Raw genomic sequence first — 71,773 nt, forward strand, 5'->3', positions numbered from 1 at the left:
GCAAATGTGGCATTACATGTGTTAGCAATTTCCTTGTCGCTTGCGTTATGTTTCTCGGCTTTACCTAATTCTAAAAATGTTCCTTTGTGTAATCACCTGTTAAGGAACCTCACGGTTATTTCTTTGTAACATTCCCTCCTGCCTTTTGCTTATTGTTAATTTCTTCATACTACTTTCATTATGTATCTACGTTTATTTATAGTTTATAAAGCGTTTGCTTCGCTATTTTCATGAAAGGTCATCTAGCTCTCAACACCTCAAATGGAACGTTTACAGGGACATGACTTCTTAGTTGTTCCTTTGAACCATTTGCGGCACAAGGAACAAAAGCGTTCGCTTTGGTCTGGGTGCCGGGAGGGAGCCAAGAGGGCCCTGGGAACCCACGCCTTATGCGCTTCCAGAGAGACCATGTATACCTAGGAACTAATGAACCATTCTGTACCTTAATCCCCCAGGTCCAGTTATCATCTGGAATGCCTCCTGGGGGCCAAGTGGGCCTAGGGGTTGGAGTAACTTGTATCCATAGATACGGTCCTTTGTTGCCGGAGTGGGGATTTCAAACCCATTTGTCCCCCTCCTTGGCTGGGAAATATATGGGGCTGTCCTTCCTTTAGGTAGAGGAGTCTTTATAGGGGGTGGCAAGGGCTGGATGCAGGGCCGCATAATTTCCCTGCGGAATCTTATTTCTTTCCCCGATGGTTCTTTTCCCGGAGGGCCTGTGGTGGGCAACTCCCCAACCGACCGATCCCCAGGTACTTCATTGGTAGGGGGGCTGCCCTGACCAGCGCTGAGGCCAAATTACATAAGAGCAGGAGTACAAGAAGCCCACTTTCGATGGGCCGCATGCAGTCCCGACCCGTCCACCGCCTGGGCCCTGCCGTCAGGCTGGTTGGATAGCTTGGCTTCTGGCAAAATTTTAGTTTTAAAAAACACGGAATGTGAGAATATAAAAATCATGTCCATCACGATAGACTCCATTGCTTTACCAAACAACTCCAAAGTAACAGTGGTCTTAACGTAATAAAAGTTTATTTCTTGATCTTGTCTTAGTCCAGTGTGGGTCATCAGGTCTCCTTTGCTCCTCTCCTTTCAGCTGGCAGATGGGGAGAGAGGACAGAGGTCACTTGTGGAGGTATGGTTTGCCTCTTCTTGTGAGTCGGGGCTGGCAGTGGTGCACGTTGCTTTCACTCACATTGCTTTGCTCACACCCAACTGCAAGAGAGGCTGGAAAAGGAAATTGAGGAACAAGCCCAGGAGGGAGAGGGGAACACAGATGTTGGTAAGCATTAGCAGTCTCTTCTTCAGACTTACCAATAATGCCTTGGCCCTGGTAGGGGTTGAGAGACAGGGTAATTCAATGATTATAATACATACTGAAGTCAGCCTGAGATACTGAGAAAGGAGATGGGAGGTTTTCATGGGTTTAACTTTGGGAACAGTCTAGGGTGCTGGTGAGATCCTTAGTGGAGAGACTCAGGAGACAGTGGGAAATGCACATGGGTAATGGAAGAGATGTAGGAACTAGGGTAAGGTATTGAGTCATTTCTCTGGGATAAACACATGCATATTGCAAAGGCTGCCAGAGACTGATGGTAGAATATTTACTGACCTCTGTTAAAAAAAAAAAAAAAAGTGTGGGAAGAAAACCAAGGAAGCAAGGACAAACCAGCCAGAGAAGCAGGAAGAAAACCAGGCTATTCCAGAGCCATGGGTGCTGAGCTTGGTAAACTCTTTGGGTTCTGAGCAACAGTGGTTGCAACAGATGATGTGGTTTTGTTTTTATTTTTTTAAAAATTTTATTTTTTGAATTTTTATTTTCAATCCAGTAGAGTTAAATACAGTGTTATATTAGCTTCAGGGATACAATATAGTGATTAAATAATTCTGTATATTACTCAGTGCTCATCGAGATAAGTGTGCTCTTAATCCCCTTCATCTCTTTCCCTCCACCCACCTCCCCTCTGGTACCATCTGTTGTCTGTAGTTAAGAGTCTGTTTTTTTCGGTTTGTCTTTTTTTTCTGTCATTTTTTTTAAGTTTATTTATTTATTTTGAGATAGAGAATGCATGCAGGGGAGGGGCAGAGAAAGAGGGAGAGAGAGAGAATCCCAAGCAGGCTCTGTGCTCTTAGTGCGGAGCTCCAGGTGGGCTCTAACTCGGGAACCATGTGATCATGACCTGAGCTGAAATCAAGAGTCGGACACTTGACCAACTGAGCCACCCAGGCGCCCCAATTTGTTTTGTTTCTTAAATTCCACATAAGAGTAAAATCGTGTGTTATTTGTCTTCCTCTGATTGACTTATGGCACTTAACATTGTACTCTGTAGATCCATCCATGTCATTGCAAATGGCAAGATTTCATCCTCTTATATGGCTGAATAATATTCCATCACACACACACACACACACACACACACACACACACACACACGCACACACACCACATCTTCTTTATCCATTCATTAGTTGATGGACACTTAAGCTGCCTACATGTTTTAACTATTGTAAATAATGCTGCAATAAACACAGGGATGCATGTATGCCTTCAAATCAGTGCTACTATATTCTTAGGGTTATACACCCAGCAGTAGAATTACTGGATCATAGCGTAGTTCTCTTTTTCACTTTTTGAGAACCTCCATACTGTCTTCCACGGTGGCTGCACCAGTTTGCATTCCCACCAGTGGTACCTGAGGACTCCTTTTAGATGATGTGTTTTCATAAAAGAATTTGGGAATGAGAGAGAGAGAGCTGAAGATCCCATCTCAGCAGGTAAAAGGAGGAACCTGATAGAGTTAGAATGGTTTTCAAGATAGATTGTGCCTCTAGCAGCATATGGTCTCTTGATTTAGCAGCCCTCTCTCTCCCGTTTCTCTTTGCCTGTTTTAACTTACTGTGCTGTTGAATGACTGGCTCTCTCTATGTGTAACTCACACTCATATCTTCCAAGAGAGGAGTCAATCGATTTGGGTAGATGCTAGATAATATAGGGAGCTCTTGTGGGCAGAGGTCTGGAACTGGGCCTCCACTTGTGCTGTGAACATGGTCAGTTGGCTCAGAATCTACTCCTTTCTTTTCCAGGGACTAAATCAGAACAAAAAGAATTAAATAACACATACACAGACTTCATTTTTAGGGAAACCGGGAGACCCCCGTTGTGCAATGGCAGCCCGAAGCATGTGTCAGGCAGAGCTGTGTGAAACGCTGTCGGGAGTGGGGGGGAGTGGAGTTGGAAGTGCCCAGGCCTGGGGTGCTGAGTGGCAGCATGCTTCAGAGAGAACCTACAGTATAGTTCCTTAGGAGAGAAACCAAACCCAAACGTACGAGAGATACCACAGCTGATGGAGCTATGAGAACAAAGCTGAAGCAGGATGAGAGTCAGAACCTAGTCACCTGCGCGGGGACAGGCGAGGAGCCAAGGGCAGGAAGATTCACAGAGAGCACGCAGACTTCGGCTCGTAGAGACTCCAGGTAAATCAGTTTGGAAGAACTCAGGAAATCATTGTTTCTTCTCAGGGAACCCACTAGAAGAAGAGAAACAAGAGATGATTAGAAAATTTTGGCAAAAGACTCTTTGCAAGCCCTGAATGTGTGCAATATTAGAATTGAGGAGTAAAAGGGAAAAAACACAATTTTGGAATGAGGAGGTGAGAGGCTTAATGCGCTTGTAGATGATGTCCTTGCTCCCAGCTGATGAGCTGCATGTGTGTTAGTTACAGTTGTTCCAGGAAAGAAGAAAGATGCAGTGTGGAAAACAAACTCCGACACTCTGAAGCAGGGTGATCGCAAGGGTGTCCCCCGGAGTAACCTTCTAGGGATCTGTGCATGTTTTGCAGGCCGAGTGGCCCCCTCACCTTAATCAGACTGGCGGTAACTTGGGTTTCCCCTTTCAGAGATGTCCCGGGTAGATGGGAGCTAGCATGTGACCTGCCGCAGCAGCAATATGTGCCCTAAAGCCTGGCCTGGCTTCCCGGGGATGTCTTGGACCCCAGTGTTGGTTCTTTACAATCTCAGAGACTCTACTGTCTTTCTTTGCTCTCAGGTGAGCTTTCGTGGGCTGAGTACAACTCTTTGTGAGGCTGTTAAATACCTGTTTTCCCTCTCTCCTTTTCAGCCCTCTATCTCCTCAATGGTCCCCTTGGATCCCCTGCATCCCAGAGCCCTTGCTGAGCACAGCTTTATGAAGATTTGAGGGTGGTGACGGTGGAGTTGCTTGGAAAGCCAGTCCCTCGATCCCTCTGAGGAAACTTAGTGTTGCTGTATTATGTGCAGCTGGTTTGTTATAAGCATATTTTAATTAAGCCACATAGTGAGTGCTGAATAGGCTTTGCAGAAGTTCATGTGGAAAACAAAAAGGGAAAAGAAAAGTGGCGAGGTAGTTTCTTTCCCGATAGCACCAAAATGAAGTGGTCGGCTTAGTGAAATCAGTTTGATTTCCGTGAAATAAACTGATCGGTTTGTTTGTTTGGCTCGGCTGATTGTCTAGTCAGTATTGTATGCGTGAGAATGGAAGAACCAGGGACAGGAAGAAGGGGAAGACTTGGCTCATTGCTCAGAGTGGCTGGAGTTTCTGTTCAGTCATGAGTGACGGCAACGGGCTTATCTGTGGAATTTACAAAATGAAGGAAATGTCCCTCGCCCACTAATGGCCCCTCTGTGTTTCATGAAATCCTAACAGTCTTGTCCCTGAAGAGTGATTTACAAATATAAATGATAGACAAATGCAAAATACAAAATGCCCCATGGAATAATATATTAAATCACTATGATGTAGTCGTACGACAGCTCAAATTCATGTATAAGTGGCCTTCTGGGAACCTACCGGGGTCCTCATAAATGGGGGCAAGAAGAGAACGATTCCAATGGGCAAAGGGGAGGCAGGGGAAACGCAAAGGGCACAGGGGATATTTGACTAAGGTGCTAATATAGTGAGAATTGGAGCCTTGAGACTGGGGCTGAAAAGAAGTCTCAAAAAGGGAGCTTGGAGCCAGGGGTTAAGTCGATTTATTTTCTAATTCTGCATAGGGCCAGAGCTGCTGTTGCCAGAAATGGAAATTTCACATACACCGCACTGACCTCCTTTCCTAACATTATCCTGAAGCCCTCTTCTATTTGGGCTAAGAGGTGAGAATAAGGAGGACAAAAGAGCAAAAAAGGGCCAGTTATTTTGGGTAGTCAGAGAGGGAACATAAGAAATACTGCAGTTAAAATTGGACAGAGAGAAGCAGCAGTTAAAAGCCAACCTGTAGGAAATGAGACCAAAGGGTAAACTTCAAAGTCCCGGCTCTGCCTCCGTGGAGTGTCCCCCTTCTCATCCTTTTTCAGCAAAAAGGACAACAGTGAGTTTGTCCCAGTGATGGCCAGGGACCAGGAGCGGATGCTGTAGTGTGTGGTGTTGTTTCAGTCTCAGGACAAAGCCCTGTGTCCCGGGCCAAGCCAAATGATGTGTGGAGGTAGGTCCACAGAATTGCAGTCTAATTGTTTTTCCTTTGGGAAATTCCCTGGGAGTTAATCCTTTGCTTGGAGGGGTCATCGTGTGCTGAGTACTTTGTTTAGGGACTGATCTGCTGAGCCAACAGTTTGAAACATCCTGTGTTGAGAGTACTGATGAGGGACAGGGCTGAGAATAGAAGCAGAGCCCCAGAAGTACAGCCCCTGGGGGAAAAAATACCACCATGCCTGTGAATATGAGCACGTCGGAAGAGGAACTGTGCCTTATAAGTTGTTGTAGTTTGGGTCCCTTGGGAAGCAGACTGTGAGAGATGGGTATCGGCAGTAGGGAGTGCCTTTGAGATCCTGTCATCAAGGGAAGGGAGCAGGATTGGATAGAAGGAGAAGTTGAATGTGCCCATGGGGAACTCTGGGCCTGGTGTGGCCATTCAGTTGACATGAGCACAAGGGAATGAATGGGCCTTTATATGCCCACAATGATTGGATTCAGGCAAGAGGTGGGGCCTTGGGTAAGGCAGGTTTCTCCTGATGAGGGAGCATAAGGCAAGCTGAGGGCAAAGCACCAGCTAGCACACCTGTACCCCCCCCCCCCTTTGGGACGTGTGTGACATTCCTCAGGCACTCCTGGCTGCCCAAGAACAAAGGAAAGAAGACAAAGGGTTAACTGATAGAGATCACAGTCATGCAGGACAGGAGTCTCCATCAGTTTACACATATCTTAAGAAATTACAAGAAAAAGGCAATCTTACCAATAGCCTGATCTCCAGAAACCTGGAGGGAACTCAGATTCCTGGAGGCCCAACATCACCCATCCCTCTATGGTGATGTGGGGAAGAAAGGCAAGAAGGGAATGGCAGGTAAAATTAAATGTCCTGACTTGCCGCCCGTTGACAGATACTTGAGGCAAATACGGAGTATTAATGTTTGACAGATACTTGAGGCAGATACAGAGTGTTAATGTTTCTTGAAGAACGCCCTACTGTCCTATTGTTAGTGTCTTAATAGAGGGAAAACAACCTTAGGTGGTTGTTGGTATCCTAAGATACCAAGCCTCAGGTGTCTTAGGAGTCCTCTTTAGCATATCAAAGTCCCTCTGGAGGCCTCCCCTTTGACCTTACCTCCCTCACCTCCATAGTATATGGAGCCACTCTTCACAACCCCTGTGCAGCGCTTCCTGCCCCCAGGGTCCTGACCCTGTGCTTTAATAAAATCACATTTCTGCACCAAAGGCACCTCAAGAATTCTTTCTTGTCCTTTGGCTCCAGACCGCTGCTCCCTCCCGCCCCATTCCAGAATCCCATAACTCCAGCCAAGGCAGGCGCCGAAGAGGGACAACAGCTTGAAACTGTCTTCCGGGAAAGCTCCCGGCAGCTGGGAAATAAATCCATACAATCTGACATGCTTAGCACCTAACTTGATACAGGGTGACGGTCAGTGCTGACACGTATTTTCTGCCCAGGTGTTGGACCGGTTTAAGAAATAAGGAAAAAATAACCAACCCGTCCTTCTCTGGATCCCATCTCCGTTAATCCTGTGACTTCCATCTGCGCTTATCCTTGGCAGGTTGGGATGAGTTAAGGACGGTTGATAGAAAACCACCGCCTGGACATTATCCACGTTAGTGGAATCGTCCCTGAATGCAGAGTGTCACTTAACATTCTTCCCAAGTGATAGTCCCAAGTGGGGCCGCTTCAGCCCGCTAAAGGACATTGGGCACGTCTGGAGACATTTTTGATTCTCATGACCGAGGACGCTGGTGCTCCTGGCATCTGGTAGGGGGAGGTCAAGGATGCTGCCGAATGTCCTCCAACGCGCAGGATAGCGCTCAGCGCAGAGAAGCATTCGGCCAAAATGTCGGTAGCTCGCGAGTTGCCGTCTCGGCCCATGGAGTACCGAGCGTGTCTGGCGTACTCTCTGCCCTCGCCGGGAGCCCCGTCCACATTACCACAGGTATCTTTTGGCTTCCGGTCCCACCGCACCTAACTTGTGTGTTGATTCAGTGTTGCTGGATTCCGCCTCATTCCCTCAGTAGACTGAGGGTGCCTGGAAGCCAGAACGGTTCCTGTTGACCCTGTGTGCCGCACGGGGTAGGAGCTGGTGGAGTTGTAGTGAGACGCTTTGGGCGGGCACTGATTTCAGGAGGCCGATGCTCCTGTGTGTGTGAAGGTGTTTTATAAACTCCAGTGGCGTGTCAGTTACTACCTACCATCATCATCGTCATGATTTATTCAATATTTATAGTGAAACTGATTTTCGTTGAGTGGGGCACTGAGTTCTAGTCTCCAGGGAACAGCAAACACAGTTGTTTTTTGTTTTTGTTTTTGAAAGATGGAAATAATTCCCTAATCCTTCTGACTTATTAGAAGTATCTGTTTCACCAGACAACCTCTGATTTCCTTTCCTGAGGTGCTTTTTACAACTGAAGTAGAAGGGACTCTCGTGGAATAATTTGGCCGGGGCAGGACGTTTTAAGACTTTTCTAATCATCACCCATTTCCCTGAAGGAGGGCCCTGTCTCTCAGGGTGTGAAGCACAGGGGAGGTTCATTTGATGAGAAAACGGAGGCTGTGGCACCATGAAGCTGCCTGGGTCGTAGGGCATGTGTTTGGGGGCATCTGGAGGGGCAGAGAGTTAGAGCAGGAGGGTCCTGGCAACTAGATGCAGGACCATATAGAAGTAGGAGAGAGCTCTAAGCCGGCTTCCTGACATCACAGGCCAGTTCTGCTCATGAAAGGCTGATATTTATATGTCTTCAATATTTCCCACAAAGAAAACCCTACCTGAATATGGATTTTATAAATCTGGCTTTCTCTCATGCCTTATGTGTAGTTCTTCCTTTTTGCTCTTTTCTTCTTTGGCCGAGAGAGAGAGAGGAAGAGGGAGGGAGGGAGGGAGAGAGAGAGAGTGATTGATTGTAAAATGCCATGACTGACCAGCCCAGAGATCGTGTTCTGATTCCTGGTTATTTTGGGCTTCTGGTCCTAAAGGAGGGAGGCTAAAGTCCTAGGCGGAGAGAAGCTATGTGCTAAGGGTGAGGAACTTGGGGTTCATGATGTGAGGTGGAGCCAAAGAAGGTAATTCTTTGATGCAGAGTCAGCAAAGGTGCCCAGAGCAACCGCTTGGGGGAATCTGATGGACAGGAGCACCTTGGGTCACCATAACTTGGTGTCACATCAGGGCCGGCTGAAGGCTGCTGGTTACTGATATGCTGCTAGACTCAGAAAAGATGGACTAGGGTCCAGAGAGAAGGTGGCCGCAGGCGATGTTAGCCCAAGTCTGCAGTTTGGTAACAGCCCGGCCCGAGCAGTGGCTTGATAGGCAGCCCCTGACTTGGATAGGATGACCGGAGTGCCCAGATCCCCCACCAACCCCCCCCCCCCCACTGGGCACCTGCGTCTCCGCCTGTCACAGCTCTCCCTTGCTTTGGGTAGCTATTCTCTCTTGGATCTTTTCTCTTCGGCTCCCTGGCCTCTCATACCCTGCTTGTCCCCCACTCCTCAGTTTGTGAGCGTATCTAGATCTTCCACACCAGTGTCTGAAATAGTCCACTAGTCCTTTCTTGCCTGCACAGCCACCCTTCACCCCCTTCTAGAGCCGCTTGCAATCCCAGGACTAGCAAGGCCCTGGTAGGAGAAGGCCTTTTCGATGGCAGAGTCTTTTCACCAGCATAGAACACAAATCTCTACCACAGGTGAACCAATTTTATTTCTGCAAGATGCCACCAAGTTCAGTTAAGCAACTACTCAATTTGGCCACGGGTGAGGGAGAGCATGCGTTGGAAATAAATCAATTAAACCAGTTGAATTAAATTGACTGGTCATTTCGGCCCAAATGCTTGATTGCTTTGCACTGGAGAGACATAGCCTTAGAGAGCTTCCAAAACACAGTTCCCATAGCAACCATACAAAGAAGAAATGGCAATAAGAAACAGTGCATGTGAAATTTATTTTATCTTCTTTTGCCTCACTTCCTGTAGGCCCATCTCATATTCCCTTAGGCACTGGCCATCTGGGCATGTTCTTTTTTTCTTAGCAGTTTCCCCCAAGAAAGGACTCTGCATAAAATGCCCTTTCTTATCTGCCTCTGACTGACAGCTTGAGATTGTGATTTGCAATTGCGGACTTCAGTCCTTTGTGTCTCTAATGAAATCCTGCCTCAAACTGGCCCGTCCTTCTCCCTTGAACTTTACTGGTTTTCTTTGCTATAGGATTAGGGAGTTTATTGCAAAAAGGGATTAAGATTTTAGCTCCAGGACCTGTTCTAGATGGTTTCTCTCAGGGAGCACGTCATTTTGCACATAACTGCTCCTGCGACTCTGAACTCCTCAAAGGAAAATCCCGGCTTCCAGGGTATCTCGTTCTCCTCCTCCCTGCCCTCCTTTTCGTCAGTAACGAGGAGGCGATTCAGAACTTCCCGTGTTTCAGCAATTTACAGGCTGACGTTTAATTCAGCCTCCTCTATTGATCTTCGTCTTAACTTGGATGTCCGTCTTCTGAACATTGGACTTGTCTTCATTTGAACCGCACTGGGTCTCTGCCTTCAAATAAACACATAGCACAGCCGAGCTACTGGTCTCCCCAAAGCCCCCTGACTATGTGGAAAAGAATTTATTTCCTCTTCTTTTTGAAATCACTGTCCCTGGGAATTGCCTCCAGCTCCTGTTTCTGATACTGGTGCAAAGAGCTTTTGTTAAAGTTGCCTGTTCAGTCCCGTAACACAAATGCGGCTTCAGTCTTTTTTAACCATTCTTTCTAGGATACGCTTCCTGTTTGCTCAGGCTGACATTCAGAATCTTTCTTTTGCACATTCATCCCAACTTACCTTTGCACTTTATACCAAGACAAGAAAAATGAAAAATCTTTTGCTTCCTCCAGAGTGGTTCCTTACTGGACCCCCCAAAGCCACCTGGCCATTTCTAGCTGCACATCTTTGTTCCTGCCTTCCTTTAAACTGGGATGGTCTCTATCTGCCTCTGTCTGTCTCTCCACTATCCGCTTCAATTTTTTAATTCCATTTTCCCCCCCAAAGTATTTTTGTTTTTAATTTTAGAGAGAGAGCATGCATGAGCCAAGGAGAAGGGCAGAGGGGGAGAGAGAATCTTAAGAATCAATGTGAGGCTCATTGCCATCACCCTGGGATCCTGACCTGAGCTGAAATCAAGAGTTGGACACTCAACCAGCTGAGCCATCCAGGTGCCCCTTGACTGCTTTTAAGGCCAATTTTTATCATAGAAGTTTGTGTGTGTGTGTGTGTGTGTGTGTGTGTGTGTGTGTGTGTGTGTATACATAGTTATTATTAGGTGCTACTTGTTTGGGCTTTTGTTAGTGTGTAATTGCTGTGTGAGAAACCACCGCAAAAATCAGCTGAAAACAGGAAGCATGCGTTCTTATGCGCAGGGATTTGCCATTTCAGTTTTCACTGCCCTAAAAATCCGTGCTCCGCCTATTCATCTCCCCTAATCCCTGACACCCCTAGTTTTCATCTCTCCATAGTTTTATCTTTTCCAGAATGTCATATAGTTGAACCAGACAATATGTAGTCTTCTCAGCATGGTTGCGTTCGCATGGTAATATGCATTTAAGGTCCTCCATGGCTTTTCATGGCTTGATGACTCTTTTTTTTCAGCACTGAATACTATTCCATTGTCTGAATGTACCACATTTATTCATTCACCTGCTAAAGCACATCTTGGTGCTTCCAACTTTGGAATACAGCTGCTAAAAACATCCATGTGGTGGTTTTGGTGTGGACATAAGTTTTCAGATCCTTTGGGTAAATACCAGTGAGTGCATTTGTTGGCTCATATCGTAAGAGCACGTCTAATTTTGTAAGAAACTGCCAAACTGTCTTCCGGTGTGACTGTACCATTTTGTGTCCCCAGCAACAACGAATAAGAGAAAGTTCCTATTGTTCCACATCCTTGCCAGCCTTTGGTTTTGTCAGTGCTCTAGATTTTGGTAATTGTAATCAGGGGTATAATGGTATCTGATTGTTGTCTTAATTTTGCATATCCATGATGACATATGATAGACATTGTCTTTTGATATACTTGGTTACCCACTGCTTTTGGTCACCTTTACCATATACCAAGAGGTAGTCGAGAGCTAGACCTGTGAGCCATGAGAGTAGTTCCAAGGGGTGCCATCAGTTCAGAGTAAGCAGTCGGTGAGTATTTCCAAATTCTCAGGCATTGTAAGTAAGGACTGTATAGTTGCACTGTGATGAATTGAGATGGACAGGTGGTGGTATCTTTATTTGGATGGTATATTTACTCTGTTTGGAAAGCAGAAGCGCTGAAAGAGTGGACCCTGATCAAAAGTTACCCTTTGCATCTATTCAGGGGTAAAGCATTGGCTCTTTATTGTCATCTTTGTAGACGTAATTGCCATATATTTGGTCAAAGCCTCCATTTACTCTTGGCAACAATTGCTCTCTTTTTCTTTCTTCTATCTATCTAACTCTGTCACATAGACTGCAAGTGTCCCCTTGAGAGAATTCTGGATTGGCTTAATGCAAACTTGCAGTGTTTCTGATGAGCCCTGGACACACCCTCGGCTTTCTCTTGCAGTTGCTTTGCTGATGGACAGGTAAGATCCTTCCCAAGATGAATTGTTTGTACCGAGAACTCTTAGAGGCTACAGAGGAATTCACAGGTGAAAGGTATTATAAACAGTGTGGGTGAGAAGGTAAGACAGCCCTGAGTTTGAACCAGCTCTACCATTTTCTGTCTCTGTAAGCACAAGTTATGTAACCATTTTCAGCTTGAACTCACTTATTTTTAAATTGGTATGTTCAGTAATTGGTATTACTGTAATTGATAATATTTATCAATTACTTGTAATGTGTTTGGAAGGGTGGTGGATGCAAGGATTAAGTGAAATAATGCATATTTTTATGTAAAGCATCATGCTTGGTAAATATGAGGTGCTTTTATTGCTTATCACTTCTCTTGTTCTTGACTTTTTTAAATGTTTATTTATTTTGAGAGAAAGCACGCATGTATGAGCAGGGTAGGGGCAGAGAGAGAGAGGGAGCGAAGGAATCCCAAGCAGTCTCCATGCTGTCATTGTAGAGTCCAATGTGGGGCTTGATCTCAGGAATGGTGAGATCGTGACCTGCAAGAGTCAGATGCTTGACCGACTGAGCCACGCCGGCGCCCCTTATTCTCGACCTCTTGGGAGCTTCTGTTCTTTATGCTGTGACGCCCTTCCTCTCATGACCAGTTCATCCGCACATTTACATTCCTTGATACTGAACTTTAAGCAAATCATCGATCAACCAACTGACAAATCATAAATAAATGTTATGAATGTAGATCACCCTGGGAGCCTGTAAGTGAGTAGTTCCTTTTATGATAGGCCAGGTAAATACATGTCTTTGGAATTTCTTATTCTTGAATTTCTTATTCTCAAGCTATACCTCTGTCCACGTCAGCAGTTTTTAGTTGGGGACAATTTTGCTCCCCACCAGACACATGGCAATGTCTGGAGACATTTTTTATTTCCACCAGTGGGACCAGGACAGAGTAGTACTACTGGTATCTCATGGGTAGGAGTCTGGGTTGCTGGAGCATGTCCCACCCCACATCGGATAGCTCCCTCCCTCCCTACAGTAAAACATTATCTGGCCCAAAGTGTCAATAGTTCTAGTACTGGAAATGCCAATTGGAGTCCAATTGGAGAGAAAGGGATTCTTGAAGTGAAGAGAAGATCTTGCAAATCCCCACTCTTACTTGAAGAATCATGTGGAGTGTGGTCTTAGGGAGATGACTAATGGTGCTGAACAACTTGGGTTATTCACATTCTGAAGACTCTGTAAAAATCCATGTGGCTCTGGTTGATTAAATGGAGGGAGCAAAGTTCTTCTCTTCTCATTGCTGATGGATTAAGGTAAATGACTCAGAATTCCTTGGCAGAAATCACTGACAACAGTCTTGTTTTCAACTGCTCTAGAGCCTAGGATTAAAAAGCATACAAACATGGGTTGACAGCCAAAACACAGGCCCAGAGCTGTCCTTCCTCTTACTCACTTAAGCTTCCCTGTGTGTGAAGCTTGGATGCTCAGAGAATGACCCTCCGTTTCTCTGCAGCTTCCCTTGGAGTGGTGGCCGTGTTGGCCCAGTTCTCTTGGGCACGTTGTCCTGGGAGGATTCCCACCACACACCCTGACTCCTCCTTCCCTTCCATCACTTATTATGTGGAGTCTCGGAGATCCTACCTCTTAGGTTGCATGTGGCTATTGACAGAGGTGAGTCCAGGAATTGAAGTTTATCATCCAGAATCAGGCTTCATCTATCAGAAGTTGTTTGAAACAACAGAACTTTGCTGAATTACACCAGGAGGGAGAGGGTCAGAAAGTAAAAATCAAGGGGAGGGGAGCTAGCCTGAAAACTGGAGTAGTGGAGTGGTCTGGATAGCTGTTCACCAAATCCATTTCCTTTTTCCTCCCGAGCTCACAACTAGACTTTTATCACCTCCCTTCCAAGTAAGCTTTGGGCTTGCTCGTTCGTACCAGACCCATAGAAACTTGCCACCTATTTGCCCACTGGATTTGGATGTTTAGAGCCACCTTGAAAGCCATATGTGGAAGATGGCAGCAACTCTTCTTCCCGAAGTAACACGATAGCCAGGGTGTGAGAAGCAAGAACATAGCCAGAGGCCTGGATGGAAGCCAACTGGGGACCGAAGTCAGCTCGCAGCCAGCAGGAAGAAGCAGATGCAAGAAGACAGTGATGATGATGGAAGAAGGGGTAGGTCTGATTTTTACTCACCGGCTATTACTTGCTGGGGAGCTTTCACTCTGGCTGCATCTGGCAGATACCATTCCTTTTCTGGACAACGATTTCGGACAGTCAAGGAGGGATTTGATAAACTCATGGGACTAAAGAATAATTATGTCACTGTGGTCAGAAGCACAGCCCTCACTCTGACCGGTGTGTCTCGGGAGGCGGGAGTCAAAGGCAGATGATTTCACTCCAGAAAACACCAGTGATGTCCTCCCCTCTTCACACCTTCCACTTACTCTGGCCAAATATTTTTCCTTCATTATGTTCCTTGGGGTGAAGAGGAATTCTTTTCAACAAAGAAAAAGGTACACTGATGAAAAAACAAGCGCTTCTTTCCTGAACTTTCTGTTGCAAGTACCCTCAGGTTTTAATTAAGAGTCTCTTTTTTCCCCCACCTCAAACCTGGCCTCTTTCTGAGCAGCACAGGTGCCCATACAAATCATTTGGAAATGGCCCGGGAGCTTGTTTAATGTCACTGCCTAATCACTTTGCTAAATGTCACTGCTTCAGAGTGTGCATTTTTATCTCAGGTTCCTTCTCTTCGCAAGATAGGAGCCTTTCAGTACATCTGCGAGGAAGAACAAAACCTTCAGTGTGGTTTCACTTTTCTTCCCCCCTGGTATTTCAGGAGAGATTCTAGGCAGGGACCACCTGTACAAATGGCCAGGTAGTGTTTCTCTTGCAATAAGGAATGTGGTCATTTGTGACACCTAAGATTCCTTTTCATGCAGAGATTCAGAATTTTATGTCTTTGTGTCTTCCAGACTCCTACAGTTTAGTGAGGCCCTCTGCCACCGTGACCCGAGGGCAGATACGGCACTTCTCAGTTTTCCGTGTATGTTTTAATGGTGTAGATAACCGCTCTGATCTTCCCTTAAGCTTCGGCCCTTACCCTAGACTCGTATTCCATGCTCATTTTCTCCAGCAAGCGAAGAACATTGGTACCCTTAAGCATGTTGTAAGCAAACCACCGAAAGAAAAGGACAGTGTTACTCATTCTCTGTGGCCTTGGCATGGAGGAATAGGCTGATCATACACACAACATCAGAGCACTTACACAAACGATGCAAATGTGGACAACTGAATAGAGAAACAGACATCAGTGTAATAATAGCAGGAGAATTCAATATCCTACCCTCGACAACGGCTAGAATATCAGACAGACGACCAATAAGGAAACAGTGGGCTTGAACGACACTCCAGATCAAATGGGCCTAGTAGACATATCCAGAACCTTCCATGTAGCAGCAGCAGCAGCAGGAAAGGTGCACATGGGACAGTCTGTTGAATAGGTCGTGTTGGGTCGCCTGGGTGGCTTGTTTAAGGGTCCAACTTTGGCTCAGGTCATGATCTCAGGGCTTGTGAGTCGGGCTCTGTGCTGACAGCTCCGAGCCTGGAGCCTGCCTCGGATTCTGTGTCTCCCTCCCTTTTTGCCCCTCTCCCACTCACGCTCTGTCTCTGTGTCTCTCAAAAAAGAATAAACATTAAAAAAAAATTAGAATAGGTCATGTGAGGTTACAGAACATCTTAACAAATTTAAGATGGTTGAAATCCTACCAAGTATCTTTTCTGAGCAAAACAGAATGAAACTAAATATCAGTCTCAGAAGAAAAAGGAGAAAACCCACAAATGGGTGGAAATTAAGCGACACGGTCTTGAACAACCATTAGGTCAAGGAAGCAATCAAAAAGGAAAAAAAGGTAATATCTTAAGACAAATGAAAATGGAAACACGACATACTGAAACTTACAGGATGCAGCGAAAGCAGTGCTAAGTGGGACATTTGGAGCAGTAAATGCCTATATTAAAAAAAAGAACTCAAATATAAAACCAACCTTACAACTCAAAAAAATAAACTAACCCCAAGTTTGGCAGAAGGAAGAAAATTAAAGATTAGGCTGAAATAAATGAAATAAAGAATTGTAAAAAAAAAAAAAGTGGAAAAATCAATAAAACTAAGCTGGTTTTTGAAAAGATAAGCAGAATTGACAGATCTTTATGTAGAATAACAAAGAAAAAAGAGAAAATGCAAATAAATTCAGAAATGCAAGAAGTGACATTAAAACTGATGCCACAGAAATAAGTGATAAGAGACTACTTGTGAACAGTTATGTCCCAACACATTGAACGGCCTCAAAGAAATGGATCCCTTCCTGGAAACATGCCTCCTACGAAGACTTAGTTATGAAGAAACAGAAAACTTGAACAGATCAATAATAAATAAGGAGATTGAATCAATTATCAAAACCCACATAACAAAGAAATATCCCAGGACAGATGGCTTCACTGGTGAATTCAACCATTTAGAGAAGAATTAATTGCAATCCTTCTCAAACTTGCCCAAAGAGTTAAAGAATAGAAAACACTTGCAAACTCATTTTGGAAGGCCAGCATTTGTCTTGTTATCAAAGCTCGATAGGGATACTCATCTAGCAACCTGGCTTCAGAGCCCGGAAGAAATTCCAACGATGCACACTGCTCTCGAAGTGCCTCTCTTCTAGGAAGAGGGAAGTTTTTAAACCCAAAGAGTAAGGTGGCTACGAGTTTGAGACTAAATGGCCTAGTACTACAGAGGCTGGATCTTGTAGGGTTCAGGCAGAGAAGAGCAGTGGAGGCATTTAGGATGAAGGCTTGGTCACAGAGCCAACCTCGATTGAAAAGCATCAAGAGCTTTTCAGGCAATACCGCAAACAGAGGTGACCAAATCAGGATCGCTAGATGACCACCAGGTGACCCTATGTGAGGGGAACTGGAGAGAGCCATGAGTTGGGGGAGATTGATAAATAACCATTCTCTGCCCCTTGATCTCTGCTTGAATCCTGTTCTCTCCTGTCACCTGCTCAGTTCCATCTGCCTGGCAAGCTTGAGCTCATTCTTCCAGAATCATCTCGAACGTCATCTTCAAGAGTTGTCTTCTATGAGACTTGTCTTGGCTCCCGGAGGAAAGTGCTTTCTTCCTCCTCGTGTCTGGCAGATCACGTTTATGCTTGTCATTGTAGTGTATACTACACGGCCTCATTTCCCCTTAGTAGATTAAAAGGCATGTTACAGACTTTTGGTAAATAACCATAACTCTGTAACTAATAAATTGAGTGATGGTAGGAGACAAATATTTCTGTGAAGCACGGAGGCCTGGAGAAGGAAGTGTTAAAAAAAGTAGGCATGATTGCTATGGGGATAGTTTAGAGAGGTCTATAGGCATTCACTGCCAATGAACCAGGAGGTCTAGGAGCGTGAAAGTCAACGAATAGAATCTTATCCTGGGTAATTTAGAAGCAATTGAAATGTTCCTAAAATCTAGGGAGATAAGCTTGGTTGTCTTGGGTGAAATTACCTAAGGAAACTGAATCTCAAGATAATTCTACCTCCTGTTTTTTAGATACAAATAAAACACAAAATGTGGAATGGGGAAAAGACTTTTTTCCCAGATAGAAAGCTGGTGGTCTGTGCTTAGCTGAGCATCATCTTCCTGGAATATCCCATCATGTCATCTAGCCTTATTCTCCCGGAATATTTAACACATCTGTGCATATTTCTATACAATTATAATTGAGTTACGTATGATACATGCTTACAGCTCGCATAACTATGATTATAGATTATATATATGGCTAATCTCCCGTAAGGTATCTAGGTCATTGCTTTTCATACGAGAGATGTGAAATCCTAGTTACCATATAACATAAAATCCTCATTTTGTAAAAGAAAAAGCTGAGCCCCAGAGACATACAATCTTGTGTCATACATTTGTTTAAACAATGAATCATCAAATCATCGTTCAACAAATACTTCAGTGACTTAATTCCCAAAAACATAAAGATGTTGGGTACAAAGATCAGTGACACAATCCCTGACATCAAGAATATCACAACTTTCTTGGGAACAGACACCTATAAGCAGTATGCTGCCCGTGGAGTGTTATCCTTTAGTTTAAATCTTTGGAAAACACTTTGACAATATATAAGTTTTTTTTTTAATGACTTTGGTCCTTGAATTCCACTTTGAAGAAAAAAACATCCAGTGGAAATAAACTTGGATGTAAGCAAAGATTTATAGAATGTTTTTCCCACCCTTTTAAATAATAGTGTTGCTTATGAGGGTGTTGCTAGATTTCAGAATAAACTATGGCTTGTGATACACAGAAGTCTTTGCATTCATTAAAATGTATGCTGAGGAAGAATATTAACATAGAAAGATGGTCATGACATATTTTTCTAGAGGCAAAAAAGTAGATACCATTGCAGTTTATATTTCACGAACCTATTTTTTAAGTGTGTATCTTTATTTATGCCGAGAAAAAAAGCTCTCAAAGTATTAATAGTCCTCTCCAAATGGTAAACTATGGATATTGTTCTTTTTCTTGTTCCTCTTGGCTGTATTTTTTGAAAAAAAATGTTTTACAATGAATATACATTTGCTGTAAAAGAAAAAAAATACTTCTAAGGAAAATAAGCTATCTGGAAATCTAGGCACCTCTTCAGTTTCTGAATCTCGAGATCTTTCCTCATGGAGCCAGAGGCTGGGAAGGTCTGACCTGTACTAACCCATTAATCAGTGACCCACTGGACATGAGCACTTGTCCTTCACTGAATTGTCCAATTAGGCATTAAACGTAAATGCATGTTTAAAAATTTCATGGAGGAAAGTCTAGAGCAAATGTTTTCTCTAAATCCTCGTGAAGAAGAGACAAGTAACGAATGACTACATCAGAATCCAAGATGCTTTGGAAAAAATTCCGGAGCATCTGAGAGCACAGCTCTGCTCACTCTGTTTTACCTGCCAGAGTTGTTAACTCTTCTGCATGAGGTCCGTGTCCCCGCCAGCCTCCAAGGGGGCTCCCAGATCACAAAATCTCTCTTTGTGTTCAGTGCTGGTCTTGTGTTTTGATGGGTTCTATTCTTTGAAAATTGCTAATTCAGGCATACGTGCTATCTCTTTATTAGAACAGCAAGTTACCCAGAACATCCCACTTCCCCATCGTCCAGGGTAGACAGGTATTTACTGATTATTAGATCTCACTAATCTCTGTTCTCAACAAAGTGCTTTCAATCTATTAGAAAGGCATCAGCATGACATGAAAAGGACGAACTGAGACAAATTCAATGGGAACGCTGTACCAAGGTCAGAGTGAAAACAATATTTAGCTCGAAAAGACCTCCGGGCACTCAGACAGATTAAATTAGAACAGGAATGAGTACATGCTCTCCTCTATTTATTTACTTGGCAGGAGGTGCTTTATTTTATATAGATCACATAGCCATCAGTGAAAATGTACTCGGTTTTTAAAGTGTCACACCCTGTCAGAGAGACACAGAAGGTTGGAAGAGGAAGAGAGTGAACATTTACTGAGCGTCTCTGGGCATCTCCTATAACTCTCACCCTTGAATCCTCCCTGATCCCAATTCTGAGTCCTTTCAGGGAGTTAACTGTGATTCCCATTTCACAGATGAACAAATTGAGGTTGAGTTTCAGAGAGTTTAAAAAATAAATCCCTGGTAGCATGGTTGGTTAATGGCAAGGATAGATTTCAGATCCAGATTTGCCAGATCCCAAAGCCAGTGCCTTTGATCAAGCAACCTGCTGTTCCTGAAGGTCAGTGAAGGCCATAGTGTCACGATAAATCAAAAAGGAGGCAGAGAAATCTAGTGTCAGGGAAAGTAGCCTCGGCATTTAGACATTGAAAGCCTTATATGTAGTGTCACATACTTTCCCACACTGGTATCCGTGGAGCCTGGGAGATGGGGAGGAAGGGAGGAAGAGAATGTGATCAGGTTATTTGTACCTTTGCAGACACTGGGGTAGGACTGACCTTCAGCAAAGTCGAGGTGCAGGTGGTCATTATCTCTTATGTTGAGTGGGCCTGCTGCTTCAGGGTGGGGCATGGTGTGCGGGTCTGCGGTGGGAATCCAGTGCCCACGAGGTTCAGCCTAGTCCCAGCCTGCTCCATACCTTTACTGTGCTGTCTGCCGATTCCTAACCTCCCTGCACCCCTCCTCCTTGTTCTACAAGCTTCTGATTTTAAGTCAGCCTCAGCTCTAGCATCAGCGACTCACAAATGGTGAGTCTACCATTAGAAATTTGTTTCATTTGTGGGGAGTGGAGGTGGGATGGGCTTGTCTTACTTTCTGGGTTAGAGAGTCAGGATTGAGCTCAAGGTAACTGATGCTTCACTGACTTGCTCCTCTCAGAAACCGTTCCCCTTGAAGTCCATTTGGTTTCTGATCCTTCGCAGACCTTTCTTCAGGCAGTCAGGGCCATGCTGGACTTTTCAGGATTCTTCACTGAGAGAACCACTAGGTCACAGTCCTCCAAGCAGGAAGATTTCGGTAAAACTTAGCTCTCCCATCTCCCCTCTCCTCAGCCCCTGCAAGGTAACTGGTTACATTTGAAAATCTAAAATCATGGAATTAGTACTTTGACTTTAGAAGTTAATAGAATTTGATCTCAAATCTCTTCCCCCATTCACCCGGAGTTATTTGGAAGTTTGGTCTTATGTTCGATTGTTACTTTTTTTTTTTTTTAATCTTATTTTGAGAGAGAGCACGTGAGTGCGCGCATGAGTGGGGAGAGGCAGAGAGGGAGGGAGAGGGAATCTGAAGCAGGCTTTGAGCTCACACAGCACAGAGCCCAACCTGGGGCTCGAACCCATGAACCATTAGGTCATGACCTGAGCTGAAATCAAGAGTCAGACTGAGCCACTCAGCTGCCCCCAGTCACAATTGTTCCCATAGCTAGCATTCACTGGTGTCAGTTCTGCTGTCTAGGACCACGCAGCCCACAGAAAGGCTATGCTAAAAAATGCTTAAGAAGAACAGATAAGCTTAATGAGATTGTTGAGAGAGGCTTCTAGTAAGAGGAGGTGTAGGAGGAACGTGAGCTCTCGGCCACTTCCAGGAGTTACTCCTGAATTCTCACGGATTCCATTTCCTCCGTTAGGTGGTGTTTGGGGTTTTTGTTCTTCCCATGAAATAAGCCAGGAGTAGGCAGGCGTCCAGTTCCAGGCTGTAAATCTTCTGAGGACAGCTTCTGTGCCAAATCCTTAGAGAGGATGGGCTGTGCAAAACGAAAACTTCAGGCTCCAGCAAGGTCCCACTTGACATCCCAGATAGAGCCAGAGCCCTGGCTGGAAGAAAGAGGTCCTTTGGACAATTGGCCTGCACATAAACACATATAAATTATATAAGGTCTGGTAGAGCATTTAACACAGATTGTCAGTATAGAAACAAATAATAGTACTTGGTGCATTGTATAAAACTGACCACAGCTCACCCACTGGGTGTTGGATCATTGAAAACACAGCAGCCATAATCTGAGCCGAGAGCAAGTTAATTCTGTGGGTCCCAGAAAGTGCCTAGATCACACCAGCTCTGCCCTAAGACCTGAACCTCCTGGCTTTAGGGCTCAAGGGACCCACCCAAGTGGAATCACCGCTGGGACCAAGAGACCTGGACACGGGAGGATGTATCCACAAGTCCAGTGGCTTTCTATGTAGTATCTTCCGAAGAGACACCTCGGATTAATGGAAGGAGCAGGCTTTGGATACGGGCAGACTTGGGTTTGAATTCTGGCTTCATCCCTTAGCACTTGTGTGCTCTTGGACAAATTATTTAACCTCTCATCTTCTCCCTCTCTAAAATGGAGATAATCCTCTATCCCGTAGCGGTGTGCCAAGGATTAGGAAGGATCATGTTTGCAGAAGCTGTATGTACTGCAGCAGCTGTCCCCTATCCCTGCTCTACTGATAACTTCCTTGCCTGTCACTCTCTCTCTAGTCTGCAAGTTTGGGGTGAGGACGTGTTAAGAAGCACTTTCAGATGTAACTCCCCCCCCACACCTTATCTTTGGGAGCTCTGCCTCTGTTGACTGCACTGCTTCCTCTTTTGACCATTTTGATCCTCATCGTGACCTCCACAGAAAGATGAACCAGAGGACATGGAACGAGCAAAACTCAAATCCATCTGTTGAGATCTTTGCACAACTTTTGGAAGGAGGCTAAAAGCTCCTAATGGAAGCGAGTATATATGAGGCCTTCATTTATGACGCATCTGTTCCAGATGGTACAGAGAGAAATCAAACATGATGACAGCCTTCCATGGCCTTGCTGTCCAATGAAAGAGTTGTGCATATAGGTAAATAATTTCAGGCATGTAATAAATGTTATAATGGAGGTAGACCCAGGTCACTGGGCCAGGAAGATCCACAGACTGCTTCTTTCTCCCTCTTTTTTTCTCTCTCACATGCACTATGCAGCTAAACAGAGTTCCTGGCTTGTCGCTGTTGAAATGACAGCTAACTATGGGCCTGGGAGGGACATTAGCCTTCTTGAATTTGTCTTGGGTTTTGCTCCTAGTGAATTAATTCCTAGATGGTGGTAAAGAACTTGAAGGCAACTTTCTATCGTTAGATGTGAAAATAATTTTGAATTGTGCTAATGTTCTGAAAAACTAATGCGCTCCTGTTGACATAATACCTGATTTAAATAATGCATTACAGTGTATTACATTTCAGTGCCCTTACTGGAAATCTCGGTCTAAGAGCAAGTGTTCTTGTGAGATGTGATGCCATCATAATCCCAAGAGTTTGCTTGTTACTTCTCATTAAAGGAGGAGAAAAGTCAGTTTCTTGGTGTTACCTAGTCAAATCCCTAAGAAGAAAAGCGTTACACTTGAGGCACCTGCTGAGCCCAGGACAGGCAGGCAGCTGCTTGGAGGAGGTGGGGAGGAGAGGGCTGGGCCGGCCAGGGGGCAGCGAAGATGCTCAGCTTCTGTGCTGCCCCCCAATGCATGTGGACAGGCAGTCAGACCTGGCCTTCCTCAGGTTCCTGCACAAACATGCCAGATGGCAGAAGTGGGTGGATCATTGTAAGGAGAGCAAACGTAGAAGATGAAACAGCCGATCAAGTAAATAAACGTTATCGATTATGTGTCAAACACGTTGAGACCTGGATGATCTGTACAACTAGTCTTTAGAGGGCGGTTCTTCAAGATAATGCAATACCAACAGTATTTGATCTTACTAGACATTTGAACAATCCACAAAGTAGACACAGAAGACAAAGAATTGAGTGAAGGTGAAATCAGGACACTGTAGCAGAAAAAGAAAATGGATGAAACGTCGAAGCAGGAACAGAAACATGGAGAAACAGCAGCAATGCTCAGAGCCTGAGTGCAGAAGAAAGGGGTTAAGAAGAGGATGAAGACCTTTCCCTTCAAATTAATCCTTAAAGAGAAGGAAAACACCGAATACTCAAAATCTTCATTTGAAATTTGGATTCTTATGGGAAACCAAAACCTGTCTCCCTCTGGATGGACAAGACGCTGCTGGCATCATGGAAGTTCTCTACTCCTTTTTTTTTTTTTTTTTTTAAGTTCTCTATTCCTAAGAACTTCCCTGCACTGCCCGAGTGCTGGATAGATTCCAGTGAAGAGATGCTGAAGAGCCTTTTTGAGACCATGGCGGTTAAGAGCAGATACAGGTGCTAGACCTGTGAGAGCTGCATTCCGGAAGAAACCCTCAGGGAAGCGGGAGACGCTCACTTCTTTTCTGTTCTCACTGACCACGTGGTGGACATAGCAGGAGAAGAGCAGCTGCCTGTGTTGGTGAAGTTTGTCGACAAATCTCCTAACCTGAGAGAGAGATTTGGGGGCTTCCTACCTCAGGAAGCCGGTGCAGACATTTTGGCTGTGCATCTTCACACTGTGCTGAGAAGTGGGGATTAAACACGGAATATCGTCATAGCCAGGCTTACATTGCGTCCAGTGGAGTTCCTTCCAAAATTGAAGCTGTTGCCTCTAGACTTTCTGACGATTGCCTCCAAGCTATCTACACCCTCTGTTCCGCCGGCGCCTTAAATGACGCGGTGGTTGGAAAAAGCAATAGACTTTATGGGAATATCTTTTGCATTGCATTAGAAACAGTTGAGAAAGCTCATTTTTTCCCATCAGCTGCTGCACCTGCTTTTGGAGTGTGGCAGTGTAATTTCTGTCCTCTTTCAGAACAATGAGGAAAGGGTCAAAGAACAGAAGGAAATTGGCCATCTTCAGTGGACAGGCAGGAATGACGCTTTTGAAATTTTAGTGGACCTCCTACAAGCACTTGTTTTATGTTCAGATAGTATAGTGACACAAATATTAGGTGGGGTAAGTGTGTAGATGTCCGGGCATTTGTAGTCTGTAGTGCAGTAACAGATTCTTGTTAGTGTTGTGGTTCTTAAACATGTTCTTTTACAAGAGCCTTGGGGAAAATCTCCGGGGGCAGACCTCTGATGTTTTCTTTGCAGCCGGTCAGTTGACTTCCCTGCTTTGTTCACTAAGTGAATTGATGGAATATATTGAAGGTCACCACGGAGTTTGGTTTGCGGAAGCCACACATTTGGCACCCAAACCTGATAGTTAGTTGAAACTTCCCGGAAAGTTCCGTAGAGCCCAGCAAGATAACCTGGAATGTCAGCTAATGTCTGAGATTTCCTGAGGAGACTAAGAGTTCCAACCCTGGAGCACATTGTTCAGGAACAGAAAGACAGAGTCTCAGACAGTACCTGAAAACTCTTAAATGCTTCTCTCCGATACCCTTTGTCATGGGACGGCTCACATTTAAAACATCAGAGGTGGGGCGCCTGGGTGGTGCAGTCGGTTAAGCGTCCGACTTCAGCCAGGTCACGATCTCGCGGTCCGGGAGTTCGAGCCCCGCGTCAGGCTCTGGGCTGATGGCTCAGAGCCTGGAGCCTGTTTCCGATTCTGTGTCTCCCTCTCTCTCTGCCCCTCCCCCGTTCATGCTCTGTCTCTCTCTGTCCCAAAAATAAATAAACGTTGAAAAAAAAAATTAAAAAAAAAAACATCGGAGGAACACCGTGCTGGCTTGAACATGGGGGGATTTGCATAATCTTGACCTGCTGTCAGCTCAGCCGCATTGTTAAAGAGTCAAGTGGGAAGAACGTGGAAGGGAAGATATGGAGCTTCCACCCCCCCATTTATGACGCCCTCTGTCTGCCAGGTGTCAGTTTTTTCCTTAGTGTTTATGCATGGCTGAAGGTCATATGTATTTATTTCTGTGATGAAGGTTGAGACTGAAGGCTATAAAAATTAGGTGAAGTGTCTCAAAGCATACCGGAGGAATACTTTGACAAACCAAAGGTGAGGTAACTTGGCTTTGCTTAACCTAAGTTTTGACATGAAACATGATCTGAATTTAATAATGATGGACACATACACATCAAAGTCAGCACAACTAAGTCAGAGCTTCCTACAGGTAATTCAGAAATGAGTGAAAATACCTAAGAGACTTTAAAAATAGGCTTTCGCTTATATTTGATATCTGAAAAAATCTCAAAGAAATTTCAAAGCAGCTTCCAGAAAAGCTGTAGGTGTAGGTAGGTAGGCCCCTTCATTACTGAATATCTTGACCTATGGGCCTCCCATTCAGGACATTAGTCATTGATAATCTGCCTATTTAAATGGCTCTCATTTGAACTCTCTCACTTTGAAGACCTAACTGTTCTTCCAGAAGATAGCATTAAAAGTGCCAAACTTCTGTGAGATCTCTGCTCCTGGCATTTAGAATTTGCTTTAGTCCTCATTTTAGTTGTAGCATTCATTACCGCTGTAGAACCAGTAACCGGGTATTACGTTATCAGTTCTTTGACGAAATGAATTTTGAAGTAGTGTAGGGGGAAGGAATGCATTTTATAAAATGTTACGACAAGGTTTGCTACTGACCTTTGAATACTAGGAGTTTTAAGTATGTTGTTAAAAATGTGTAATGAACAGTTTAGGGGAATTACCAGACAGGGAGAGTAGATTTTTGCCTTTGTCAAGTGAACTTGAAGAAACAGGTTGCAGTTACAGTTTGAATGGAACAGCCTGCCTTTGTTGTTCTGCCTCTGGTTGTTGCTGTTTACTTTCTTTTGTTGAGTTTGAACGCTTCTCTTTCATGGTCAGGACAGCATCAGAGTCCATGAGTCCTGAAAGCTGATTTGCCTGTTTTCTTCTGTCTTTTTCCATGTCTGTTATCTGTTGCCTCTTTGTGACTTATAAGTAAAACCTGAAAACCCTACAAAAATAAGTGCTTCTTGGTTTATCTAGAAATAGTACAGAAAATATTGCTTGTGAGTTTTGGTGAAGAAAATCAATTTGGTGTAGTTTATTTCGCCCTAAGTAAACTGTGACTTTTTCTTAGAGTACACTTGACAGTGTTTTTTTTTAAGTTTTTATTTAAATTTGAGTTAATGAACATACAGTGTTATATTGATTCCAGGTGTATAATTTGATGATTCAGCACTTCGATACCACAGCCAGTGCTCAATACAACAAGTGCCTTCCTTAATCCCCATCACCTATTTCACTCTTTCGTGTCCCCCCCACCCCCACCTCTGGGTAACCATTAGTTAGGCATTTCTGTACATCAATAATGAAGCAGCAGAAAGAGAAATTGAGGAATCAATCCCATGTACAACTTCACCAGAAATGATAAGATACCTAGGAATAAACCTAACCAAACAGGTGAAAGACCTGTACTCTGAAAACTATAAAACACTGATGAAAGAAATTCAAGACCACCCAAAGAAATGGAAAGACATCCCATGCTCATGGATTGGAAGAACAAACATTGTTAAAATGTCTGTACTGGCTAAAGCACTCTAGAGATTTAATGCCATCTCTGTCAAAATGCCAACAGAATTTTTCACAGAACTAGACAAATAATCATAAAATTTGTATGGAACCACAAAAGACCCCAAGTAGCCCAAGCAGTTTTGAAAAGGAAAAGCAAAGCTGGAGGCATCACAATTCCAGACTTGAAGTTATATTATAAAGCTGTAGTGATCAAAGCAGTATGGTACTGACACAAAAATAGGCCTATCAATGGAACAGGATAGAAAACCTAGGAATGAACCCGCAACTGGGTGGTCAATTAATCTTTGACAAAGGGAAAAACATATCCCATGTGAAAAAGACAGTATCTTCAACAAATGGTATTGGGAAAACTGGACAGCAACGTGCAGAAGAATGAAATGGACCACTTTCTAACAGCATACCCAAAAATAAAATTAAAATGGATTAAAAACCTAAATGTGAGACCTGAAACTTATAAAATTCCTACAGGAGAACACAGGTGGTAACGTCTTTGACATAGGCCATAGCATCTCCTTTCTAGATGTGTTTCCTGAGGCAAGGGAAACAAAAGCAAAAATAAAATCTAGGGACTTCATCAAAATACAAAGCTTCTGCACAGCAAAGGAAACAATCAGCAAAACTAAAAGGCAGCCTACTGAATGGGAGAAGATATTTGCAAATAACATACTTGATAAAGGGTTAGTATCCAAAATACAGAAAACACTTATAAAACTCAACACCCAAAAAACAAAGTCCAACCAAAAATGGGCAGAAGACATGAATAGACTTTTTTTCAAAGAAGACATACAGATGTCCAACAGACACATGAAGAGGTGCTTAACCTCACTCATTATCAGGGAAATGCAAATCGAAACTGCAATGAGATATCACCTCATACCTGTCAGAATGACTAAAAACTACAACACAAGAGAGAATAGATGTTGATGAGGATTTGGAGGGAGGGGAACCCTCTTGCACTGTTGGTGGGAATGCAAACCGGTGCAGCCACTGTGGGAAACAATATGGAGGTTCTTCAAAAAGTTAAAAATAGAACCACCCTGTGATCCAGAGTTGTACTACTAGATGTTTACCAAAAGAATACAAAAATACATGCATTTCAATGTTTATAGCAGCATTATTTACAATAACCAAATTATGGAAACAGCCCAAGTGCCCGTTGACTAATGAATGGAAAAGGAAGATATGGTATGTGTGTGTGTGTGTGTGTGTGTGTGTGTGTGTGTGTGTATGTGGTATTTACACACACACACATATATACATATATGTATATGTATACACACATATACATACATATAATGTAATATTATTTAGCCTGAAAAAGAATGAAATCTTGGCATTTGCAATGACACAGGTGGAGCTAGAGTGTATTATGTGAGGCGAAATAAGCCAATCAGAGAAAGACAAATACCATATGTTTTTCACTCATGTGAAATTTAAGAAACAAAACAAATAAGCAAGAGGGAAAAAAGAGAAGCAAACCAAGAAATAGACTCTTGACTATAGAGAACAAACTGCTGGTCACCAGAGGGGAGGTGGATGTGGAATGGGTTAAATAGGTGATGAGGATTAAGGATGCACTTGTGATGGGCACCAGATGATGTATGGAGGTGTTGAATCACTATGTTGTACAGCTGAAATTAATTTTACACTGTATGTTAACTATACTGGAATTGAAATAAAAACTTAAAAAAAGATGTATGTATATATTTATACACACACACACACACACACACACACACACACACACACACGCACACACACACACACACACACACGCATGCAAGGGACTATTACTCAGCCACAAAAAAGAATGAAATCTTGCTATTTACAATGACAAGAGTGAAATAAGTCAGAGAAAGACAAATACCATATGATCTCACTCCTGTGATGGGATTTAAGAAACACTTGAAAGATTTTTGTAAACCAACACAAAACTGCAAAAATGTATTCTGTGATACAAAAATAATATAAGACTATTTGTTGGACTGTCTGTCCTGTTTTGATTTTTGGCTTCTGAATGCTAATAATGATCACAAACTTATTTTAAAGAAAATATACCGGTGTTTTCAATAATGAAATGGCATAGGATATCAAAAAATATCTGTGCTTCCTTTTCTCACTAACCCTTCAGACCCGAGGGGACAGTGGTTCTCTGTCCTCTTCTGCCTGACGTTTCTCTATCAATTCAGCATTAGAGTCAGACAAAGATTGCTTTTCTGTCACTAGCCCTCCATACCTCCCTAGTTGTAAATAATCTGTGAAATCTGTGTAGAACCCTGTATACTCTGGAGGTCCCCATCATCATCATCTTCTGTCTGTGCCATAAAATCATTAGGAATAGAGAGGGAGGTTTAAAGAAAGGGGAGAGGACTAGACTAAAATACCACTGTATATGGGAGAATTTAAGAATTTCTGTTGGTAGAATGCCTTCTGTGTGCTAGGAAATTTTTATACATATTTTGAAATCTTGACTTTGTACCAACAGGAGTTTGTTATCCCCATGTTACAGAAGTAGAAACTGAGACAGAAATTAAATGATTTGTCACAATTTTCAGAATTAGTGGTGGGTGAACTAGGGTCCATGCCTAGTCCATAACTAGGGTCTTCCTTCAAATTTTCTACAATGACATTGGTCTAAATCAACAAATTCAGGGCTCGTGGGCCTGAACCCAGTTCAACATGATGGTATCTTGTTTTGCTTGGTTGGCTTTGAATATAGTCCAGTTAGCCATTTTCATTCTGATATACCCTGTCATATATCATACATGTATTTTCTCTTCCTGGTCCCTACTAGCATTTAGAGTTTTTGATCTCTGTCCTTGGTTTAATGGAATGATTGTGGGCTCTGGAGCCATACAGCCAAGCATTTAAGTTTGGGCCTAGCCAGTTGCTAACAGAGTGTGTGCTTTGGGCAAGGCTTAAACCCAATTCCTCCATAGGAATGGAGATAGCCAAACTTAGGTCAAACAGCTGATGTAAAGATTAAACGGGAACCCAGGTAAAGTGCAGTCAGTGCAGGTCCTCTGCAGTCCCTTCCAGTCCTCATCACCACCCAGTAAAAAATCACCTTGAAAACTGTCTGCACGTTCACTACAAAGACCGTGTCTGGAGAAGTTCAGTTAAGGCTGCAGTCTCCGTTACTACTATGAGAGGGTATCAGACCAGAATTCTTCCTGCCTCCATTTCTACTGAGGTATGGAATTACTACAGATAATGTGAAACCAGTCTTCATTTATTTATTTTTTTATTAAAAAATTTTTTTTAATGTTTATTCATTTTTGAGAGACAGAGCGTGAATAGGGAAGGGGCAGAGAGGGAGGCAGACACAGAATCTGAAGCAGGCTCCAGGCTCTGGGCTGTCAGCATAGAGCCTGACCTGGGGCTCGAACCCACGGACTGTGAGATCACAACCCGAACTGAAGTCGGACGCTTAACCGACTGAGCCACCCAGGTGCCCCCAGTCTTCATTTTTTTTTAAGTTTATTTATTTATTTTGAAAGAGAAAGAGACCATGAGAGTGGGGGAGGGGCAGAGAGAGAGGGAGAGAGAAGGAATCTCTAGCAGGCTCCACACTGCCAGTGCAGAGCCCAACATGGGGCTTAAACCCACAAAACCATGAGATGATGATCTGAGCTGAAACCAAGAGTCAGATGCTTAACCAACTGAGACACCCGGGCATCTCACTAGTCTTCATTTTTATGTGGGATAACTTGTAACAGAAATGTGCAATAACCCCCTTCGTGATCCTTGGTCCCTTAGCCGTATCAAAGATACAAAGAAGAGTCATAATGAGGGAGGGACGGGGAGAGCGGTGAAATATTTCCTGGGAGTTGGGTGTCGCTGTGCTGAGGGTCTACCCTTTCTCTCCTCTGCTTTGCCTAGATGGGGATTGACTTCTATATGGAGAAGCTCTGTAGTCAGCAGAAACAGTCATTGCAGTTATTGGTGGGAGGGGAACTCCTTTTGTGTGGGTCAGATTGTTAGGCAAGAGATTTAGAGGACGAAAGTCTGACGGATTGTTCTGGTGGCAGAATCAGGGGAGTGTTCCTCAAATTGCATTAATCTGCGCTCCTTAATCTCATTCTGGGCAAAGGTATATGGGTGTTTCTCTCGGGTCACTGCTGTCCACATGGAGCAGCTTTAACAGATGTCCTCAGTACTTCACACATGGCCCTCAGACCCTTCCCTTTCTGTGTGCTCCTGCCGACTTCTCATTACTAATGACTCTATTCCTAACGATTTTGCTAGAATGGGAGGGTGCCATTCTGCCCAGGGGTGAAGTAGGCTAGATGTGTCAGAGAATTAACCCCTCTGGAGCAGTGTTGAAACAAGATTGACTTGAAATAGGAAGTTGAGGTGTATGTGTATATTTAGAAATAGCACAATCATTCCCTTGTTTCTAAGCTGGGATGATTCTGAAGCACGCGTCCGACACTATTTCCCAAATTTCCCCGTGGGATTGAAATCTCATGGTAACTGGCTTTTTGTTCTGCTCCTTCACTGGAAGCTCTTCTTCCGTCATTACTTTACTGGTATTCTCTGCAGCTGCCAAATCCTTCCTCAGCGCCTCCTTGTGGAGGAAACGGGACCAAGACAGTTGGCCAAGGAAGAGGTCCAAGGAAGAAGTCGCTTATGATACAGTTCTGGAACTTGCCAACCAGATTATAAAAAACAAAAACAAAAACAAAAACAAAGGCGCTTACCAACTGGATAAGAGAGGTGATGATAATCCCTGCCTTGCCAAGCCTTACAGTTAATGAATGTTTTCATCTCTGGTGAATCGGAAAGGGAAACAGGCTTATAGAATATCTCCAGCATTTTTTAGATATGGTGGCAGTGGTAATTATGAGGACTCTGGGATTGATACTGATCGTCACAGCGGCCCTGGAGGAAAAAGACCACCTCAGTTCAGCTCACCATCAAATTATTCTCCATGTGAAGCCCAGAAGACCTTTAATTCAGCATTTAAAGACCCCGCATTTCCTGTGGCCAGAAGGCAGATCCAGCTGCTGACAGGTGCAGATGTGAGCGTGAAAGAAGCAGAATTGCAGACGTAGGATTCTCCGCCCTGGCGAGTCTCCCATGCTGAAATCAAGGGTCTCGATACGAGAGGAATGTGACTGAGACCTGAGATGGGGATATTTGGGACCGATCGTGTGAGAACTTTGAGTTAACAGATTGTCCTGAACCCCTGGGTCGACGAAAATGGTTCCCTCCCCATTGTTATAGGACAGCAGATTGTCAGTGCCTAGAAATGATGCAGAGGCAGGCACCTTGTGAAGTGATACTTAATTTTTTTCAAGGTTTACCTTTACTTGCCTCATAGATTAGAGGACAATGACTAGGGTCAGAACTCAGCTTGAACTCCTGGGAAAATACTTTCCTTGCCCCAGGGGGGGAGAAAAAGATCATTAATAACATACCGGCAAGACTTGGCTAATATATCCTGGAAGAATCAGGCTCTTTTAAAGTCACATTGTAACACTGTGTTGTCTGTTTTCTTTTACGATCCTAAAATGACGTATAGACGATGGAGGGGGGAGAAGAGACTTTAAGACATAAAAGGCTGAAAAGCGTAAGGCCATCTGGCTTGCTTTCTTGATTCCCAAAATAAATACGGTAATGTATTTATTTATTTAAATACCTGAAAGTAGACTTTGAGGGTGATGCCCCAACAGTGAGGAGTCACAGGCTGGATAGGCAGAATTGGTTAAATGGGGGCATTCTGCCGTGACGTCAGCTTGAATGTTCTGGAAAGGACTCCCGTAGTGGACCCCTAACACGCTGCTGGGATAGTTCCTCCAAGTTTGAAAAATGCTAGCTGGCAGCAAAAGAGAGGCCGTTAGTGTGTAAATACCCAGCTTTCTCACTCTTTGTGTGCGGAAATTCTTAGGTGGTTGTTGGACACTCTTTCCCAGGGTTTCCCCTGAAGATGAAGAAGCTAGAAGCTGAAAAAAATAGATTCCTAGTGATGAAGAAATAGTCCACAGAAATAGTCAATGCAGTGACAGCTGCGTAAAGGGGTGACTATAACCAGGTCAGGCAAGAAGTTCTCCATCCTGAGTCAACCTGGACATCTGTTAGGCCCCAGGAGTGTAGCGTCATATTGGGACAGAACGGTTGAAGTAAAATTTTCCTATCCCTTTACCATTTTCCCTGCTGATTCATCTCCAGAGAGATATGAAACTGTCTAGCAATCTAGGGATGGGTGGTGAAGAAAAAGGAAAAGACATACAAGTAAGAGAAATAGAGAAGGGGCCAAATATTACTCCTTTTCATGTCTCTAGGCTTTCAGCCTAAAATAAGCAAAAGCTGTGAGAAAAGAGAAAATATATGATTAATTGGCTTTTGAATTTTTATATGTGTCTGAGAGTAGATATTATAATTATTGGCTTGACCCTTTATTCTGATTTAAAAGGATATAAGAATGTCCTTTAAGAAAAAGTGATCCAAAAAATTATGATACCTATCAAATTTCTGTTCAGCAGCAGAGAAAATATTTCTGGATAGTGTTTAAAGGAACCGTGAAACAAACAGAAACACAGAGTTTCATTTGATTACATCAAATGCAATCAGTATGTGCCCCCTACTACTTGGTTATTGCCTTTGTCTTCCTCAGAAACACTCTGGCTTTATTCCCCATGTGTTCTGTTACAAAAATAAAAAGCAGAGTTGACAGCAACTGATGTGGACAAAAGGTAATAAGGAGTGCAGGAAGAAACCTTCATTTTTAAAGTTTATTTTGAGACAGCTAGAGAGAGAGCGAATGAGCACGAGAAGAGAAGAAGGGGCAGAGAGAGGGAGAATCCCAAGCAGGTTCCCCACTGTCAGCATGGAGCCCAATGAGGCTCGATCTCACAAACTGTGAGATCATGACCTGAGTCAAAATCAAGGGTAGGACGCTTAACTAGTTGAGCCATGAGCCACCCAGGTGCTCATGCAGGAAGAAATCTTGGTTGTCTCATGTGTTTATTTCCTATTCCTAGCCCATCATACTTGGTGATTGATAACTCCCAGGCTATTTAAAAAATTTTTTTCATGTTTATTTTTGAGAGAGAGAGAGACAGACAGACAGACTGTGAGTGGAGGAGGGGCACAAAGGGAGGGAGACATAGAATCTGGAGCAGACTCCAGGCTCTGAGCTGACAGCACAGAGCCCAACGCAGGGCTTGAACCCATGAACCATGGGGTCATGAACTGAGCGGAGTTGGATGCTTAACCAACTGAGCCACCCACGTGCCCCACTCCCAGGCTATTTTAAAGACACTTTGTAACATTGTCTGATTTGTTTTGTTTTGGAAGCATAAGATGATGTATAGGTGATGGAGGGGGGGGGGGGAAGACTGTAAGAGACAAAAGGTTGAAAGCATGAGGCCGTTTAGCTTTCTTTCTTGATTATCAAAATAAATACAGTAATGTTTGCTTCATGAGGAAGAGACAAACAGGAAGAATTGAGATGGCCACCCACCATGTGCAATAAGTCACCTGCCACCACTGTGCTCCAACAGGATCTTCAAGAGCACTGAGTGTGCCTACCAACAGATCTATGACTTAAACCAAGTGTTTGCCTCTTGCTGAGATATTCTGTGTTATAGAAAACAAAATCCAAAGCTAATAATCAAATCTAGTGAGATCATTTCCTCTTTCTCTGCATGTATTTTTGTTTAACGTGGAAGGCAACAGGGCTGCCTGGCTGGCTCAGTCAGTTGAGCCTGTGACTCTTGATTTCAGCTCAGGTCATGATCCCAGGGTTGTGGGATCACCCCAGCCCTGTGTTGGGCTCTGGGCTGAGCATGGATCCTGCTTAAGATTTTCTCTCTCTCTCCCCCTCTCCCTCCTTCCTCCTCCCCTTCTCATGCTCTCTCTGTTAAAACAAAACAAAACAAAACAAAACAAAACAAAACACCAACATGGAAGGCAACAATTTTTGTCGGAACTCTTTATTCTTCAAATGTTCTTGACTGATCCCTGGGACCTGATGTTTTTTGAATTTGTTATAGATTGATTTCTTAGAGAATTAATGATGGTCTCCTTCTACATAAGAGTCTCTCTTGGTCAAATTCAACAACTCAGAGGTATCAGTAGTTGAAATTGTCATACATTGTGTGTAGAGCTCAAGATGCCCGTCTCTTCTTGCGGGCCAGTGTTTACTAACTAAACAGAGACAAGTGGTATGTGTAGGGCAGTGGTTTTCAAACCAGGGGTGATTTCGTATCCCCATCCTTGTGACATCTGGCAATGTCTAGAGCTATTTTTGATGGTCACAACAGTCTGTAATGCAGTGATGGTGTTACTGGCCTCTAGTGGGTAGAGGCTTGGGATGTTGCTGAAGAAACAGTTTCCTGTCGCTGCGTGATGTAGCAGCTTATGAAACACTCCTTTATTAACTCACAGTTTTGTAGGTGAGCCTTCTGGGGAGATTGGGAAGGGTGCTTGACCAGGTTATTAAAGTAATAATACTTAAAAAATCACAGGGCTGAAATCAAGGTGTTGGTTAGGTTGGACTCTTCTGTGGAAACTCTAGGGGAAGAATCCACTTTTAAGCCCATTGACATTGTTAGCAGAATTCATTTCCTTGCAGGTTTAAGATGGAGGTCCCCATTTTCTTGCTGGTTGTCAGACATTCTTAGCTCCTATGGGGCACCCACCTGAGTTTGATCGTGTCCCCCTCCATCTTCTAAGTCAACAATAGCATGTTGAACTCCCTGCAGCCCTCTGACCTTGTGCTTTGAATCTCTGACTTCCTCTTCTGCCTGCAGCCAGAGAAAACTCTTCAAGGGCTCACCTGATTGGATCAGACCCATCTGAATAATCTCCATATTTTAAGGTCACCTATTTGGAACTTTAATTATAGCTACAGAGTCTCTTCACAGCAGCCCCTCTATTAGTTTTGATTGAATAATTGGAGGTGGGGGGGCATCTGGAAGCAAGGTGAGGAGTATTCTGCTTACCACAACAGTCTGTAATGCGTAAGACAGTCTCTCACAATAAGGAATTATTTGACCTGAGATACCAGTACTGCTGAGATTGAGAAACCTTGATCTAGGTGTACCTTTTAGTGCATGGTGGAAATGTTTTCAGCTTATTTTTCTTACAAAAGGCAGATTCACAGCCTGCAGCACTTGAAAGAAGCATGTGCCCCTGGCTTTCTGACCATGACCCCAAACTCTCATTTTCCAGGAGCTGTTGGTCACAAAGATCTTATGAATTATTGGACATCTGCTGGTCCATCCATCTTTACCCATTGACCTCTCTAGCTTCACATCCATCAGTCTAGATGGTTTACATTCTTCTGTTCTTTGATACAAATGGTATTTTATTTAAAAGTATTAGGAGAAGACAAGGATGTTAGCATTGTTTTGCCTTTGGCCAGGTAATCAAAATATAATTGTGTATGTAATTAGAATGCAAATTCCTGATTACAGAGACTTTTCCTTGGTCACAGATACGTTAGTTCAATTTGTGGTACGTGGTAGGCACACAGTCTTTTTTGAATGGATGACTTTTGCAGTCAAGCATAATGTAGTAAGATGAATCTTGACTTTTGGTACAAATAACCAGATATAAATGGGGCTTAGGCTTGATTAGACAGTGCTTTATTATGAAGTGTAAAAGGGTAAAGCATATGTTTATGCAACTAGAGATTAGAAGTGCCCTGATAGGTATATAAAGGTCTGTAGGCTTTCAGACTTTCTTAGAGAAGCTACCTGGTTTCAAGTCTTACCCCAGTATGAAATCTCCTTTACGACACTCCCGATGGGTCTAATTTGCATTTGAAACTTTCCAGATGGTGTCACAGGATTTGGACACTTCGGAATAGAAATCTTCAAAGTATTTTTTTTTCCCCTCCTGAATACTTCATAAAAGAATTTTGGAAAATCATGGATTCCTTTGGACATTTTAATTTGTCATCTAAAACTTCTTTTTTTAAAATTTTTTTTTTTTCAACGTTTATTTATTTTTGGGACAGAGAGAGACAGAGCATGAACGGGGGAGGGGCAGAGAGAGAGGGAGACACAGAATCGGAAACAGGCTCCAGGCTCTGAGCCATCAGCCCAGAGCCCGACGCGGGGCTCGAACTCCCGGACCGCGAGATCGTGACCTGGCTGAAGTCGGACGCTTAACCGACTGCGCCACCCAGGCGCCCCTGTCATCTAAAACTTCTGATCATAATATTTGCAAAGAATGACTTGTAATTTCTCGCATATTCCCTATCATGTATGTACGTTAAATGTATTAGTCAAAAAATCAGATTGATAGATTTAGTTCATTCAATTTATATGTCTTCCATACTACCTATCAGGCAAATGCAGTTCAAATTGTTAATCAAAATAGACAAATTGGGTTTATGTTTTGTGTTAAAAAGTCTGGATTCATTTTTCAATTTAAATAATTTAAATAAATTGAATACTTGTAGCTCTGTGACAACTATCTCACTTCTCAATTCTAATTCTAAGATAAATCAATGTACAGATAGAGAGCCTTAAAATGAGTCTGTCACCTGGAGGAAATATGGCTCTGTCCCATCAATGTCTCTTACACATGATCTTTATGCTTTGCTGTCACTTTGTCAGGGATTATACAACCTCACGGTATTCCTTTGTCTGGTTCTCCAAAGGTTTGTATGCCCTGAGTAATGCATGGTTGGTGAGGATTGGTAAATATAGGTTCCTCTTACGTAAAGTAGGAGAAATGCACAGAGAGGTGACAAAGAATTTTAACCTTAGATAGGTACATTTTCTGGAAAAGTACACATGGAGGTTGAGGATTTGGGAAATGATTCCTTGAAAGCTATACATACTCCTATATCCCTGGAAACAAAATCTTAATATATTTTCAGAGATCTCAGTCCCCCATTTTGAAGACTGCTGGTTTAGATAATCTGCATGATTTCAGTATTTCCAATACTGAAATAGTGAATCGAAATATATTTTCTACCCTATATCTGTTCCACTATGTTTCAGTTCTCCTCTAAGTTCCTAGAATAGTAGCATAAATTCATCTTTTCTTGCCGATGCGCCAAACATTTGAAGATTTTCTGATGCATCCGTGGTGTCTTTCTATCTCTAGGATTAATATTTCAAGTTCCTTGAATTGTTCATTATCTATTACTGTTTTCAACCATTTACCTTCATGATTATCCTCCCGTAAAGAATACTCAAACTTACCAAAATTGTCCTGACTTTTGATGTCCAAAACAGTATCGTGCTTCTATTGTTAGAGATAAAATACTAATCTTAGTGGTTTTCTTTAAAATGTAAACAACTGCCCCTTACTGAATGCTTAGTATATGCTTAGTGCATACAATAACACTGCGGAAAAGATACTGCTTTTATTTTCATTTTATAGATGAGAAACTGAATCAGAAAAAAAAAAAAAACAACTAGGCAGCTTGAACAAACTCTGGAGCTTTAGTCACTACTTTGTTGATTAACTAATTGCTGGCTGGGCCAGCAGTTGATGTAACAGCAGCCTGATGACTTACAGACTGTGCCTCTGTGGGGATGCACGGCCCAGGGTAGTCCAGATACACGGTTAGGGAGGATGTCAGGGTCTGAACATCCTCTGGCAAAGTCCCTGTAAATGCGAGGAGCCTCGTGTGTGTCCTGCTGCCCTGTGGTCTAGAATGACCTGCTTAGGTAACTTGGTGCTTGGAGGGCTTTGCAATCTGGACTCTACTCAGTTCAAGGAAGGTGTGGAGTGTGGACTGCTGCCGGGGGCGGGGGAGACCCCTGAAATGGGGCTTTGCATCTCCCCTCCTCTACTTCAACCAAACAGCTGTGCTTTTCTCTAGTTTGACTTGTTCACACCTGTGGGTAGAGATAGAAATAGAGGTGTGTGTGTGTGTGTCTGAGAGAGAGAGAGAGGGAGAGAGGGAGAGAGACCAACCACCAGTTTGAAAAGAATCCTAACTTTGGAATCCGCTTGCTTGGATTTGATCTCCATAATATACTTACTCTTAAGTGACCCAGGCATTACCTTTAGCTGCTCTGAAGGTTACTTTCCTCTCCTGACATGTAGAGCAGGTAGTCAACGTTTTTTGTTGAGCAAATGAGTGAAAGAATGAATGAATGAATAAATAATTTTGTATTTTGGCAAAAATAACCTTGCAGAGTTAGGTTGAGGATTAATACTATTACAGCCTGGCACGTAGGTATTTTGAAAATCATGATACTCCCAACATTTGTTGTTATTGATTCAGTGCTTTCTTTTGGATTGACATACCAGGTGCCCATCTGGCACTTCTCTCTACGCTGGATGGAGATCCCTCATCAAAGTCGAGAGTGAGTATTTGATGTGGCTGAGTATTTGGAGTCTGCCTAAGTCACGAGGGCCTTTCCTATTACAAAGGGAAGACTCCAGGCATCTCAGAAGCTTCTTGGCCCTCCCAGTCTTGCAAGTGTGGCTGAGTAAGTTTGGTGGCAAAAACGGTGGCAGCGTGTTGTCTGGAAGAGACTTGCCATCGTGCCAGATGTTCCAAAATCACGTAGCAACTCAGTGGGCTCCGTTCCTACAGATGAAGAGGTGTGTGAGTTTGCGGTCACTGGTATTCCTGGGTCTCGAATGCCACTGCCTAGTGACATCAAGTCTGTGTGCCACTTCATTCTCTGGGTAAGAGCAAATTATGAACCTATAGCTTACTCTTCCTGAATGAGAAAGGAAAAGAAAAGTGTGCTGGGCTTTTCACCTGAGAATTGATGTCTTTACCTAAATCATTTCCTGTTAAATACCATTGTCTTGTGGACCACATTCATCTGCTGTAGAGTATAAATTCTCCAGGGCAAGAGCATGTCTTCTATTAGGTTGAGTAAAATGGCACAGACACTTGCAGCAGTCGTGGGATAACAGATGGTTATCATTTATAACAAAAGAATAAGAACAATGGCAGCCTACTCACAAATCCCAGAAAGTTGGTGTACCAAAGGAACCCCATTGTATATACATGTTTATGTATTTATATTTATAGAGTTACATATGTTGTAATCCCCTTACAACATATTGCAAAGGTACACATGTGTCTCCCTGGGAAAACCTGATAACTCGTACTTCCACGTCTAGAAAACAGATCAGTGAGAGTTAATTCTAATTATGTAAAGATTCTTTGCTTAACAAGACAGTGCTTCTAAAGAGTCTCTTTAAATAGCCAGATCTCTTTTTGGAATATTCAAAATTGGATTTGCCTTACAAAATGTTGATTAGACTCAACTTTTCAGGAGCAGAGAGAGAGTACAAAAATGGGGCATCACATGGCAGGTGTTAATGGTGAAGTCTCACTTAGTGATCACAATGAGAACAAGGTTCACCATTGCATCCACTGAGCCCATCAGAGTCAGAATGTCCAAATATGGCATTGGGTGCCCTCATTCGAGGCAGGAAGGCTAAGCCAGCTTTGGGGTCGTTGGCCACCATTAACTGTGTGAGTCTGGCAGCCAAGGGCATTAATCTGTGCTCTGAAATGAACTTGAATTATTCAGCATGTACCGATACTAGCTTAAATAGGGATCTTTTTTTTATTGAGACAATTATGAAGAAAAATCTGATGGCTTTTCTTCAAATAAATGAAAACAGAATTTTGAGGAGAAATGCTGCATTTCTGCATTCAAATTTAAGTCATGAGCAAGGAGAGGAATAGGAGAAGTTGGAGTAGGACCAGGGTCAAAAGGGACCCCCAGATTGTAAACAACCTTTTACTCGCAGTGTCAAACTCTCTTTTTTCAATAAAACCCTCTGCTTGCAACCAGGTAAGGAGGTGTCAGTCATTCCTACTGTCTCTCAATTCAGATGCATAGCTGGAAAAAGCAGTATTTACTGCATCACTCAAACTTGCAAGTAAATATTGTACAGGCATCGTGTTAGACTCAAAGATGGGAAGAAAACAAGATGGAGGGAAGAAAGAAATGCACGTTGTCTAAGACAACTGGATGCTTTCAAAGATCACACGGTGTCTTGAGGTGCTGTTCCACGCCGGTTTCTCTAGTAGAAAAATGACAATACTTCATTTTAAAATTGGCCATTGTCACCAAATACACTGTCCGTGTTTTGCCAAGGGTTCTGAACCAAGAGTTGATTAATCTCTGCCTAGATTTGGGCAGGCTGATGCGAATCTTCCAGGAGGTTTTCTCCCTTTCCCTTGTGCTGAGAGGCTGTTGTTAACACTGTGGTAAACTAAGGGGCAGATTCAGAATTTTCTGTTTCCTTCTGCCCTCCTCTTAGTGAGCGTTGTCTTCCTGCCTTGTAAGCCTTGTAAGCCTTGTAAGCCTTGCATGTGCTTTGTGTGCTCATGAGTGTCTAGATTTCGAAAGCGAAAGAGTGTTTCATACACCGAGTGGGTGTCGGGCCTGAAGACCAACGTGTGAGCGAGCAGGGTGGGATCACGAGCCCAGCGGAGAGAGAGAGAAGTCGGAGACTCTGGGTGGAGAGGAGAACAGTTCATTTGCAGTGTTGGACGTTAAATGCACGTTCCGTTTGTCATTTCATGTTTTGCCACCCGAGTTCCCAAATGCCCCTCTCCTTTCTCACCTTCACGCAGTTTCTGCCCGGAGCCCGGGCCAGGATAGACAGGCTCCCAGAGGAGAGCCATCCTCATAGCGGAGACAGGAGGGGGGGAAAAAAAAAAACCAACAACAAACCCTCATGTGGATGGGGGGGGGGGGCGGGAGATGGCTGTCTAGAGTGTTAAAAAAAATGTGTTGCCGGGACCATGTGGCAAAGGGTCGTGGGCGAGGAGTCGGGCAGCCCCAGAACTGAAGCTTCGGCCCTTCGCAGGCAGAGCAGGGCGGAAGGTGGGTTGCTCAGAGCGCGCTGCTGGGGTTGCTCCCGGTCGGTGGCCCCTGGCGGGGACGCAGAGGGAGTCTGGGGATGTGTGTGGCCGAGGCGCGCTCGGCCAGGCCGGGGTGTTGGGGTATGAGGGTGGGGTGGGGGCCTGAGGGGTGGCTCGGAGCCCTGGCGGTGGCTGCCTGACGTCACCGGCCTCTCTGGCAATAGGCTGCGAGCTGAGCTCCCCGAAGCGGCGGCGGCGGCGGCGGCGGCAGCGGCGGCGAGGCTCGGTCTCCGGCCCCTTCACTCCGCGCCTTCTGCAGCCGCCACTGCAGCCGCGCGGCGGGGGCTCCCTCCCCGCAGCCAGCCGGTGGCCCCAGGTAAGGGACGGGGTGCGGCTGCAGGCTCCGGGCCGCCGGGGGGCCCGGGACGCCCGCGGGCAGGACGGCTCCCGCGGCCTGCGCAGGCCCCCCTGGCGGGAGCCGCGACCCCCACCCTGCCCAGCCCCGGCTCGCGCGCCTCCTCTCCGCTCCGCACTGCAACAGTTAGCAGCTGCCTCCGGAGAACGGCCGGGGGGCTCTGCTAGGTGCCGCGCCCCCCACCTCTGGTGCCCGGGAAGAGCCTCGAGCTGGGGCCGGGAAGGCTGGAGAGAAGGTCCGTTCGCCAAACTTTGCAGACGAGAACCCTTAGCCTTCCGTTTCCAGTCCCCCTAGAAAGGAGCAGGATACTGCCCAGTGCGGGGCACCGGGAGATGGGGACAAGGGGGCGTTTGCGGGGATGTGCTTTAGCTGAAAAAGGTGTTTCAGCTGCTTTTTTTTTTTTTTTTGGTTGGGGGGAGGTACCAGGGAAGAAGGCTGGAGAAAGGATGGAGCGCGATCCTGCGCGTCAGCTGTGACCACGGACAGAGGCGGAGTAGGATGTGGTTGTTGTGGTCCCCCAGGGGCGCGGGACTTAAGGGACCTGAAGCCGGCCAGGGAAGGAGAGTCTGGAGGGGGAGGGAAGAGAAGGGAGCACTGCGTACCGGAGTCGGCTCGCTGGGCTGTGGGGGGTGGGTGCTGGGAAGGGCAGGATCCACGGGAAGACGTCCACTAGGAGGGCGAAGGAAAGAGGCGAGGCGGCGCTCTGGGAAGCGGGGACCACGTTCCCCGGCGGCCGTGTGTCGGTTGCAATTAGAAAGTTGTGGAGGGCGCAGGAAGGCTGCCTTATCTGCTGAGTAATCCGTGCCTCCGCGGTGCCGGCGCAGACCCCTTCCAGGCGAGCGGCGCGAGCACGAAGCCGGCGGCTCGGGTGCGCGGTCGGGGGGCGGGCGGGCCGGGGTCCGCGGGCCGTGGGGATGGCGGGCGGCGCCCCGCTGGGGCGGCGTGCCCGGGGGGGGGGGGGGCGCTCTGCGGGGCTGGCGGAGCCTCCCGGCCCTCCGCACGGCCCCAGGCAGCGGCCGGGGTCCTAACTCAGCCTGTTCTCTTTGCAGCCTGGTGCCTTGGGAAAGGAAAAGGGCGCGCGGACTCGCGTTCCAGGCGGGGCCGGAGAGGATCTCCTGCGCGCCGCTCGCCTCCCGGCCGGCTCGCTCGCCCGCCCGCGGTGGCCCCCTCGGCCCTTGGCTCGCGCGTCATCCTCTCCCGCACCAGGGAGTAGTTTGGGGTGGCGTGGGCTCCGTCCTCCTCCTGGCTGGTGGGAACGGTGTGCCCGGGAGAGGAAGTGTGGTGGGCCCGGCCCCTCCCCGCCCAGTGCCGATGAGTGCCAGGGCGCCCAAGGAGCTGAGGCTGGCGCTGCCGCCGTGTCTCCTCAACCGGACCTTTGCCTCCCCCAACGCCAGCGGCGGCGGCAACGCGAGCGCCCGTGGCCCGGGTGCAGGCGGCAGCGGCGGCGGCACCTGCATCACGCAGGTGGGACAGCAGCTCTTCCAGTCCTTCTCGTCCACGCTGGTGCTGATTGTCCTGGTCACCCTCATCTTCTGCCTCATCGTGCTGTCCCTCTCCACCTTCCACATCCACAAGCGGAGGATGAAGAAGCGGAAGATGCAGAGGGCTCAGGAGGAGTACGAGCGGGATCACTGCAGCAGCAACCGCGGCGGCCGGGGGCTGCCCCCAGCGGCGAGCGGCCAGGCCCCCGCCCCTGCCAAAGAAACCCGGCTGGAGAGGCAGCCCCGGGACTTCGCCTTCTGCGCCCCCTCCGACGCCTCCTCTTCGTCTTCGACCCCCGGCCTCCCGTGCCAGGATCCCCGCGCTCCTCCTCCTCCTCCACCACCGGCCCCCAGTCCGCAAGGAGCACACGCGGCCTCCTCCTGTTTGGACACAGCTGGCGAGGGCCTTTTGCAAACGGTGGTACTGTCCTGATTGTTGAGCCCCTCTCTCCTCTCCTCTCCCTCATGTCCAGCATCTTGGCCTTCCTTGCTTTTATCCCCTCCGTCCTTCCCCTCCCACTTTTCTCTGGCTTCTCTTCCCTCTTCCTTCTTTCCGTATCTGCCCTCCCCTCACTCTGTTTCTCCTCCGCCGAGGCACTGTGCGGTATTTGTAAATATTGGGCAAGGAAAGTCTCGGAAGAAGAAATAACGCTGATAATACTTTATTATTAATATTTATAGTAATTATTATAATACTAATAACACAATCCAAGCGCATGACAAATCACATAATTTCTCATTGTCAATGAACGATGCGTCTTCCCTCTCCACCCTGCACCCTCCCCCCCCACACACACACACAATAAGGAGGAGAAACCGCACAAGCTACCAAATATGAAAAGAAGGCATTGATTCCCGGAGCAAAGGGAGTGGAGGGGGCCCGGTGTGTTGTACATAGCTGTCAAGTTAAGGTTCAGTTAACTTCCTTTCCTTCCACCCCCCCCCACCCTCCCCCATCCCCCATAAGCTTTCCCTTTTTCTTGAGCTGCCCTCCCTTCCCCATTCCTACCCTCAGCCGGGCTCAGGCAATAGTATATTATAAAGAAAACGTCTACATTAAGCACCAGAACTACAAGAGGCCACAGAGACAGTCCCAGAAAAACATAAATGACATGAACCCATCTCCGGTCAGCCCTCTTCTCACCCCTTAGCTACCCATTCCCTTTTCTAGGACCAGGCATTTAAATTTACTTTTAGAAATGTCCCTCGCTGGCTAAAAATCTTTAAATGAGTTGAAAAAAAGGAAGGAAAGAAAGAAAAGAAAGAAAGAAAGAAAGAAAGAAAGAAAGAAAGAAAGAAAGAAAGAGAAAAGCAGAGAAAGAAAGAGAAAGAAAGAAAATGAAAAAGAAAGAAAGATCTACTGCTTTTGCTGCCTGCCCTGCCCCCAGCTGTACACCTTTTGAGTTGTGGCATTTTCAGGATTCACAGAGGATCCAGAAGCTGTCCAGCCAGGTCTGGTGCTGAAATTGCTTCACCAAACTGGTTACTTTATTTGGTTGTGCAGGCGGAGGAGGGGCTGTTTTGGGAAATGACTATTTTAGCTTTTTGTTGGCTTCTTTCTTCTTTTTCTACAATCGGGTTTGCGCGTGTGCTATTGGTTTTATTATTGAACATTGCATTAGTTACCTTTTTTGTAAAAAAAAAAAAAAAAAGTACTAGGTGATGTGCAGTACTGAAAGTGCAGTATCTAACCAACCAGAATGTTTCTGTTTAATTTTTAGAGCAAGTGCACCTTTGTTATATATTTATTATATTGGTACCAAATACAGAAGCAAACTATAGTTCTGTACTACATCCTCCAAACTGTATAGTCTTGTTCTTAATTTCTAGCTGTTGATATAATGGTTACCACTGGATGAACAATTCCGTGGTACAGGCCTGGCTTCCGCTGTTTCCAGAAGTGTTCTTTTGTATCTTACTCTGTAGTGGGCTGTTAAAAAGAGATAACACATGTTTTCTTTTTTCTTTTGCGAATAGCAGAAACAACCACAACAGAAAACAAACAGATAATGGATGTGCAGGAATGCCATCTATTAAAACATGGTTAATATTGAAACAGTGCCTCTAGTCCTCGCTGCATGCACCTACCACCTGGAGGCAGTGGCGTGTGTGCTTCATGTACTGTGTGCGTTGGGAGCGAGACTGGTGGGGATATTGGGCAATTTGGATGACAGGACGTGCAAATTTCAAGAGACGTTAAACCCAGTAACTGACAGGACATGCAGATTTCAAGAGAAGTTAAACCCAGTAACTGCTTGTCGGATAAAAAAGATTTGCAGCTTGTTTAGTTACAAATGTGTGCCTGCATCTGAGATGCAGCGATAGAAAGTTCTTTATCTTTTCTTACTCTGGCTTACCTACCTTCCCTGGATATATGCAAAAAAGATGGAGAGAAAAACACAGTGAGAGAGAAGAAGGTCAGTATTTTTGTTTTCTCTCTCCTGTTGCCAGACAAGGCCTTCTGTGTTAGAAGTGGGTCCACCTATGCTCATTTACCACTCTGTTTCCCTTGGATTGGTGATAGAAGGGGCCAGAAGCATATTACAATCTTAATTATGTGCACTGGCGTCCTTTCTTGGGAATCAATTCTTTGACAGCTATTTAAATGTTTGGATAATGTATGAATGAGAATGTTCTACAAAAAGCTCAACCAGAAGAGTTCTTATTACCTGCAGCGTGTGAGGCAACAATGCCCTTAAGTGCATCCCTCTCTCAAGTAACTAGTAATTCTAGATTTTCTCTCTTGGTTCCAGGTTGCTGTGCTCTTATCTAGAGAAAAGATTACCTCTGAGGTTTTAGGTCATCTGTTAAATTGCCCAAGCTCAGTCTGCATCTTTTATACAAATAATTTAATAAGCTTAATTTTAACGACCCATTAGATACTCAAGTCCTTTCCTGAAGCACAGAGGAGCATCACTGAAGCATGCCATATATTGTGATATTAGGAAGACCAGATATAATCTTTGGGTACAGCCTATTAAACAACGAACCAGATTCTCTCCAGTGCCTTAGTCACTTCCTAGTAATAGTTAGAAAGAGTGCATTAACTCCCTGAGGCCACTAGGGAATCCTTTAGAGCATCAGAGCTCTACATGCTACATCAGGATGACTAAGGCACTGTGAAGAAGAAAGTCCATTAAATTTTGTAGCTCACCCTCATCCAGCTGTAGCTCTTTAATACCTTATTACAGAATGACTTTTGGACTTTTGAAATTTGAATAGAATCAGGGACTCAGAAGGGAGCTTCCTCATTTCCAATAAGCTCCACTAAGTGCATGGATATTACTTTCTCCCCCTTATTTGGTGCACTTTTTACAGTGAATAATTTCCCATTTTATTAAAGCAATAAGATGTTCTGTTGTGAGCAGTGCTGGATGATGATTCCATATCCTTGGTGCTGAAGCTACTCGTACGTTCTTGCCTTATGAATCACAGTGCATTCAAGGCATGCAATAATAATCCCCTTCCAGGGAGCAGCCTGTACACTCTAGGGGGTAATTAGGAAATTGTCCTGTATCATTTTTCCCCAAAAGAATAGAGGAAACAGGAGAAATGAAAGCATTACGAATACTGTTTAAAAAATATCTTGATACCTCTAAACATGGGCACACATCCATAATATGACCTTATTGTGCACCTTTAAATATGTATGCCTTTCTCCATCAACTGGCTATGGTCGAATATTTTTAATAGTGCTCTTTGTAAGGATGATGTGGCTTGTGACTCAGATTTCATACTGAGTTTAGGATACTCAGAATTCTAAGCTTCTGGTGGTGTCACTTGAGATTTTTATGATAGTGAATTACACGAAATTCTAGTAAGACCAGTCCCCACACCCACTTATTGCAATAAGCACATATCCCAGCAATTTGCACAGACCCTGTTTAGAGCATTGCATCTTATTGAGCTCAAATGACAGTCTCAGGAGTTTGGGATGCTACCAACAGGGCATTTTGGATTTCATTTGTATGAAACGAAAGGCAATCTGGAAATAGCTAAATTTATTTTAAGGATTTTATTCACCGATGTCCCGTCAAATGAATTGCTTCAAATCCCTATAGCTGCAGCCCAACTTCTGCAATGGCTCTTCAGTATAAATTAAGGTGGCATGCTTGATTCTTGCTGTTTTTAAAAATGAGACAATTGGAGAGAGAATACCATTATGTCAGCTGTATGGGACTCTGAATCTTAAAGATGTAGATAAATATAATCTTCTTTAGAATTTATATACACCCATAGATATGTATTTATATATGCATACATTTTGTACAAATTTACAATGGACTTTTTGTATTCTCTTTTCTGTCATTACAAGAATGAGATGGAAACCAAATAGTTGTTCCATCCTCTTCCCCAGAGAGGATACTGAGGTGTCAGGTATATGCATGTACTTATTTCTCGGGTTAAATCTGAATGACTTTCTCTTTATTTAATGAAAGGGGAGAGTCTCGGTTGGCTCTGGGAATTGGTAATTAGATAAGCTTCTTTTCCTAGTTAGTGACTCAAATGTAGCAATGATAATAAACTTGTGACCATATCTATGTGGTCTAAATATCTAGATGGAAAGCAAACACATCTAGAAGAGCTTTAGGGCTATCTGGGCCACAGACCTGGATTGTGGCTAGTTTTTTTTTTTTGTTTTTGTTATTGTTTTTTTTTTTTGTTTTTTAATTTTCAGCCTGTATGTTGTGTGGAGATAGAACTTATATATGCATATCTAATGGTAAAGTGAAAATATGACCATTATCTGTTTAGTTTGATATGTAGCTTCTGAAAAATATGGATAAATTAGCTTTAAAAAAAAAAACCTTTGGCATCTGACTTTTCCACCATTTCTGTATCGATTGACTTAGTTAGATAATGGTTAAAATTCCATTTTTTTCCCTATTGTGTACACCTACGCTTTAAATGTTTTTCTGTGGGTGACAGTTGAGCAATTGCTAGCTGGTACTATGTGGAAGTTATAGGTTAAATTAGAACCAGAAACTTTAATCTGGTCAGGCTCCTCAGGTCCATCCCCCTGTTAATCTGAACTTTGAATCTGAATTTGAAAAACCACTTAATCTGGGCCGTCCTTTCTGGGGATTAGTGATCATGGCTCCTAGATGTTTTCATTCACATTCGAATGAACTGATGTATCTATCGAGGGTATTTAATCATTGAACTGAACATCGCTCTGATTCTGATTTGGTTTCTGATTTACTTGATAGCATTTGAGAAGCAGCTTTGATGACTTAACATCAGTACTTATTAATGTCACCAACCTGGTAATACCATTGGTGCCCTGTAGGAATGCTTTGCTAACAATAAGAGTTTAATTAACTTCAGTTGGGGACAATGTCTTACTAAGATAGTTCTACCTTTTTTGAAGCAGGGACACTTGTGATTTCTTTGGGTTGTTTGTATAGGGAGATCAACAACAACAGTAATGACAAGAGCAACAGAAAAACTGATTTTTGAACTCCAATATATCCAATAGAATAAAACAGATATTAGAATTCATGGAAAACTTGTTTTGCTTTTCTATCAATAAAAGAGTTTTCTTGTTAATTGGCTTTTTGGACACTATTCCTTATTCATTTATAATATACCAAGATTATAAAATTACTCATTCTATTGCCCTCAGATGCACAAAGAAATTAGTTTTTATTTTTAGTTATTACTCATCTGACCTTCTTCACAAACCAACCACGTCAAAAAATGGGAAGTTTATAAATTTTACTATAACCCGATAAACTGAGTCCAGTCCAATTTAGCAATCCTTTTTGGCAGATGTTCAGGCTGTCTACGTCATATACTTCGTCTTTCAGATTTCCTCTTTGCCTGCCTGCACTTCTCTAATATAATCAGGTATGTGGAGAAAGGGTGTGGTTAACATGATTTTGTGGCAGTTATGGAATTGGGGAGCCTCAGATTCATAGAAATCCCTTGGGCTCTAGCTGAACTGTGCTGGAAAGTAGTTGAGTAGGGCTGCTCTCCAGGCTGAGGTGCTTTTGTCCTGACATTCACCCCTGCAGTCGTGTACCCAGTCTCGAGTCCTCTTCCATGGGAGACGGTATATCCCACACCCTGCCATCCCTGGGTCCAGCAGGGCTCTCACAGTTTGTCCTCTTCTTGGAGATAGAGGAACTTCTGGGTGTCCTGCACGCCATTAACCTCCCGTTGAGAGGCATTGGTTCTAGCCCAGGATTATTCTTCTATCACTTCCACCTCCGTCCATCTAGTCTTGTTTCATGTCAGGTGGTGCCACAAAATAGGTTTTCATTCCAGGGGGGAGAGGTTGCCATTAAGCCCTAATCCTTGGGCTTCTCCAAAACTATTTACATGTTTATGAAGCACCACCCCCTTCTTTCTGACTCCTAACTGTGTGGAGAAGAGAAACATGATAGCCTTAACAGCTGCCTGCCTCACTCTTCTATTCTGTCTCATTCCCCGCCCCCCCCAGAATTACCCCAGACTGCAAGAAGCAGATTTTCCTCTTAAAGCTCCCCTTTTATCTACCTGAGATTCCTTCTACCATAGGTGGCGTCCTACCTCTGAAGTGGGCCTTGTCTATTTTCTGACTTCAGCCTTGTGACTAACCCCTCATGGCAGTTAGGGAATAGGAGACAGACAGAAGCTAATGGATAAGGGAGCCTAAATTGGGAGATGTTTGAAACCTGTATTGCTACCATAGTAAACCTTTGTATTCTTGAAAAGATATTAATTCGTGATTAACGTCTTACTCTCCCTTTTCCCAAGAAGGTGAGAGCTTGATTATTATCCTACATTTATTTCTTTGTGCGCTCGTACCCAATCCCTCCAAGTTTGGCTAGCAAATCTGGGGATGGATTGAATCTTTTACCTTGTATCACTGTTTGGTCTCCAAGAAGGCACAGCCTCTTCCCAATACTGGTCCATTACATGACCCTACACCCACACCTAAGAGTTGCAGATAGTATGTTGGAAATGTTTTCCTTGAGCTAGGAAAAACTTCTAGTGGCTTCTAGAGTGGAGATGAGTGACTTTCTTTACCAAAAGACACTGGGAAAGATGGATTGGTTGGTGCCAAATCTAATCTTTAATCATGGTCTGCTTTATTCCCAGGAAGTAAATACTTTTTAATCTCTCTCTTTCTCTCTCTCTTTTTTTTTTTTTTTTTTTTTTTTTACCTCAAGAGAGGGGATGAGTATTGCCTCAGCTAGATTTCACAAGACTACTAATGAACCTACTCCCTGACTCCTGGGATCTTCCTGGGTCGACTTAATTAAATATTGGCTGCGTATGCTCTTTATGATGAGTTGTTGAAGTCCATTCTCTTTTTTCCAAAAATACCTCTCTAAATATGCCCCAGTCTTGAATTGATGCTGGTAGTATTGGGCATTGCTCTCTGAAAAATTGGTTCCACCTCTCAAAACTTCACAGACCAAGAAGGGGCTCCAGTGATAACTTTTCTTCACCCTTCTTTTCTACTTTATGCTGACAGTTCTCTATCTGCATTCATGAATCTTCTCACTCCCTGGGTCATGGGTCTGACTTAGGGTTTTTGATTTTAGCCTAGAGATATATAGTCACTCCATGATACAAAAATTTGTTTCACATAGACTTTTAAAAATCCTGAAAAATACCCTGAAATGCACTACGATGGCAAAAATACCTTTCCTGTGCAGATGTGAAAAACAAATGTGGCTCTATTCTTTCTTCCTGTGATCCAGCTTCTCTTTCTCACAGGGACCTCGAAAGGTAGCCCTTTAAAAAAACAATTTCATACTCTCAAATTATCTCTTCTTCTCTCTTCCTTTCCACAGTAGTGTCTGGGAATAATTTATGTTATATCCTGGTGGATGAAGAGGAAGGTTCCTCAGACTTGGACAGTCTTAAACCAATCCTTTCTGGTTTGGGTGAGAGAGTGGCCAGTCTGTTTCCTGGGCAGCACCCACTGCTGGAACCTGTGATTCTGGTCTTTTTCCACCGAGTCTCCCAAACCTGAGTCTACAGTGGCTTTTTTGGGCCAAATGCAGGATTTTGTTGTTTTTCCTGTGTTTAAGCATCTCTGGGCCCCCTCAGCTGGGACCAATGAGTATCTCTGAGTCCCATTCACGCCATGGGACATAAAAACACTTCTTGTTGCCTATAGTCACCACCCCTGTCACAGTGCCACTGCCTTTGTGTAGGAGAGAGAAGAGTACTCTAGCTGTCTCTAGTAATTGTTCCCCCTAGTAGAGCCAGGGAGATTCTCCAAAGCCCTTCCTGGCCTCAAAGTCCTCGGACTCTCTGATCCTAACAGAGTACATGTCATTGGACGTCTCTCAATAGCTGTTTGTCCTGAATCGAGGGCAGTCAAAGGGTTTGGCAGCCAAGAACCTTGGAATCTACCCTTCTCTCCATCAACATTTGACTCCCTTCTTCCCTCCAAACTACACAGAACTGTAAGGGATAGACTTTTTTTCTGTATGGTCCCTTATGTGGTCCTTAGGTAAAACCACTCAAGAAGTCATAGATTTGGGCTGTTTTGCTTTCTGAATATAGTATCCTGTGCCCTGACTGCCTCCACACAGGTCAGTCTTAAGTGGAGAATACATTGTGGAAGAGGGATTGACCTGCTAATAAATGGGCCTCCATTAAGAGGTGCTTAAGAAATACTTTATTAGTTATGCTTGTTTACACAGAGGTAGTTATTTCGAGTTGAATGGCTAGAATTTGGTGATAAAAGAAAGACACCGTCTCCCCCTTCTACTTGGCAGTGTGTGAAATCCCTAAATTAATAGCTTGGTCCCAGGGGGGTTTATGTTGTGGGCCCCAGTCAAGTCTCTATGAGAGAGATAATAAGTGTCACCCTTTTGTAGAGTGCTGCCATAGAAGGCGAAGAAGTGTAGGTCCCTAAGTTCCAAAGGTACACACGTCATCAGAGAAGAACAAAGAAAGGAGAGGCTAGAAGACATACTCCTCTATCTTTGCCCTTGGGGGCTACACCCACTTCTTTCTGACACAGTGTGTTTTATGGGGAGATGCACAGAGAATCATGATTATGCCCAACGTGTGACCATGTGGGCTTGATGTGACAGCTGTATTTTCAGGGGCCACCCAGGTTAGTCCTGTTCTTAGACTCATAGTTAGCTTCATTTTCTTGCTTCAATTACACTACCCTGTTTCTGAGAGTTGTCAGTCGGCCTGCAGTCCTCACTGTTGGACCACATCTCTGTAGCTGATCCTGGTGTGGCTGCTGACTAGGTGTCAGTGACTTTTTTTTTAAATCTGGTTGATGAGATGATCCCTTTGAACCTTTCACCTCTAACATTTGAGAGCTCATTCAGTCAACAAATACTCCTTGACAGCCAGCTCTATGCCAGGCATCATTTTTGGTGCCAGAGATACAGGAGTGCAGGTAAATTTCTCGCCCTCATGGGAGTTTTGTTTTGTTTTGGAGAGAAATAGTAAATAAAACACATGAGTATTATGGATTATGTTATAGGGAGAAAAGTGCTATAGAGACAATAATTCAGTAAAGAGGATAAGGGATGTGTTGGGAGAGAATGCTACATTTTAAATAGGGTGGTCAGAGAAAGCCTCCTTGACAACATGATATTTGAGCAAAGACTTAAAGGAGCCATGCAAACATATGAGTTAACTGATGAAAGACCGTTTGGCTATAAGGATTTGTAAAACCCATTTCACCCAAGCCCGTAATTTTGTAAGTAAGCAACTAGGGATCTTGGTAGGCAGAAGGCAGGAAACTGACGCTCACTGAACGGTATGTCAGCTGTCACTCCTCAAGTAGGGGAGAGGGGTAAAATCTACCCCTAACCTTGAGGAGCTTATAGTCTGATTCAACAATAAATTTCAATTCCGTTCCACCGTGGTAGCAAATACTTGCAAAAGTTACTCTGGGTGTACAAAATAAGTAGCAGTGGTCTGTGTGGTAGGGTTAGGAAAGGTTTCCCAGAAGAGATAAGACTTTAGGTTGGCTTTAAAGGATGAGTAGGAGTTAACCAAGAAAAGGAAAAGCAATTTAGGCAGAAAGAAAAGCATGTCATCTGAAAGCACAGAAGGAAGAGTGTTGCGCATCTTTGGAGAATGTCACGCTGGGAGTGACATAAAAGAAGTCTGAAAAGTAGAAGGAATATTATTAAAGGCCCTTCAAGAGTAGCTCTTAAGAAGATGCCTTTCTGTTGTCAATGGGGAGTCAGTGGAGAGTTTGAATATAGAATAGAGTTATACATTTGGATTTTTAAAATATTACTCTGGCAGCATCAACGTGCAGAGTAGATCACTGGCGGTCGCAGAGCTGGACGTAGAGACACCAGATAGAATACAGCCGTGGTAATCGTGCAGCAGATGATGAGAGTTTGAACCAGTAGGGGTGGGGGTGAAGAATAATGGTATATTGCCGAGCATGTGAGATTATGGAACTGATGGAGCTGTTGATTATTAGATGCGTGATGTGAGGGAGAAGAAGCAAAGGAAGGAGGAGACAGCAGGGAACGGATGGATGCTTTCCTATTTTGTTGGTCAGGGCGACCCTAGCCCGAGTGCTGCTTAGCTGTCATGAGTCGGGGACAAAGTTAATCGTTCATAATGAGCGTTCACATGGAGGTCTGGGCTTTGCTGGCACAGCCTCGATGGGTTTGTCCCCAGGCCATGTTCAGACTGGTGAAGCCTAGTGCTGTGGAGCAGCCTGCAATTTGGCATATGAGCTTCAAGAAATAGCACTGTCACTATCATGTAATTCCTGGATGACTACTCATCGTCTGTCAAGTTGGAGGAGTCCTCCGTATGTCTGGAAGTGTGTGCGTTCTGACATTAGTTTCTAAGGCATTTGTTGCAGTTCTGAGACATGCCTGCAGAGAATCGTGAAGTTGTACAGAATCTATGATAAGCCCTGCTTGGCTCTCTTAGAGGAGAGAAATAATCAGACTTGACACCATTGGCAGGGACAAGAATCGATACGCTGCTGAGAAGGAATCCCAGGATGTTGGTGAATTTGTTGAAAAACCAGTACAACCGGAATTATGGGGAAAGGCCTGAGTTCAAATCATGCCTCTCTCACTTGGTAGTTGTGAGACCTTGGACAAGTTCCATAACTTTCCATGTTTCAGTTTCGTGAAGGTTTGTCGTGTGGATTACCTGAGAAAATACATGCAAAGGTCTACCAATAGTGGGCATGGTAGTTCCTGTTTTTACTTCTGTGAGGATTCGGTGGCACGGGGAGGGCAGAGTTTCCTAGGGGATGATCAGTAGCAAAGTCATGTTCTCTGTGCTCCAACATCACATTCTAGTCTCTAGCAAAGTGCCTGGCATAGAGTAGTTACTCAGCATAAATGTTGAACAAACAAGTGTGTCAGTCAGTTAAAATTCTACGGACACACTCCTGATGAAGTCTTTGACGCTACTCTAGGATCTAGCCAGAGTCATATACCGGAAAAGCAAAAATTAACAGGATGTTTGTGACAGTCACCACTGTCACTTGACTCCTAGATGGCAAGAAGCATGGCATCATTGGAATCTTTGGCATTTTCAATGATCTAAATCTTCAGGAAGATGCTTGGCAGATACAATGCTTCTCTACCACATACTGTCCCTACTCCATGCTGGTGTGAATAGCTCAGCAAAGCTTGTTCTTATGACCTGAGCATTAATACTTCTCACAACTGGTACAGGAAGAGTGAATCCACCCTAGAGCCCCTGGGGCCAAGTGAACACTTGTGGAAGGTAAAGAATCAGGTGATCGGCCAGTTGCCCGGCGTTTGTCAGTGTCCATTGGTTCTGCCCAGAGGGAGACACTAAAGAAGAACGTAGGACCCAATCCTCTCAAAGAGATTATGGCTCCGTTAGAGAGACAAGACTTCCAGAATGAAACAGTATAAGCAAAACCAAGTTGAATGAACGCAAACTGATCATTATATAATCTTCTTTGATTCTCACGTTCCAAAAGGGAGCCATAGGATTCCACTCGTGTGTAGACAGAGAAATCTGGATCTGGCAGCAAGATTTGGAGTTGAGGCAAAGAGAGGCTTAGGCTCTTGGACTAGAAAACATGTCCCTCTCCCTCAGTGGTTATGAAAACCACAGGCCCTTGGCAGAATTGCCACAATCCATCATTCCTTCTTTTTAATCCTTTCACCTGCCCCAGGATGCTCTTAAGCTCTCTCAACTGCCCAGTGTCCCACTCTCTTTCACTTGAAGGTCTGTCCTCTTTTTGGGTTGCTGGACCTAGTGCCAATGTATGGAGGGGGATGTTTCCCACACCACTAACAAGCATTCTCTGACACCAGCTGGGTGTCCTACAGTTCAACTCAATGCTGACACTATCTGGAGACAGCATCAGATCTCACAGGTACAGGGCCCTTTTCCACAAGACTGTCGCCAGCCCCACTTCAGATACCATTGGCAAGCCCACGTTGTTATCTGTGCTTCTGACTTACTAGCTGCAAATGAGCAGTTCCTGAGACCTGCTTCTCAGGTTTAATACATTAGAGCAGCTCACAGAACTTTGAGAAACATTTCACTTACTAGATCATCAGTTTCTTATAAAAGGATACAACTTAGGGAGAGCCAGATTGAAGAAATGCACAGGGCGAGGTGTGGGGAAAGGGTGTGAACTTTCCTGTCCTCTCTGGGTGTAGTCTCCCCGCATCTGCCTGGTTTCACCAACCTGGAAGCTCTCTGAACCCCACCCTTGTGGGTTTTCACGAAGGCTTGATTATATAGGCATGATTCATGAAATCATTGATATTTGGGGTTGATTCCACTTCCAACCCTTCTTCTCCCCACCAGGTTGAACTGGAAGTTCTGACCCTCTAAAGAAATGATTGGCTCTCACGGCACTTGGGTGGCTCAGTCCGTTGAGCATCTGACTCTTGATTTTGGCTCAGTAATGATCCCAGGGTTTGTGGGATCGAACCCTGCATCAGGCTCCGTGCTGAGCATGGAGCCTGCCTAAGATTTTCTCTCTCTCTCTCTCTCTCTCTCTCTCTCTCTCTCTCTCTCCCTCCCTCCCTCCCTCCCTCCCTCCCTCTCTCCCTCTCCCTCCCTCCCTCTCCCTCCCTCTCCCTCTCCCTCTCCCTCTCCCTCTCCCTCTCCCTCTCCCTCTCCCTCTCCCTCTCCCTCTCCCTCTCCCTCTCCCTCTCCCTCTGGCTTCCTCCCCTGCTTGTGAGGGCTCTCTGTCTAAAATTAAAAAAAGAAAAAATGGTTAACTCCCCTGGCAACTAACCCCCATCCTTAGATGCTTTCCCAAAGTCACCTCATTAACATAACAAAAGACACCTTACTCACTCTCTACACTTGAGGAAATTTCATAGGTTTTGGGACTGTGAGCCAGGAGCCATGGATCAAGACCAAATATATATGAGAAGTCTAGTTTAGTCATCTGAATGACCAAATATATATCTTTCTTATAAATCACGATATGGTTCTTCCCAAAGTCACACTTTCTATTTAGGACCAGTGTCTCTCTCTGAAAATTCAGTATGAAAGTGTGTGCCTCTTGTAGTATTACCTGACTTTGCCTTCTTAGAACCATACTCTTGCCAGTACTGAGCATGTGTATTTGGTATTTTTTTTTTAATTTTTTTTTCAACGTTTATTTATTTTTTTGGGACAGAGAGAGACAGAGCATGAACGGGGGAGGGGCAGAGAGAGAGGGAGACACAGAATCAGAAACAGGCTCCAGGCTCTGAGCCATCAGCCCAGAGCCCGACGCGGGGCTCGAACTCCCGGACCGCGAGATCGTGACCTGGCTGAAGTCGGATGCTTAACCGACTGCGCCACCCAGGCGCCCCTGTATTTGGTATTTACCACTAATGGCTATGAATAATTTAAGAAAACATTCCCATTTTCACAGAAGCCTTGGGTAGGAGGGCATATTTCAAGGCCGGACTTGGGGTGTAGGACTGTTGGCCTCAGGACCTTAAGATCTGATCAAGGGAGTAACCACCTACTCAGCCCTCAGCAGGCAGCACCCAGGACAGATGAAGATCTATATAGGCCTCTGGCCTTAAAAAAATAAAACCAAAGATGTGGCTTCCTAGTGTATCGTCATAGGTGGTTTAACACAAAAATAATGCAAAAATGTAAAGAAGTTCATTAGTAAAGTTCTGTTCCCCCCCCCCCCATGGCAACTATTTCCATGTTTTGTTCAGATAACAGTTTTTATTTTTTCCCCGCTCAGTGTGCCTGATAGAACATCTAGCTGCACCAGGCACCCCTAATGGAGTAACTGGGCAACCTAGTGTCTCTTGTACAAAGTCTCATATTTCAGATCATGACTGAGGTACTATCTGTGGAAAGTTGGTCAACCAATCCTCTACACCTGCAGGGCTTGATCCCAGTCAGGGGCACCTTTGGCTTCACATCTCTGTGGTTCCTCCAATGCAGAGAAGAGACGCGGGGGCCACAGCGTCTTGTCAGGCCAGGTTGACGCTGATCTGTACTTGGCCACGGGTTTGAGCATCAGCTGGGCTTGGAACCTGAGTGTGCTCACTCCTGCAGCCTCTAATCAGTCAGCTCTTTGCCTGTTTGGATGCTAGAACTACTTCAGGGGTTAGTCCAGGGCCATCGGTCATCACTGACAGCCTTCTTTGGGTCACTCCGTCTGTGGGCCCACAGTAGAGTCTACCCAGGCTTTGTTCCCTTCCTTTGAATGCCAAAGAAAAACAAGTCAGAGGCAAAATCTCCAGGAAAATCCTGTTTTAAGCCTACAGATATCATTGACCTTTGTTCTTTTTCCTTGTAGAAACATAACAACGTCATTTAAAGGAGGGGACGCTTCAGCACCACTTAGGAACTATCCTATCCACATTCAAAGTGGGTGCTTTGTTTGTGCCTGTTTTATATTTAACCAACATATCCCAGTTCACCTTCAGGGTAAATGTTTTTTGCTGGGCGGGGAGGGGGGGTGTGGGTATTATTCCTGCTTTATAGATGAAACACTGAGTCTCAAAGATAGTAAGGAATTTCCCCAAGCTCACGCTGCTAGTAAGTGGTAGAGTCTGGATTTGAACGAAGCTTTGCCGAATTGCAGAGCTCCTCATCTTCCATTTCCATGCTGTGGCTTTTTATCATCGATTTCAAATAATTACTTCTGTGAGCCTCCCCTCGGTAACAAAGGACTTAACAAAACCATGTGTACAAGAGCACGCCCGAAGGTGTAGTACAAGAACCCGTTTGCCTCAGAACCTGCAGGACTGTGTGTGGAGAAGGGAGAAGATTATCAACGTATTGAATCTACAGGTGACCTGGGCCTGACCCATTACTTACTGAATCTCTATGTCTGGAAATACGTATTAGGACAGCACGTCTTTAGTGAAGCCCACAAGTGATGGCTAATGCCAACTAAAGCCATATGGCGGAGGGGTGCCTCATGAAGAAGAATGAGGACCTTGAGGGAAATCTAATTTCTGTAGACTCTACCAAGATGGGAGTGGGAAACAGCGTATTCTTCAGGATGCCATGGAGGGTATATGCTCATTATTTATTGTACAGGTGGAACAGAGATGCTATTTCTTTGTGTACTAACACACAGCTTCGGAACGGAATGGAATTGCCCACCTTTTTGAGCGTGGTTCCTTTTTGTTGGCATGAAAAAGACAAAAGAACCCCACGGCTCTCAGACCCTGATGTCAGAGTCCATGGCTCTGGCAAGGTCTCTCCTTCACAAAGGCAAGTAAACAGAATTATGCAGATTGGGTTGGCAAAGTCATTGCCTCTGAAACAAACCCAAAAGCCACAGACACCCACCAAATTGCATGAAACAGAGTTGTGGCCAAGAGGAAGTACATGGCGGCTTCAAATGCAGTGAAACAAAACGCTACCAATATGGCTGTTGGTATGTTGGCATCGTTGGTGAAACCAGTTACCCCTTTAGGACCGGAGAAGGTCAGTTGCTGTACCAGAAGTACTAACAGCATCCTCCTCCCAGAAGCCAGATAGAGAGGGAAACATTTCAGCCGAGGTGCAGGCAGGAATGAGGAAAGGTGCTTCAGTTAAGCAGACACACCAGCGGGGTCATTGGCTATCTAGCGTTTGAAGAGATCTGTGTCACGTGTTCACTAGAGATTGGCGCTCGTGTGTTTTTAAAAAAATAACAGAAATGGAATTCTTGGAAATGTTTCACTGTCCCTTATTCAGTAATAATGAGCTGTCTCGATGCCAAGAATTTCACTTTTATTATGTTATTCATTATTCACAAAACTCTGAGGTGGGATTGACCCCACCCGTAAATTCCTGGGAAGGAAAGCAGGGTTCAGGAAAGGTGAGTGGCTTGCCTGTCACCACATGCCCAGTCGCAGACACCATCTGGCCCCGCAGCCCTGATTCTGGCTGATTCACCCTATTCCTGCATTGTCTCTGCATCCCCATCATGATTCTTTGCTAACAGCAGGCTACGCCTGGTCCAAAATGAGAATTTTTCCTCTGCATGCTGGCTGCTCCATGAATACTGGGTCTGGCTAGCCTCTCGTGTTACAGTTTTGAAAATGACCTGTGGCACGGGGTCCAAACTGCCTCTCAGGTACTGTATCTGTCCCTGCTTTCTGATGGAGAGAGCTAGACAGGTGCAAAGGACCCATTTTTGAGCTGTGATAGGCTGTGGTGGAGAACATGCATTGGAGAGACAGACTTCCTGGGTTTGAGCCCTGCCCCATGACTTACTAGCTGTGTGCAGGTGACGTTCAGGTCACTAAGCTGCCTCCTCCTCATTCCTGTAATTTGCAAACTGATCTGGGGATGTGAGTGTGGAACGGTCGCAGGGAGGATGGATGAGTTAATATATTAGACGAAGGAATAGGTGCTTAGAATGGTGACTAGCACAAAGTGAATGCCCCGTAGATAGCGTTGCTGTTTGTTGCTGTCATTAAAGGTTAATAATTAGAAAGTTTGGGGTCGTCAGTATGGTGATATGCAAGATTATTCAAACAATACACAACAAGCACAACCGACAGAAACTTTCAGATAAAACGAGAGTGTGGATGCTGGCCCAGACCACCTGTCTTCACGTCTTGGCTTGACTCGCTCCAGCTGTGTGACTTTGGGTGGCTTGCTCAACTTGTTCTTGCCTCGGTTTTCCCCCTGAGAAAAGGTAATAATAAGAGTGTTTATGCCAAAGGAATACTGTAAAGGTTAACAACAGGTTAACATATCTAAAGTGTGTGAGAAGAGCCTGGGACGGAACAGGAACTGTCTAAGTATTGCTTAATGACAACTCAAAAGACCGGCTTAAGACCACATGCTTGCTCGAAACTGGGGCTTTTCTAACCAGCTACTCTAAGCGTGTGGCTCGGGCAGCTTTGCCAATCGTTGAAGTCAGACTTGTTAGCAAATTCTGGGAATGTGTGAGCCTCAGTTTATGGACACCAAATCTCAGTAACCCTTAGACTGAAGGCCTTAGTGGCTTATGTGATGACACACAAAAATAAAAATAGTGAGAACTGGAGAAAAAAGAAAAAAAGGCTTGCAGTTTTGGATCTGTTCTCTGACCATTGAGAAAACTCTCGTAGGCACCGGTACCGTAGACCACAGATGATACTCTGAGGAATTCAGGCCTCGGGCAGTGTGCTCTTCCTCTGATGCTGTGAAAATCCCCTTTCACACCATGGGAAATGTGGGAGGAGGGCAGCAGCATGAACAGCCACCCACTTACGGGCACCAGGAGGCCCTGCCCAGGGCAACCCCAAAGAGAGCATCCTTCGGCAATGCCGACACCTAGTTCAGTGCCATTTGGGTGAGCGCCTCTGCAGGAGACACGAAGAAACATCTCGTGGGGCGAAGATCATAGAGTTTGCAGTTAGTCAAGCCTACACTGAGTTCCTGCTCCATTGCTTGCCAGCCACAGGACCTGAGACAACTTACTTAGACCCTCTGAGCCTTCATGTGTTTATTGTGTACTTGCAAAGTAGACAGGTACTGTGTTAGGCACTTAGGGTCCGTTATGTCCCTTTATAAGGTTCTATGAGATAAGTTCCATTAACTCTTTTCTCTATAAATGAAGAAATTTAGGGTTGGCCAGCTGAAATGACCTTCCCCAGTTACATGGTTAGGATGTGTGAGACCCATGGTTCCATCGGTTTTTTCTGAGTCTCAGCTCAACTCGTGCACTTTTCCTACCCCTTTCATACACCCTTTATTTCATTCCAGGGCGTGCAGGCCTCCAAAGGCAAACATATGGCATTGAAGACCACCTGCCCTTACAGCCGATATATGGACTACAGTGTTAGTGACCAATAAAGTTAGCCAAGGGACCTTGTTTGTTCTCAGGGCTTGAGTAACAACTCAGGGCAGCTGGGAGTGAGTGGAGCGGAGCCAGGCAGCAGACCCGACGGATCCTGTTGGATGCGGTTCATCTTCAGAAGGAAGATGCACTTGAGAGGCTGACTCTCAGGTCTTGTAATCCTGTAGTTCTGAAATAACCTGCTCCAGAAGAGACCAGAGGAGTTTTGCTGTTACACAACAGGTTCGGAAGGATCACACTGGCTTAATTCAAGCCTTCTGGTTGATACTCTAGCACATGATTGTCAGTGGTGTTATCACTCATTTTTATCCTTGAATGAGGGCCCTGAATACCTTTTCAGTGTTTCGCTGGGTGTGTTGTCACCTCCTTGACTTTTTTTTTTTTTTTAAAGCGTATGTATGTATTTTTGAGAGAGAGACAGCATGAGTGGTGGAGGGGCAGAGAGAGAGGGAGACAGATCCCAAGCAGGCTCCGCCCTGTGAGCCAAAGCCCCATGCGGGGCTCAAACTCATGAAACCATGAGATCATGACGTGAGCCGAAACCAAGAATGAGACGTTTAACTGACTAAGCTGCCCAGGCGCCCCTCACCTCCTTGACTTCTATTACTCCTTCTCATATTAGTGAATCCCAGGAAGCCTCATGGGCCTCCAAATTTGAAACCTAAATGCACCTGAACGTTCAGTGAAACACTGGTTTTATAGTTTTACAAGAGCAGCTCATTTAAAGCAGGGAATCCTTCTAAGTAATGGACTTCACCTACCCTAGCTTAGGTGAGAGATGAGCAAATAAAACAGGACCAGCAAACGACCCTCATAGCACAGGAAGTGATCCCTTGTGGGCTTCGGGTCCAGGACCTTCTCCATAGACTTGAAACCAAAATGAAATCGATAGGCACACACACAGGGGCGCACGTCTGAGGCACCTCATGCTGTGTGAGATTTGGGCTTTTCTGGTTAGAGGTGCCTTTGTGCGGAATGAGATGGTTATCTTCTCAAAGGAGTAGAGAGCTTGATCTTAGCGCCAAGGTGGTAGGTAGGTTTTATCGCTCTCTTACAGACATGGTCTTGGGGATGGCACACGTACCGGTAAACATGAGTTACCGCTCAGCTTCCTAACAGTCCGCCGTGTCTGTCCCCATTAAATGGGTCCGATACACAAGTACAAGGTGGCTGTTTCGCAGCCGCCACGGGGAGTCTTCTTCAAAATTGCTTCAGGCCACGCCGCTCGGCTTGTTGGGCTACTTCTCTCTCTGCTCTTTGTTGTGTTTACAGCTTGTTCCACGTTGGCTACGTGCTATGGCTCTCGTTCTCCCTGTAACTCTTGCATCCATGAGCCAGTTTCAGTCCTGTTAGCTAGAACAGAGGCAGGCAGTGCCTCTCCCAATTCCCTGACGTCCTGAATGTCATGTGGATTCCCTTCCATGTGAATGGCCTCTTACAGTAAACATCACAACTCTGAGTGCTTTTTCAGGCTGCGGGAGAATGCCAAGCCTCCTGCTCAGGTAGCCTGAAGTCCCAGGGAGTTAACACCCCTAGGAACAGACAACCACCAATGACACTTGGGAGTTGGTACATAAATAGCTCAGTTTCCTCATGCCTAGGATGGACCAATTCTGAACTATGTTCTATATACTCTCCTGGAGATTCTCCTGGACTTATTTTGCTCTCCTCTACTGGTGCTTCCTGGAATCACCTCCCAAATCAATGAATTCTACTTACCTCTTGGTCTCAGAGTCTGCTTCTCAGAGTATCCAACGTACAATACTCCAGTTTTAGATATGAGCCTCCTCCAGCACATGAACCAGTGTCTGCCTCTGGAGCTCTGCAGTAAGAGATCCCAGCCCCTAAATGCTACCATAGCCCTCCTGAGAAATGTTCCAGGCAAACATCACCTTCACCCAGGTTGCTCTGGGCCAGAGGGGCTTCAGACATTTCAAGGAACTAAATTGATGGAGAATTTCACGATTTATGCAAGCGAAGAGACAGAGTGAACAGTTTGTGAAGAACTTTCTCAAATTACTTGGGCATTTCAGCAATCATTTTGTATAAACCTGGCTTACTGTGGAGAAGTAATACAGTATGGTGGTTAAGAGCTTGGGCCCTGGAGTCATGTTACTTTGGGACGGAGTAGTTAATCTCTTTAGGTCACAGTTCTTTTGACTATAAAATGGGGAGGATAATAAGAGAACCTACCTCAGTTGTTGTGAGAGTCAAATGCCATCATACTAAAACTATTGTTCTAGAGATTTACGCCTGATACATATCCACATATGTACTAGCTGTCATTAATATGCCATGATATGTCCCATGGCATAAAATAGGGCATTATGCCCTTTTTTCAGAAAGAGAAAAATATGTATGGATAAGACACAAATCTGTAGATTTCATTTTCCTGCTAAATAATAAATGAAGATTTGGGTTGGCGTTTGGGGGACGGGATATGATCCCACTGGATTAACACATTGCTCCTGGTTTGGGCACTTGTTGCCTAGAAGCAGAGCCCAGCATGGGCATTCTTGTATTAGTAATTTATTGTGAGGGAGTTCTCTCAGGTAAAACCTGGAAGGGAGTGAGGAAGGCAGGATAGGACAGAGAAAGTAGCTAAGATGTAGTTCAGTTGAGTTTAGATTTAGCCCAATCTCTGATCCCAGAAAGCTACGGAATGTGAATGGCTCTACAGAATTATTCCATATTGAGGCAAGGGGGCAGCACTTTTGTACCCCATGTCAGTCCGTCCCTGTGTGGGACACCTGTGGGAGAAGGCATAACCTTCTAGGTATTTCTGGGAGATGTGTCTTTCTTTTGAGGAGGACGGTTCTCAGCACAGTGGTGCAGCTGTGAACTGTTAGCAGTCACCATTCCCAGTAGCTGGGGGATGGGTACCCCGTTTGGTAAAGAAAAACTAAGGGGGACCTCAACAGCCAATATTTAACTCTGTTTTCATAAAATGTGTATGATATTATCTACAATAATTTCTGCTATGATAATTAGAAAAAAATCCACCAATGTTTATCCTGCTTCTTGATTGATTGATAACACAAAATATACCAGTAATCTGCTCCCTCCCTACCCCTCCCCTCCCAAGCATGTGACTTCTTGCTGTACATAATAGTCATTGGCTATTACTAAGGAACACTTGTATGAGCATCTCTCCTTCTGGTGCCTCCTAAAACTTCCTGCTAGGCTTGGGGATTCTGAATTTAGTTTCAGATCTCATTTGGGCAGCATCTCTACATCTAGAAAAATCTTGGCATGGGAAGGCAATTCTGTCCAGTGAGTTTATGAGAAACTCACTAGCCTGTCTTTAGACAGACTATAATGCACAGCAATATACTTTGTGCCTCAAGGACTAAAATCTTAGACCGTCCCATCCTCTTTCTAAAAAGTCATTTTCTATTCATCTTCCCCTTCACACCATAACTATTCTTTTTACTAATGGCTAACAGAGTTGGCAAGAAAAGTGGGGCATTGAGAGAACACTGAGAAAAAAAAAGAACACTGGATTAAGAATTAGGAGGCCCAAGCATGAATCCTGATTTTACTACCTATCAGTTGTGCAGACCTCAGCAAGTCCTTTTCCTTTTTTTTTTCAAAGTTTATTTTGAGAGAGAGAGAACGTGCACGTGCTCGCTCGCTCTCTCTCTCTCTCTCTCTAGCAGAGGGAGAGCCAGAGAGAGAGGGAGAAAGAAAATCCCAAGCAGACTCCACACTGTCAGTGCAGAGTCTGATGTGGGAGTCGATGTCACAAACCATGACATTATGACCTGAGCTAAAATCAAGAGGTGGGCGTTTGACTGGGCCACCCAGGCTTCTCCATCCTTTCATTTTTTATGAAACTGGTTCAAAAGACCTGCCCTGAGTCCTTCACAGGATGATTGTGTGATCAGCTGAAAATAAACACATACTAATGGGCTTTATAAAACAGTGTCTATCCTGCTTGGGATTCTCTCTCCCTCTGCCCCTCCCCTGCTCGTGCTCTGTCTCTCTCAAAATAAATAAATAAATAAATAAGTGTCTATTTACAAACGAGAGAAGTTTCACATGGAACGTTATTTAGTAGTCTGTCAATTCTTTTTTTATTTCTTTCAGCACTTAAACTTTTCTTCTTAACCAGTATTCTAGCAGTGGGAGGAGCCAGCTGTCTCACCTCTGTGCTTCTGAAATTGGGGCTATCTGATGTCTTTTGGATGTCCTCTGTCCGAGGCTCTGGTTTCCACTCTTCCCCAAGACAGGACCTCTCGTCGGCACACCTGCTCCCACCTGGCCCTGTACTTGGGTCCTCTTTCTGAGCCTGACCAGGATTTGCCTTGTTTCCCTGCAGCTGAGTTTTAGTCTTAATAAAGCCAGCCCTGCCATGTGCAATTGCTCCTAAAGACTGAAGTTTTCCTTGGTTCTATGCTAGAGTCATGCTTCCCTGCTGAGACATCCACCCTTGCCTGCATTTCTAAGGGTGACCTGGCTAGAGATTCCTCATTGCTGTATTTACTGATCCCCTCACTACCTCCTAGGATTGTTTATGACATAAGTACCATAAAGAGAAGAAGCGAACGGTGTAATCAAGCTAGGGGATGGGAATTTGGGTTACTGTCTTATGGAGGGTCAGGAAGATCTCTGATAAAGTATCCTATCTCAGCTGCCATCTTTTTCTGTTTGCTTCACGTCTTATTTTCTTACTTAAAAATCCTTTATAATCATTTTAATGAGCTTCTGGTAAGAGGCCAAAGATCAGTATAGCCCATCAATATTAAATGAAATTATAACTGCGTTTTCTAACACAACTTAATCACACCTTATTCTTCTTTAGATCTGTTAGACTAAATAGGCTTATGAAAAATTTAGATATCCCTACCTGGACTCAGTTTCACATGAGATCCTGTATTAAGGATTTTCCTAATCCCTAGAGATCCTTGCCACAAGTAGTCAAATTCTATTAGAAGGTATTAACCTAAAAGCACACAATACCATTTTCAAACATGATTTAACAGTTTAAAATCAGTTTCTCAGTGATACCACCAAGATCTTCATACGTTTTTAATCTTGCCAATAACATGTGGAAAATTGATATCCAGTCTGTCTGGAATTGTTATGTACCCGTCTGAATGCACAAAAATAAATTTCTCTTACGGAGTTTGAGGTTTTTTTTCCCCAAGTCCTTAGCATTTAAATTTCTGGGGTGAATGCTTCCCTCCTATAACCTCACTTATAGGCCTACTTTGGAAATGGGACTCTGTTGTACGTTCAACAAACATTATTTCTAATTTTTTCCTGAGGTACATTAACTCACCATGAAGAGGGCACAGTAACACGATGTATAAATCAATGCATAGTTATTAATGGGCTAATAATGGTCTGTCAGGCTTTAATAGCCTGACGACCACCTAATACGGAAGTTAACAGCAAGAGAGCCATGAAATCTTGTGTCTGCTTCCTATTCTAACAACAACAACAACAACAACAACAACAGCAGCAGCAGCAGCAGCAGCAAGAAACTAACGTGTTAAAGCTGCAGCTTCAAAGGGTTTAATGGCATCCTCTTTCCTTTGAGGTGAAATGTTTATCTTTTAAAATTGTCTTTAAAGTAGCTGGGCGCTATATCCTCGACTGTGGTTATCTGATGGTGAAATGGGTGTGTTTTAGTGCAGTGAGTGCTTAGCTTATCATCTTCTCACTTATTAAAAACTATTTACAGCCTTCCTTTCACTGGACGCTGTTGAGTCCTGGGGACACAAAACGAAAGACACTTCTCTCTTCCTCTTCGACTGATAGTCAAGTGGCATAGAGAATGAGTTAGTAATTACAAGTACAGGTGTTCGGTCCCAGAGGCACCCAACCTTTCCTTTAGGAGTCTATCCAGAGGCAAGGATTCTAGGGAAGAAAGCAGTGTTCTGAGCTTCCAAGGAGGTAAGCATTATTATTGATGGACGGCATCCTAGGAATGCTAAAGTTCCAAAATGGTAGGGTCTGTGTCTGTTCATCACTGCGTTAGTACACAGTAGGTCATCAGTAAATATTGGTTGAAGGAAAGAAGGGCAGGGGGTAAAATATATGTTCAATGCAGAATCAAATGGATTTGTGTGTGTGTGTGTGTGTGTGTGTGTGTGTGTGTGTGTGTGTGTGTGTGTATCTAAAACTACTGATGCTAATTGACATCTCCATACTGCCTCAGCTTTAGAGTTGTTTCTCACTGGCAGCAACCAATCAGTGCTTCAGACACAGTTGCTTACCTAAGCAATGGGTTTAAGAATGACTGATAGCCATTCAACTGGATTATAAAATAGATGATCATTTTTATTTTTCGGGTATCTAAATAAGGCTTCCATTCTTACTGCCCCTATTGTATATTCTCCATACAACAGAGTAAGCTTTTTAAAGAAGAGAATAAGATTCAGATAAAATGTAGGAAATAATTAAATTGCTTGTCAAATTTATCTATGGAGAGTCTTTTATGGGCCAGGCTTTATAAGAAATCCTGGAGATAAGAAGATGAAAAGACACAGTCTCTATCCTCAAGGTGTTTAGAGTCTTTGAGGGAGAAAGCTGCTGAAACACACAATGTGGTATAGGCTGTATTATTAAGGTATATGTAAGATGCTGTGAGACCACAGAGGAGGGAAACTGATTAGACTGTATGGGATGAGGTAGAATTGCTTATCAGGGAAGATTTCTGGGAGAAAATGATGCATTGGCTGAATATTATAAGTAAGGATTAGGTTATCTAGGTGGTAATGGAGAAAAGGAATATTTCTTACAAACACGAAGAGGCCAGAGATTATGATGTGTGACAGTAATGGAAAGTTAGCTATGTGTAGCATTCAAGGTCAGGGTAAGGAGAGGAGACTAAAAAGAGATGGTGGAAAATGGTCATTGCAGCGCTATTCACAGTAACGAAGACGTGGAACATAGCTGATGTGTCCTGCTAAGAGATGAGTGGGCAAAGAAAATACGGGCTGCACATACAATAGAATATTATTCAGTCTTAGCAAGAGAAGAAAGTCCTACCACATGTAACACCAAATATGAACTTGGAGGACTTATGCTGAGTGAAATATGCCATTCACAGAAAACTGTGATTCCACTTACCTGAGCTGTGTAAAATAGACTCATAGAAACAGGGACTGCAGTAGTGGTCACAGGGGGAAATGGGGAGCTGTTATTCCCTGGGCTCTAAGTTTCAGTAATGCAAACTGAAAAAGTTCTAGAGACCTTCCTTATACTGCTCATAGTTAACAATACGGTAATTGTGCACTTCAACATTTTTTAAAAAGAGGAGATCTCATCTTGAGAGTTCTTACCACACATACACACAGAAGGAAGGTTTTGGATATGTCTGTTTCCTTGATTCCACATGATGATGGCATCATGGGTGTTTACACGCCCACACTCATTAAACCACACATTAAATACATAGTTCTTTGTATATCACTTACACCTCAATAAAGCTGTTAAAAAAAGAGAGATGGGGGAATTGGGACAAAAAATATTAAGTGGAGTCCAATTATGAAGAACCATAACCATGCAAAAGAATTCAGATTTTATTCTATAAAGAATTTGAAAGTTCTGACGAGGGAAGCAATGTCGTCAGATTAGGATTTTACAAGTATGGTACCGTCTGCATAGGAAATCATGCCTAGATTCAGGGAGATGACTTAGAAGGTTGTGATCAGTAATGAGAGCCTGAAAAACATGTATGGTTAAGAAAAGGAATGTTTCTGAATCACGTAGGAGAGGTTATAGAGAAGAAGGAGAGAAGAGATACTTAGAAGAGATACTTGCTGGAATGAGCTCCCGAGAAGTTAGAATGGAGTTAAATCTATAGCTCAGGCAGGAATTAGACTTTCACAAGAGAGTCTTCTTTCCCATGAATTTATGAATCAAATTTGTCAGCTGTCCATAAAAGTAGATAATGAGGTAAGAATCTCATTACCACGCATTTCTTGCTGTGAAGGAATGGGATACTATTCCCTTCACTTTCATTCAAACCAAACTATAGTACTTCTGTGGGCAGGGTCTGTGTGTTATTCTTTTTTTTATACACTCATATCTGGTACAGTAAATGAAGCATCGTAGATAACAAGTTGATCTGCTTTCTTTCTTGCAATTCATAACTTGCGGCTTAATAGCCTTTAGAATTAGCCTCGGTCATAGCTTTTCTTGAGACACAACTGTATATAAGTGCCACAAATAAAGGCACTGTGCTTTTATGTTCTTTTATTAGATTTATTACATAACAGATCCTTAAAGAAAGGGTACGTAGGAGGGAGTCTTTGTTGGTTTATAGTTGATCTTGAGAAACTCAGAAATATAGAGAGAATAAGTGATGAGAATATTCATTATGAGAATGCATGTTTTATGGCTCCAACACTTGTTGGCATGTCTAGAGGGCAGAAGATCTAATCGCACAGGAATATAACGAAGGCTCTTGTGTTCATGTCGGGGACTTTGTAGAACACCAAGTTTAAGAACTCCCTGACAGCGTTTTTGGTCTCCAAGAACACTAGCAAAGAGGTAGAACTGTAATTTGAAGTTTTCATGGGATTCAGTTCGGCTAAAAGTTGTGTATTGAGTACCTACCATTCATAATGGACTGCACTCAAGGTTACTGTGCTTTTATGGAATTAAAAGTAAAAGCACCACCTACGTGAAGATAATTTGTGGGATAAAGACTTTATCTGGCAGAGAAATACTAACTCATACCTTTCTTTGAGCCCTGGGCCAGGGCATAAAGCTTCATTATTAGAGCCAGCGATCATTTTCAACCGTGACTTGCCATGTTGATCAGTGTGCAAGCTGCATAGCCTTATGTAGGAGCCCTGACTGTTTTGAAAATATAGAATACAAAACTGAAAGGGACTGGTCCCTGACCCCAAGCACTCTAGTCCTGATCAGAAGGGGCATACACAGCTAAACTTCCAAGCGACAGTAATACAAGGTGAAGAAGCATTCAGTGTTCTAATTGAGGCACACGCACACAATTCCATAGATATCTCTAAAACTGCAGGAAATCAAACGTACATTTCTGTCCCGTAGCAGCATGACATTGTGAGGAGGCTGCCACAGGATGTATTCAGCCTGATAACAAATCTAGACATTCGATGATGGAGGGGAAACATCTGTGAAAATATGAGTCGTCCCATTATATATAAATACTCAGATAATATTTTAATTAGAGTTTCATGGCTCTGGAAGTACAGAGCTAACAGTATATCTTTAGGGAAAGTATAAAGATATCATTACAGGCTATAGTAAGCGTTGCTCAGGGTTTTGAACAACGTAGTCAAATGAGGTCACAACTAATTATGGGGATTGGGAATTATTTTTCAAAAAGAAGTGATGCTTCACACATCGCCTAGTGAACATACAGTTTACATTAATCCACAGAGAAAGTAAAGTTTACAGATATAAATATGTCAAAAAAAAGTAGAGGATTTATAAAATACTTTTTTGAGGGAAATGAGAATTTCATAGTATTTGTAGGGGATGTCAAAAGCAGTCCCTGTTTTTTCTTTTGATAGCTGGTGCTTCCAGGTGAGAGAAATGATGATATGAGTGGGTTATGGATCTCTCCAAGGAGGATATCTTTGGCTCTAAGGGTGAGCTGGTATGTAGAAAGCACAAGAGACCACAACTCTTATTTCTAGCAACCAAAATAACCTGGATAAACTCCAAAATAATAATTGCTTTTTTTTTTTAACTCATAAAGAGCTTAGAATATGATTCAAAAGAACTTAAAGTAACTAGCTTCCAGCAAATGATGAATCTTTCACAAAAGAAGGGACACCCGTGGCTGTTCTAATCTAACAGAGTATTGGGCGATCTAAGCTTCCATAGATAGGAAAAAGGAGAATGAGCCAAAACATCAAGTGATTGAAGAGCATATAGACAGTCCTGAGAGGTTAGAATTCCAGTGCCCCCTAGCCACAGGATGAATCTGAAGCATGTTCCAAATCTTTGTCTTAAGGATATGCCAAGGGCTCGGAGATAGTAAACTAAACACATAGAGACATGACAGGAGAATTAAGAGAGACACCCCCTGAAGCAAAGGGTGCTTA

General features: G+C 44.1%; 2 protein-coding genes and 1 pseudogene across 2 annotated transcripts; 2 read left to right on the top strand and 1 right to left on the bottom strand.

The window, feature by feature from the left end:
* Positions 1-8,334: 8,334 nt before the first annotated feature.
* Positions 8,335-27,504, top strand: LOC123380691 (annotated as a pseudogene).
* A 14,029-nt stretch (positions 27,505-41,533) lies between these two features.
* On the bottom strand, positions 41,534-43,232 carry LOC123380545 (basic salivary proline-rich protein 1-like). Its single transcript, XM_045039065.1, has 3 exons — positions 43,130-43,232; positions 42,644-43,098; positions 41,534-42,331 (listed from the first exon to the last, which is right to left on the bottom strand). The coding sequence occupies exons 1-3, from the start codon at positions 43,230-43,232 to the stop codon at positions 41,534-41,536; spliced, it is 1,356 nt and encodes a 451-aa protein (XP_044895000.1).
* Positions 43,225-44,097, top strand: CD1H11orf87 (chromosome D1 C11orf87 homolog). The gene has a single exon (XM_011286437.4). The coding sequence runs from the start codon at positions 43,353-43,355 to the stop codon at positions 43,953-43,955; it is 603 nt and encodes a 200-aa protein (XP_011284739.3). The 5' UTR covers positions 43,225-43,352; the 3' UTR covers positions 43,956-44,097.
* Positions 44,098-71,773: the final 27,676 nt, after the last annotated feature.

Source organism: Felis catus, chromosome D1 (genome assembly GCF_018350175.1).
Source record: "Felis catus isolate Fca126 chromosome D1, F.catus_Fca126_mat1.0, whole genome shotgun sequence".
NCBI classification, from domain to species: Eukaryota; Metazoa; Chordata; class Mammalia; order Carnivora; family Felidae; genus Felis; species Felis catus.

Bases quoted from the DNA above. Each gene is read 5' to 3' on its own strand.
- CD1H11orf87 (XM_011286437.4), top strand. From the start codon at position 43,353: ATGAGTGCCAGGGCGCCCAAGGAGCTGAGGCTGGCGCTGCCGCCGTGT.
- LOC123380545 (XM_045039065.1), bottom strand. From the start codon at position 43,232: ATGACGCGCGAGCCAAGGGCCGAGGGGGCCACCGCGGGCGGGCGAGCG. The intron at 43,099-43,129 runs GCGAGTCCGCGC...TCCTTTCCCAAG, and splicing joins TCTCCGGCCCCGCCTGGAAC to GCACCAGGCTGCAAAGAGAA. The intron at 42,332-42,643 runs GTACGCAGTGCT...GCTCCTTTCTAG, and splicing joins AGCCCAGCGAGCCGACTCCG to GGGGACTGGAAACGGAAGGC.